This window comes from Anomaloglossus baeobatrachus, chromosome 5 (assembly GCF_048569485.1).
Source record: "Anomaloglossus baeobatrachus isolate aAnoBae1 chromosome 5, aAnoBae1.hap1, whole genome shotgun sequence".
NCBI lineage: Eukaryota > Metazoa > Chordata > Amphibia > Anura > Aromobatidae > Anomaloglossus > Anomaloglossus baeobatrachus.
Genome location: NC_134357.1, coordinates 468,184,777 through 468,251,215, shown reverse-complemented (window position 1 = coordinate 468,251,215; position 66,439 = coordinate 468,184,777). Strand labels below are relative to the sequence as shown.

The following is a 66,439-nucleotide window of genomic DNA, read 5'->3' as shown; positions in this document are numbered from 1 at the left end:
TGGGTTTTTTTTTGTACAGTTAAAGACTAAGTGCTGTGTCAGACATATTTTTCAGTCATATCCACCTGTTTGAGGTGAACTCCAAGGCATAACTCTAGGAACAATCTCGGAGAGACGTATACAACCAAAACTAATATCCGCCAGAGCACACAGTGAATCTGGCGCATCGTACTCCAGCGAGCCATTCATTAACACTGGCATATGCCCCTGTGCACCACTTTGATTAATATACACAAAGTCCATCAGAGAAACAATTTATCATTTGCCATTTTCAAGTCACTTTTTTGCTCCTGTGGTATACGTTGACGATTTTTTTCCACCAAATCCTTTTAAATGGCGCATGGGGTTCATGAACTCTGTACAAAATAAAAAATGCTCTTTCTTTTTGCCTTGAATCTTGTTATAGCTGAGTCGCACAGCCGGTTACATATATTGCACGCATCTGCTCCAAAAACTGTGCCGGAAAAAAACCCACTCTGGGTCTGACTGGGATACACCTGCGAAAAAAGGTTGCGAATTAAAAAAGTCACAAATAGTCAGCTGCAAACATCTAGATTACAAAAAGTATACCCACAATGGTGAACAAAAAAGAAAAAAAAAGATTAACAAATAGCACATAGAAAAGAAGGCACAAATTGAGAGAGCAATGTTGCATGTATCAAAATAAGACAAAAAAACCCCACAAATAATATTCTCTCTCTCTGGGAGTGCAGGAGACAGGAGAGTCAGGGAGTGCAGGAGACAGGAGAGTCAGGGAGTGCAGGAGACAGGAGGGTCAGGGAGTGCAGGAGACAGGAGGGTCAGGGAGTGCAGGAGACAGGAGGGTCAGGGAGTGCAGGAGACAGGAGAGTCAGGGAGTGCAGGAGACAGGAGAGTCAGGGAGTGCAGGAGACAGGAGAGTCAGGGAGTGCAGGAGACAGAAGGGTCAGGGAGTGCAGGAGACAGGAGAGTCAGGGAGTGCAGGAGACAGGAGAGTCAGGGAGTGCAGGAGACAGGAGGGTCAGGGAGTGCAGGAGACAGGAGGGTCAGGGAGTGCAGGAGACAGGAGGGTCAGGGAGTGCAGGAGACAGGAGGGTCAGGGAGTGCAGGAGACAGGAGGGTCAGGGAGTGCAGGAGACAGGAGAGTCAGGGAGTGCAGGAGACAGGAGGGTCAGGGAGTGCAGGAGACAGGAGGGTCAGGGAGTGCAGGAAACAGGAGGGTCAGGGAGTGCAGGAGACAGGAGGGTCAGGGAGTGCAGGAGACAGGAGGGTCAGGGAGTGCAGGAGACAGGAGAGTCAGGGAGTGCAGGAGACAGGAGAGTCAGGGAGTGCAGGAGACAGGAGAGTCAGGGAGTGCAGGAGACAGAAGGGTCAGGGAGTGCAGGAGACAGGAGAGTCAGGGAGTGCAGGAGACAGGAGAGTCAGGGAGTGCAGGAGACAGGAGGGTCAGGGAGTGCAGGAGACAGGAGGGTCAGGGAGTGCAGGAGACAGGAGGGTCAGGGAGTGCAGGAGACAGGAGGGTCAGGGAGTGCAGGAGACAGGAGGGTCAGGGAGTGCAGGAGACAGGAGGGTCAGGGAGTGCAGGAGACAGGAGAGTCAGGGAGTGCAGGAGACAGGAGGGTTAGGGAGTGCAGGAGACAGGAGGGTCAGGGAGTGCAGGAGACAGGAGGGTCAGGGAGTGCAGGAGACAGGAGGGTCAGGGAGTGCAGGAGACAGGAGGGTCAGGGAGTGCAGGAGACAGGAGGGTCAGGGAGTGCAGGAGACAGGAGGGTCAGGGAGTACAGGAGACAGGAGGGTCAGGGAGTGCAGGAGACAGGAGAGTCAGGGAGTGCAGGAGACAGGAGGATCAGGGAGTGCAGGAGACAGGAGGGTCAGGGAGTGCAGGAGACAGGAGGGTCAGGGAGTGCAGGAGACAGGAGGATCAGGGAGTGCAGGAGACAGGAGGATCAGGGAGTGCAGGAGACAGGAGGGTCAGGGAGTGCAGGAGACAGGAGAGTCAGGGAGTGCAGGAGACAGGAGGGTTAGGGAGTACAGGAGACAGGAGGGTCAGGGAGTGCAGGAGACAGGAGGGTCAGGGAGTGCAGGAGACAGGAGGGTCAGGGAGTGCAGGAGACAGGAGGGTCAGGGAGTGCAGGAGACAGGAGGGTCAGGGAGTGCAGGAGACAGGAGGGTCAGGGAGTGCAGGAGACAGGAGAGTCAGGGAGTGCAGGAGACAGGAGAGTCAGGGAGTGCAGGAGACAGAAGGGTCAGGGAGTGCAGGAGACAGGAGAGTCAGGGAGTGCAGGAGACAGGAGAGTCAGGGAGTGCAGGAGACAGGAGAGTCAGGGAGTGCAGGAGACAGGAGGGTCAGGGAGTGCAGGAGAGAGGAGGGTCAGGGAGTGCAGGAGACAGGAGGGTCAGGGAGTGCAGGAGACAGGAGGGTCAGGGAGTGCAGGAGACAGGAGGGTCAGGGAGTGCAGGAGACAGGAGGGTCAGGGAGTGCAGGAGACAGGAGAGTCAGGGAGTGCAGGAGACAGGAGGGTCAGGGAGTGCAGGAGACAGGAGGGTCAGGGAGTGCAGGAGACAGGAGGGTCAGGGAGTGCAGGAGACAGGAGGGTCAGGGAGTGCAGGAGACAGGAGGGTCAGGGAGTGCAGGAGACAGGAGAGTCAGGGAGTGCAGGAGACAGGAGAGTCAGGGAGTGCAGGAGACAGAAGGGTCAGGGAGTGCAGGAGACAGGAGAGTCAGGGAGTGCAGGAGACAGGAGAGTCAGGGAGTGCAGGAGACAGGAGGGTCAGGGAGTGCAGGAGACAGGAGGGTCAGGGAGTGCAGGAGACAGGAGGGTCAGGGAGTGCAGGAGACAGGAGGGTCAGGGAGTGCAGGAGACAGGAGGGTCAGGGAGTGCAGGAGACAGGAGGGTCAGGGAGTGCAGGAGACAGGAGGGTCAGGGAGTGCAGGAGACAGGAGGGTCAGGGAGTGCAGGAGACAGGAGGGTCAGGGAGTGCAGGAGACAGGAGGGTCAGGGAGTGCAGGAGACAGGAGGGTTAGGGAGTGCAGGAGACAGGAGGGTCAGGGAGTGCAGGAGACAGGAGGGTCAGGGAGTGCAGGAGACAGGAGGGTCAGGGAGTGCAGGAGACAGGAGGGTCAGGGAGTGCAGGAGACAGGAGGGTCAGGGAGTACAGGAGACAGGAGGGTCAGGGAGTGCAGGAGACAGGAGAGTCAGGGAGTGCAGGAGACAGGAGGATCAGGGAGTGCAGGAGGGTCAGGGAGTGCAGGAGACAGGAGGGTCAGGGAGTGCAGGAGACAGGAGGGTCAGGGAGTGCAGGAGACAGGAGGGTCAGGGAGTGCAGGAGACAGGAGGGTCAGGGAGTGCAGGAGACAGGAGGGTCAGGGAGTGCAGGAGACAGGAGGGTCAGGGAGTGCAGGAGACAGGAGAGTCAGGGAGTGCAGGAGACAGGAGGGTTAGGGAGTACAGGAGACAGGAGGGTCAGGGATTGCAGGAGACAGGAGGGTCAGGGAGTGCAGGAGACAGGAGGGTCAGGGATTGCAGGAGACAGGAGGGTAAGGGAGTGCAGGAGACAGGAGGGTCAGGGAGTGCAGGAGACAGGAGGGTCAGGGAGTGCAGGAGACAGGAGGGTCAGGGAGTGCAGGAGACAGGAGAGTCAGGGAGTGCAGGAGACAGGAGGGTCAGGGAGTGCAGGAGGCAGTGGGGTCAGAGAGTACAGGAGGGTCAGGGAGTGCAGGAGACAGGAGGGTCAGGGAGTACAGGAGACAGGAGGGTCAGGGAGTACAGGAGACAGGAGGGTCAGGGAGTACAGGAGACAGGAGGGTCAGGGAGTGCAGGAGACAGGAGAGTCAGGGAGTGCAGGAGACAGGAGGGTCAGGGAGTACAGGAGACAGGAGGGTCAGGGAGTACAGGAGACAGGAGGATCAGGGAGTACAGGAGACAGGAGGATCAGGGAGTGCAGGAGACAGTGGGGTCAGAGAGTACAGGAGGGTCAGGGAGTGCAGGAGGCAGTGGGGTCAGAGAGTACAGGAGGGTCAGGGAGTGCAGGAGACAGGAGGGTCAGGGAGTGCAGGAGACAGTGGGGTCAGAGAGTACAGGAGGGTCAGGGAGTGTAGGAGACAGGAGGGTCAGGGAGTGCAGGAGACAGGAGGGTCAGGGAGTGCAGGAGACAGGAGGGTCAGGGAGTGCAGGAGACAGGAGGGTCAGGGAGTGCAGGATGCAGTGGGGTCATTGAGTACAGGAGGGTCAGGGAGTGCAGGAGACAGGAGGGTCAGGGAGTACAGGAGACAGGAGGGTCAGGGAGTACAGGAGACAGGAGGGTCAGGGAGTACAGGAGACAGGAGGGTCAGGGAGTACAGGAGACAGGAGGGTCAGGGAGTGCAGGAGACAGGAGAGTCAGGGAGTGCAGGAGACAGGAGGGTCAGGGAGTACAGGAGACAGGAGGGTCAGGGAGTACAGGAGACAGGAGGATCAGGGAGTGCAGGAGACAGTGGGGTCAGAGAGTACAGGAGGGTCAGGGAGTGCAGGAGACAGGAGAGTCAGGGAGTGCAGGAGACAGGAGGGTCAGGGAGTACAGGAGACAGGAGGGTCAGGGAGTACAGGAGACAGGAGGGTCAGGGAGTACAGGAGACAGGAGGGTCAGGGAGTACAGGAGACAGGAGGGTCAGGGAGTGCAGGAGACAGGAGAGTCAGGGAGTGCAGGAGACAGGAGGGTCAGGGAGTTCAGGAGACAGGAGGGTCAGGGAGTACAGGAGACAGGAGGATCAGGGAGTGCAGGAGACAGTGGGGTCAGAGAGTACAGGAGGGTCAGGGAGTGCAGGAGACAGGAGAGTCAGGGAGTGCAGGAGACAGGAGGGTCAGGGAGTACAGGAGACAGGAGGATCAGGGAGTGCAGGAGACAGTGGCGTCAGAGATTACAGGAGGGTCAGGGAGTGCAGGAGACAGGAGGGTCAGGGAGTGCAGGAGACAGTGGGGTCAGAGAGTACAGGAGGGTCAGGGAGTGCAGGAGACAGGAGGGTCAGGGAGTGCAGGAGACAGGAGGGTCAGGGAGTGCAGGAGACAGGAGGGTCAGGGAGTGCAGGAGACAGGAGGGTCAGGGAGTGCAGGAGACAGTGGGGTCAGAGAGTACAGGAGGGTCAGGGAGTGCAGGAGACAGGAGGGTCAGGGAGTGCAGGAGACAGGAGGGTCAGGGAGTGCAGGAGACAGGAGGGTCAGGGAGTGCTGGAAACAGTGTGGTCAGGTAGTGCTGGAAACAGCGGGGTCAGGGAGTGCTGGAAACAGCGGGGTCAGGGAGTGCTGGAAACAGCGGGGTCAGGGAGTGCTGGAAACAGCGGGGTCAGGGAGTGCTGGAAACAGTGGGGTCAGGGAGTGCAGGAGACAGGAGGATCAGGGAGTGCAGGAGACAGGAGGATCAGGGAGTGCAGGAGACAGGAGGGTCAGGGAGTGCAGGAGACAGGAAGGCCAGGGAGTGCAGGGGGCAGCGGGGTCATGGAGTGCAGGAGTCAGCAGGGTCAAGGAGTGCAGAAGACAGCAGGGTCAGGGAGTGCAGAAGACAGCAGTGTCAGGGAGTGCAGGAGAAAGCGGGGTCAGGGAGTGCTGGAAACAGTGGGGTCAGGGAGTGCAGGAGACAGGAGGATCAGGGGTGCAGGAGACAGGAAGGCCAGGGAGTGCAGGGGGCAGCGGGGTCATGGAGTGCAGGAGTCAGCAGGGTCAAGGAGTGCAGAAGACAGCAGGGTCAGGGAGTGCAGAAGACAGCAGTGTCAGGGAGTGCAGGAGAAAGCGGGGTCAGGGAGTACAGGAGGCAACGGGGTCAGGGAGTGGAGAAAACAGCGATGTCAGAGAGGGCAGAAGGTAGTAGGTTCAAGGAGTGCAGAAGACAGCAGGGTCAGGGAGTGCAGGAGTTTAGAGCCAGTCCAACGGACACCTCTTTATCCATTCACTTCGCTGTGGCAAACCTGCATTCTAAGATACATTAAAGGGAATCTGTCACCAGGTTTTTGCTACCTCATCTGAGCGCAGCATAATGTAGACAGAGACCCTGATTCCAGTGATGTGTCACTTTCCGAGCTGTTTTCTGTCATTTTGATAAAATAAATGTTTTCTCTGCTGCAGATGTAGCAGTTATACAGAGCTTATGAATATGCTGGACTACCTGGCAGCAGGCCAAGTAGTCCTCTAATGATAATCTACTGCTGATTATACAGTGATTTTATCAATACTACACTAAGGGTCCAGTCACACTAAGCAACTTACCAGCGATCCCAACAACGATAGGGATCGCTGGTAAGTTGCTAGGAGGTTGCTGGTGAGCTGTCACACTGCGACGCTCCAGCGATCCCACCAGCAACCTGACCTAGCAGGGATCGCTGGAGCGTGGCTACACGAGTTGCTGGTGAGCTCACCAGCAACCAGTGACCAGCCCCCAGTCTCCTAGTTACAGCACACATCAGGTTAATTAACCCGATGTGTGCTGCAGCTAAATGTGCACAGAGCAGGGAGCAGCGCACAATGCTTAGCGCTGGCTCCTTGCTCTCCTAGTTACAGCACACATCGGGTTAATTACCTGATGTGTGCTGCAGCTACATGTGCAGAGAGCAGGAGCCGGCAGCACAGGCAGTGAGAGCGGCAGAGGCTGGTATCAAAGGTAAATATCGGGTAACCAAGGACAGGGCTTCTTGGTTACCCGATGTTTACATTAGTTACCAGCCTCCGCAGAAGCCGGCTCCCTGCTCACTGCACATTAGTTGTTGCTGTCTCGCTGTCACACACAGCGATCTGTGCTTCACAGCGGGACAGCAACAACTAAAAAATGGCCCAGGACATTCAGCAACAACCAACGACCTCACAGCAGGGGCCAGGTTGTTGCTGGATGTCACACACAGCAACATCGCTAGCAACGTCACAAAAGTTGTTCGTTACCAGCGATGTTGCTAGCGATGTTGCTTAGTGTGACGGGGCCTTTAGTAACCCACTAAATGACACATCGCTGGAATCAGGATCTCTGCCCCTACTTTATGCTGCTCTCAGATTAGGGGGCAAAAACCTGGTGACAGATTCCCTTTTAACACCTTCTCGATCTTGGACATTATATATATATATATATATATATATATATATATATATATATATATATATGTCCTAGGTCATGTCCCCCTGGTTACAATGGGCTCTGGCAGTGAGCCCGAGGTAATCCCCACACATGTCTGCTGATCCAATCAGCAGACATGTGCGGCTAACAGGAGCGGGTGGATCAGAGATCCACCTGCGCCTGCTTACCACTTAAATCAAACTGTCAAAATCTGATGCTGTTCCCAGCTGACATTGGCGGCCCAGTGATGCGATCATGGGGCGCCATGGTAGCTTGGGGTCAGCAGATGACTCCTGACGCTACCATGAACCATGACTCACTTCCTGTGAGAGCTGACAGAGCACCGGCACTCACTGTTATATGGCATTTCTGCTGATCAGAGTGATGCTGCAGCATCGCTCTGATCAGCACAAATGATTGGACTGTGGAGTCATAATGTCCCCTAAAGTAACTAGTAAAATCAGTAAAAAAAAAATTAAAAAATATGAAAAAATTAAAAAACTCTAAAAGTTAAAATCTCCCGCCTTTTGTCCCATTGAAAATAAAAGAATTCAATAAATTAAAATGATACACATATTTAGTATAACCACGTTCAGAAATTCCCTGATCGGTCCACTGCGTGGCGAGAAAAAATTCCAAACGCCAAAGTCAAGTTTTTTGGTTGTCGCAACTTTTCATTAAAATACAATAACAGGAATCAATACATCGCATCTACACAAAAATGTTCTAATTAAAAATGTCAGCTCAGGATGCAAAAAATAAGCCGTCTCTGAGCCCCAGATCCCGAAAAATGAGAACGTTACGGGGCCCGGAAAATGGCAACAAAAGCGCAATTCATTTTTTAGACAAACTTCTGAATTTTTTTAGCTTCTAAGGCCGGTTTCACACATCCGGCTTTTTGCCGTTTTGCCGGATGCGGCGCTCTCCCGTACAGTTAATACAGTACAGTGACAGCGCAACAAGCGCCGGTCACATGCTGTCATGTGACCGGCACATGTGACCCGGAAGTTACAGCGCTGTCACTGTACTGTATTAACTGTACGGGAGAGCGCCGCATCCGGCAAAACGGCAAAAAGCCGGATGTGTGAAACCGGCCTTAGATAAAAGTAAACCTATACATGTTTGGTATCTATGAACTTGTACCGCCCTGGAGAATCATACTATTAGGTCAGTTTTACCATATGGTGAATACTGTGAATAAAAGACCCCAAAAACAGTCATGTGTGCCGCCCCTGTGCCAGCAGCCGATGCTGCTCAGATCCAGACCTTCAAGGGTGGTGGCTCGAGGGGCTCCGACCCGGGGGTCTCGCGGACACGTCTAATAAATGGGGGACGTAGATGTACGGGCTAGGCCGTAGTAAGTTTGTGACGCCACCCACGGTGTGTGGTGAAGTGGGACACCACTGCTGCTGTTATGGGGCATCCGGGGGAGATGTTGTGCAGCAAGTTGTTAACCCCTCCGTGGGCAGGGATGGTGGCCCCGGGACCCGGTGGCTCTGGTGCAGGGAGATGACGACTGCAGGGGGTGCTGGTCTACTCACTGTTAGTAAAACACTCAAGTCTCTGGTAAACCAAGGTGATGGTGGCCGGTGCCGCGGCCGGTTGCGTTCAGGATCCACCGCCCGGCTGGTGGTCTCTCCTTTTCCTGCACTGCTTGTGTAAGGTGGACTTTCCCAGTATAAAACTCAGGAGTCCGCTCCCGGCTGGATGTGGCCTAAGGAGCCGTGCCCGCAGACGCTGGCCCGTGGGATCTATGGGCCCTGGCAGTGAGCTCTTATTTCTAATCGGTGGGCTGTTGTCTTCTATGAGAGACTTTTGGTGGGACGGGACCTCTAGTCCTGGCCTCATATGGTTAATTAACCAGTTCCACTTGTTTCTGGTTCCTGGCTTCAGGGTCCGAGTACCCCCCTTTGTGCTATGGTTTCCAGGTCGGTTCTCTGTGTCGGTACCGGCGGGCTACAACCCTGGCCCGGTCCACCTCGGTTCCACCGAGCCGTCTTCCCGTCTCCTGCTGACGGAGACCACCGTCTGCCTCCTAGCCAGTGGCACCAGGGCTCCTACCCTGGTACCGTTCAATTTGGACTTGACTGCTGGAGCTATCCCTAGCTCCAGCCCACACTCCTCCCCAAACTGAACTCTAAGCAGAACTGTCTGTTTTTCCCGCCCCGGCCTATCTGGACCCTTGGGTGGGCGTGTCCCAACCGCCTGGTCATGCCCACTGGTGTGTCTGTCTGTCTGTCGCTAAGGGGGGGGGGGGGTGACTAGGGTTTTCTGATTGGCTGTATGTTTCCTAGTGAGGGAACGGTGTTATGCAGGGGCCTAGCTGTGACTACTTGGTTTTGCCAGGGCGTCACACATGCAATTGCACTTTTTTTGCAACTTCACCGCACTTGGAATTTTTTTTCCCATTTTCCAGTACACTAGATGGTAAAACTAATGGTTTCATTCTAAAGTACAACTAGTCCTGCAAAAAAGAAGCCATCATATGTATCTGGGGCTTAAAATACTTTTATTTTTTGCAAAAGGGTTTCATTAATAATTTTAGCACCGTCTCACAATGCACATTCAGCTTTGGTTTGGTCTGTGGTCATAAATCAGCTTATGACAGTGGACTGAATGATTCTCAGTTGCCTCATTCTGCAGCCAGCAATAGGCTGTACAGCTCAGAGGCTGTAGAAGGCAAACAGTGGAACATTTTTAATGTAAACTGATTTCAACCCCAAATAATGTACATTTAAGTAAAAAAAAAAAGTGACCAGTCCAACGAGGTATAAGATTACACTATAATAGAGCGGGCGTCCATAGTATCCAATCAAGTTGCAGCTTCCATTTTCCAACTGGCTCGTAAAAAAATAAAACGTGGAATCTGATTGGTTAATAGAGTTGCCTTCTCCAATTAGTTGCATTATCGCCCCCGTAGAGCGCAATGGTTTGTTCCTGGGTGGAAAAACTTGAAATGAAGGCGGGACCAAGCAAGTGCCCAGATGTTACCGCCCTCTGCCTACTGTAGACCAATCACAACACAGGATACTGCACATGCGCTTTACAGTACAGAATCGCTGTATCACGTGATGCCGGTTTCCGGTGACGTCAGCGGTCCATTGACAGGAAGTACCAGCTTTTTCCGGTATGTGTGGAGCGCTGCTTCCCGCTGTGTACATGTGAGGCTACAGTGTCCCTCAGACTCGTCCTGAAGGAGTCGGTGTCTCGAGTGAGTGCAGGTGTGTACATAGCATGGGGTCTTGTGTGTGACCCTCGGAGGCCCCTGTACATGTGGGGCAGACTGCTGAGGGTGTGTTGTGTTGTTGCAGGGTGCTAAGAGCTGTGTTTTGTACTGACAGGATGGAGATTCACAGAGAAGAGATACCTGCCCCCCCGCAGGAGGATGTGGTTGTCATGGAGACCTCGGCCACTCATGATGAAGCAGATCTGGCTTTCAGGGTCTACAAGATGCTGGATGGGATCGAGGCTTTCAGTAACATGTCCGAATTCCACGTCATGCCCATGCAAGGAGAGGATGGCGCCATCATTGGAGTGCAGGTCACCGGCATTCAGCCAGGGGGCAACAGCGAGAATAGTTCTCTGTATACGCAGGTGTTTGATATACATGAATTGGAGGCCTCTCCGCACCTCCGGGGTGATCCCCAGCCCCAGGAGAGTGAGGTGCCCTGTACGGACGTTACTAACGAGCAGGCGGTGGCCCCCGAGCAAAGCCAGGTAGGCCAAGACCTATAGTAGATCAGGAACCTGCAGTACGACAGCTGCTGTAAAACTTAAACTCCCAGCATGCTCAACTGTGGCCGCCAGGGTTATTTGGGAGTTGTAATTTCAAAACAACCTTTAAAGGGGCTGTCCACTACTCTAACAATCTCTTCTCAATCACTATGTGTCTTCTCAGTAAATCCAAACACCTATACTCTGGCACCGTTCTAGTGGTGTCGGCACTAATTGTCCCAAGGCTTGCATGACATTGTCAGGCAATCCCTGCAGCAAATCAGCGGCTGCTTCGTTTTCCCCTTCATTGGACAAATCAGACATCCAGAGGGAGTGAGAGAGTAGCCACAGCTCTCACTTCTTCTGGATGTCAATTATGTCCAAAGGGAGGCATGGGTTAAGCAGTGAAGTGGCCGCTGATTTGATGCAGGGATCGTGTGACAAAATGTCATGCAATCCCTAGCAGAGCCAGTGCCGACACCATCTGAGGTGAGATTACTTGTTGTTATTTTACAACAGGGAAATGCTGATTGAGCAGGGGTCATCCGAGTAATGAACCCTTTTAAAGGAGCTGTCCAGTACATTGAAGAGTAACTAAAATTTCTTCCTAGTTTTTCAAATTTAGCAGGCACTTTAATTGCATGTACAGTTGAAATCAGAAGTTTACATACACTATCTATAAGACACATCTGCATGTTTTTCTTACTATCTGACTTGAAATCAGGATAAACCTTTCGCGTTTTAGAAAGCATAACTTCTGGACCCGGACCCTACTAATCTGCAGACAATTCAAGGGCATGCTGAAGATGAAAAATCAAGAAGAAAGTTTTGTTACACTGAAAGGATTATCCATGGTTGTGGTTCACATCTGCAGTCACTTTGTGACACTTTAATGCTGTCAGGGTTCGCAGTGCCAAGAGCAGGTGGACGTGTGACCGCGAGTATATGATTTGCATAAAGGCGGTCACTTGATGACTAGATGTGATCGGTCTCTCAGAATACATGTGAATTGGGCAGGATCGGACACGTGTAGCCGGCATGTGGTCAGAAGTATGCAAGTTATCTACTGATGGTTACATAACCGCCCGCCTTTGGTACTGGCGAATTCTTTTAGTGCGCACATTGGTAGTGTGGAAACACGGGGGTCAGTGGGTGCTCTCTGCCGGTGGCCCGGCCGCCTTTAGAAAGACCGCATGGACCAGGGCTCATCCCAACTGAACGCCTGAACTCCGTACCCGTGGGCAGAACAATATTCAGACAACACAAGGTGCGGGAACCACAATAATTAGACTTTATTGGATCCCCAACAGTCAAAGGCATATAAGACAAAACCATGCAAATCACATGATGTAACAGGCAACAGAGTCTCTCCTTTTTGCTGGCTCACCAGGGAGTAGACTATGCATGCCTTCAGAGCGTCCAGGGCCACATACCCCAAACCAACAGCACTCTGCTTTTGGCAGGCACCCACCGAGAATAGAAAAGTGACAAGCATAGGAAGCTTTCAAGAGCACAACAAAGTCCATAGCCAGGTAACGAAATTGTCCCTAACCTGGGTTTCTTTTAGCTGAATCCTAGGATCCTCGGCGGTGCTTCTGCACAATGTAATCCAGTTTCAAATTCCCTAGCCGGTGCCGAAGTGCCTATAAGCTGGGTAATGGACTTCCAACAGGCCCTGTTTTAGATCTCCCGGGCACTCATTCCAGAGAATGTGGTTTTACCGGATTAGTGGAATAAGGCTACTTTCACACATCAGTTTTCTGCATTCAGGCACAATCCTTTTTTTTTTCCTGATCCAAAGGATCCGGCAAAAAAAATGTAAAACCGGATCCGGTTTTTAACGGATCCGTTATGCCGGATGCGTACAAAACCGGATCCGGTGGATACGGTTTGCATCCGTTTTTGCATCCGGTTTGTCCTTTTTTTTTTTTTTTTTGAAGGATCAGCTTTTTTAATTAATTTGGTGCATGTGCAGTTTTCAAAAACGGATCCGGTAGCCGCATCCATTTTTTACCGCATTGCGCCGGCGTCCATAGGCTTTCATTGTAAAACACGCCGTATCGCGCCGGATCCGGTGCTATCCGGTTTTTTTTGCCGGACAAAAAAACGTTGCAAGACACGTTGCCTCCGGCCGCCGCTTTGACTAATTTTGCCGCATCCGGAAAAAAACGGATGCAACGCAAAGCCATCAGGTACAATCCGGTAACAATGCAAATCTATGGGGATAAAACGGATGCGGTACCGGATCCGTTTAACCCGTTTTTTTCCGGATGTACCTGATGGAAAAAAACTGATGTGTGAAAGTAGCCTAAGGCTGTGCTCTGATTGGGTAGCATTTCAATCCGCAAAGGTAATTCTCATCTGAGTTAGGTAGACAGAGAGGCTGGGAAAAGTTACAGTACTTTAGCAAGCAACATTCTCAGACAATGGAAGGCTCCCGATAGTCCTGGGGAAAACAAACACTAGTTAACACACACAAGACTCTTGTCTGGCTAATTAAGAACATTAACCCCTCACAGACATTTTACAGGGCTTCACAAGGAGGATTGACTAGAATGACTTGAACCTCAGGAATCTGGACAACTCCTTTTAACCATTGGTGACTTTAGGTGGTGTCACACACGGCGACAACGACGTCGCTGTTAAGTCACCATTTTCTGTGACGTAGCAGCGATGTCCCATCGCTGTGTGTGACATCCAGCAATGAGCTGGCCCCTGCTGTGAGGTCGCCGGTCGTTGCTGAATGTCCTGCTTCATTTTTTGGACGTTGCTCTCCCGCTGTGAAGCACACATCGCTGTGTGTGACAGCGAGAGAGCGACAAACTGAAGGGAGCAGGGAGCAGGAGCCGGCGTCTGGCAGCCTGCGGTAAGCTGTAACCAAGGTAAACATCGGGTAACCAAGCGAAGTGCTTCACTGGTTACCCGATATTTACCTTAGTTACTAGCGTCCGCCGCTCTCACGCTGTCAGTGCCGGCTCCCTGCACACATCGGGTAAATAAGCGAAGGTTTGCTTATTAACCCGATGTGTACTGTGGCTAGGAATGCAGGGAGCCAGCGCTAAGCGGTGTGCGCTGGTAACCAAGGTAAATATCGGGTAACCAGCGAAGGGCTTTGCTTGGTTACCCGACATTTACCTTAGTTACCAAGCGCAGCATCGCTTCCACGCGTTGCTGGGGGCTGGTCACTGGTCGCTGGTGAGATCTGACTGTTTGACAGCTCACCAGCGACCATGTAACGACGCAGCAGCGATCCTGAGAAGGTCAGGTCGTCGTCGTGATCGCTGCTGCGTCGCTACGTGTGACCCTAGCTTTATCTGTAAGCATGTGTCATTTATGAGATTGGTGTGAAATTGAAATAGAGGCCACTAAGAAATGTACGTGGCTGCTGTGCCCATCACTTATATCCAGACTCTGCTGCAGCAGTTGTCAGCTGCTGAATGAGAGTCTGGGTGTCAGGCTCCCACTGATCACTGAGGATAGGTCATTAGTTGTATAGTGGCGCTATGCACACGAGTAAAAATAAGTAGTCCTGGTAAACCCCTTTAATCCCAACTAACCCTCCATAATATTACTCTGAGCTTTTGCTCTTGCAGGATGTACCCCACGAGATCAACACCACCATGGAAGACACAAGTGCAGAACCTCAAGAAACTGCAGAACCTGTACAGTCAGCGGCAGAGACGCCTGTACCCACAGAGAGTACCGGTACAGGTAGGGAACCTTTTATCTGCTTCTCAATTTTAAGTTAAATATTTAAAGGGATTTCCAGAAATGATCCCTGTTTAATTTTGTAAGATTGTGATCACTGATCCCAAGAGCAGGCATTGCCACAATATACCACAGCCTGTCATAGGAAAATACCTTTGATCCCTAATTTTCCATTCCTCTTGTCTACCAGAAATGAAGACCACGTACAGCTGTGGCGTGTGTCAGTTCAGCTCCTGTAACCTGGGAGCCATGAGGCGCCACATGCGGAAACATTCAGACAAGCACAAATGCAAGTTTTGTGGGAAGACATTCGCCTCGGCTACAGAACTGCGGATTCACATCAATGTCCACACGGGTACGTAAATCAGCGACAAAATGCTTGTTTTTCTGTTTAGTGACTGGATTTTTATTCAAAGCATTAAAAAGAAATGATCTTATCAAGTGATGGCGTACTGCTGGGATGGGCTGTCTCTTCATGATTGGTGGCAGTCCGACCTCACCCATCGATTTGCTTCATGATTGGTGGCAGTCCGACCTCACACCCATCGATTTGCTTCATGATTGGTGGCAGTCCGACCTCACACCCATTGATTTGCTTCATGATTGGTGGCAGTCCGACCTCACACCCATCGATTTGCTATTTACCAACATCAAAGGGAACCTATCAGCAGATTGTTACATATAGAAGTCGTGGACGGCGGGGGCTTAATCATATTATTTTTTTATTTTTTTTTTTTTTTTTACCTTTTCAGTATGAGTTGTACTTTTGAATGACACCCCATCCATGTTATCATATGATGTACTGGAAAGCAGGAAAAAAATCCAAGTGCAGCAAAATAGCAAAAAAAAAAATGCAATTCTGGAATATTTTTTTTCTTTACCGCTTTCATTTTATGTTAAAAAATGACCTTGCAATATGATTCTTAAAATCGGCGCAATTATGGAGATGCCAAACATCCATAGTTTTTTTGTTTTATTGAAGCTGTTTTTCACAGGATTACTATGATTATAGACACGGGGGTTTTCAAGTGACCCTTGGCTGTTAGAGCAACCTAATGGTGTCCCGCAATCGCACTGTGGGAGCATGGGTGAGCGTTTAGAGCAGCACACCCCGCCAGCGCGCATGAAATGTTGCTGTTATAGATTGCCACTGGTGTTCTGTCCCCACTTAAAGGCGATGGAAGGTGCGTAGTTGTGAGAGTCTTACCTTCGTTTTTCCTATAGGTGGGGCAGACAGGACCAGAGCGCTCCAGAGTGAAACATGCACATGCTGAGATGAAACAATGGTGGTTTATTTTCTCCAAAGGTTAGGACATGCAGAGTGCAGTAATCCAAGTACTTGGCATTGTAATTCTCGAGTGATGCTTGCCTCTGTAGCTACTACGTGGTCAGAAGACTTTGCTCCTAGTAGCTCCAATCCAATATGGGATGTTGTTCTCACAAACTCTGCTTTGGAATGAACATCCCAGGATGTGATGCAAGAGGGTCATCAGACACTCCCATGGGCTGGACAAAAGAAACAGAGGAGCCGAAAGGTCTGACCAGTAGATGGCAGCAGAGACAAGCATGAAAAACATTAAATAACAGGTTTAACTAAGACAAATAGAAACCGCACAACCGGCATGTAACCGGGAAATGGCTGCAGATGGAGCGCCACTCCACCTGCATCTGTTAGAGGCAGATGATAGCTGAATATCACAGCCATCATCTGCCGGGAATGAAGAAGGCTTGCCTTGCGAACCCATATAAAAGGTTGGGAGGTGTTGTATAACGGATTATGAATCTGCTGACAGATTCCCTTTAAATGTGAAGGGGCCTTTGCCTTTTGATGCCCTATGCCAATCACACAAGACCATTGTGATAGGCGGTCATTAAAATCCAACCTTGTATTTCAGGAATCAAACCTCATAAGTGCAGTGAATGTGACATGGCATACAGGACGGCTGCAGATCTCCTGAGACACGCCAGGTCCACACACAAGCTCGAGAAACCTTTCCAGTGCTGCTACTGCGATTATTCAAGTGCTGAGGTATGTGTGCTACGTCTCTATGCATGGTAAAAACCAAAGAGAAAAATTGTATGAAAAATACCCTGAATATCAATAAATAAAATGCAAGTGCTTAATAACAGGGTACTTAGTGTACACATTTTTGCAAAAAGGTAAGAAGCTGTCCCACCTTGTCAAGGTGTACCCATCTGGGATGGTCCATAACCAACTAAAAGTATATAAAATGTTTCTAACGTTTAGTTGGTTAGGGACCGTCCCAGATGGGTACACCGTGACGAGGTGAGACAGCTTCTTACCTTTTTGCAAAAATGTATACACTAAGTACCCTGTTATTAAGCACTTGCATTTTATTGATATTCAGGGTATTTTTCATACAATTTTTTTTTTTTTTTTTTTTTTTTTTTCTTGTCTAGAGGCTGCCTTTTACATGCTTGTAATGTTGCATGTTTACTGATTTTTGGTTGCAGTTCAGTTTTTTGGCAGCTAGGACTGCTCCATCTCCCGTTTTTCTTTTCTAAAAAACAAAAAAACTTGTTGGGTTTTCTTTCTTAGTAAAAGAAATTAATTTGATGCCAATTTCTTTTTCAGGCAAATAGGATGAAAGTTCACATTCGCTCACATACCGGCGAACGTCCCTTCACCTGCACCCTGTGTTCTTTTGCCTCGACTGACGCCTTCAAACTGAAGAGACATATAAGGACGCACACAGGTCTGTGACATTGAGTATTATAAGAGCTTACTACTAAAGTTTGTTAAAACCCACGTGTATTAAGATCAGATCGTATGATGTTGCAGTGACTGTATCTAAACACAAGTAGACCTTTGAAAACTTCAAGTTGTTAATGGCGTGCGCTGAGAAAAATATGCACGGGTCTATCGCAAGCCTTGAAAACAGCGAGCCCCATAAACCTTTACTTATCCCTTCAGACCCAAAAACCATGGCAAAGTTGGCGATGGACTGCCTCCTCTTGCCAAAGCCTGTTTTGTTCATGACACCCTGTTGTCGTCCTAGATCCGTTCCTTCAAGGGGTTGCAGGGCAGCGAGAAATCTGATGGCTACACATCTCAGAAGGCACAACCTATAAGGGATGTATCTGATAAAGTTGTGATCCGCTGCCACATATATTTTCTGCTGGTCATAAGATCTATCCTGGAATAAATGCTGTGTGCTCTCATACTATCGTGTTTTACCAAAAATAAGGCCTAGTAGGAATTTTCGGGGTAAAGGATTAAATATGGGAGGACCTGCAGCGGATTGCACATCCACACACATCAGGTCAGTCCCACATCAGATCAGTCCCACTCCCCACATCTAGTGATAACGATTGCTTCCTGCCGGCAGAGAATCCTGGTATGAAGTGCAGTGGAACACATAAATGCATCCACTGCACTGCGTCCCATCTTTCTTCTGCTGGCCGTAAGCAATCGGTATCACCAGATGTGGTGAGTGATTGTGTGGTCGACCTGATCTGTGTATGTGTGTGTTTCAGCCAGCAGCAGGGGAGGCAGTGTGAAGCATACGTGCTGGGAGCGCCCACCAAAGATCGTAGGAGGACCAGGGAGCCACGGGGTCTCAAAAATAGGATGATTTTCCTGTGAAGGGGGTATACTTTTTTGGGCGGTAAACTTACCCCCAGCTGTGTTTTCCCCAAGAAAAAAACCTACATGAAAATAAGCCCTAGCGCTTTCTTCGGGGCAAAAAAATATAAGACCGTGTCTGCCTTTTTTTTTGGAAAAACTGTGTGTGTTTGTTTGATTCCAGCTTTGGACAGTTATGGAGAAACCCTTCTTTTAAGTTTCATAAAAATGGCGGGCAGAGCAAAGTTCAAACCAATCGCACACCATTTATTGTTCAGGTCCAGATTTGCTTTTCTTTGTCGCTCCATTGGGAGACCCAGACAATTGGGTGTATAGCTTCTGCCTCTGGAGGCCACACAAAGTATTACACTTTAAAAAGTGTAACCCCTCCCCTCTGCCTATACACCCTCCCGTGGAACACGGGCTCCTCAGTTTTATGCTTTGTGTGGAAGGAGGCACACATCCACTCATAGAAGAAAAAAAAAAAAATAAAGATTTCTTTGTCGCTCCATTGGGAGACCCAGACAATTGGGTGTATAGCTTCTGCCTCCGGAGGCCACACAAAGTATTACACTTTAAAAAGTGTAACCCCTCCCCTCTGCTATACACCCTCCCGTGCATCACGGGCTCCTCAGTTTTTATGCTTTGTGCGAAGGAGGCACACATGCACGCATAGCTCCACAATTTAGTCAGCAGCAGCTGCTGACTATATCGGATGGAAGAAAAGTGGGCCCATATAGGGCCCCCGGCATGCTCCCTTCTCACCCCACTCTGGTCGGCGGTGCTGTTAAGGTTGAGGTACCCATTGCGGGTACATAGGCAGGAGCCAACATGCTGTTTTCCTTCCCCATCCCTGCAGGGCTCTGGGTGAAGTGGGATCCATAATCGGTCTCCAGACACTGGGACCGTGCTCCCTCCGCAGCCCCTGGGGAATCTGCTGGACAGGAGCTGGGTATCGTCAGGGACATGGCCCTGCTACTGTGAGGTACTCTGTGTCCCCTTGGGGACGGCGCATGGAGCGCTTGTGTCATACACGCTGCAGCACTGCTGGGCGTGTTAGTGCGCCGGGACTACCGCGCTGACCGCTCTTGTTTGCCGGCCGCGCTTATAACTCTAGTCCCCGGCTTCTGTGGCCTAGTACCGCATATTCCCACCCCCGGGCCTGCCAGTCAGGGGAAGGGAGGGACGCTGCACTGGAAGATTCCCGCACTTTCTAGGGCAAGGTGCTCTGTGTCCCCGTTGGGACGGCGCATAAAGCACCTTGGGCCCAGACGCTGCAGCGACTACGGCGTGCGTATGGGTCCGGGACTACCGCGCCGACCGTGCACTGCCGGCCGGCCGCGATTTTAACTTTAGTCCCCGGCTTTTGCGGCCTAGTATGGGATTCTCCCGCCCCCAGGCCTGCCAGTCAGGGAAAAGGGCGGGACGGTCGGTATGACGCCGACAGTGAGGGCTGGAGTACACTGAGCTGTCCTCCGCCCCCCTCACTACCCACGCTGGGGCACCAGATTCCCGCACTTTTTGTGACTACGCCCACGCCTCCCTCCTCCTCAGAGAACGCCGTCAGCCATGTTTTCAGCAACTTCTGGCTGCAGCTGAGGGAGACCCGGGGCAGAGAATCTGGTGGCCACAAGCCACATCCGCAGCCCCTGGGGGAATCCGCCGGACAGGAGACGGAGTATCGTCAGGGACATGGCCCTGCATCTACAGGTACTCTGTGTCCCCCTTGGGACGGTGCATGAAGAACCTTGGCCTCAGACGCAGCTGCGACTGCGGTGTGGATTTCTTTATCGTTCCTTATGGGAGACCCAGACCATGGGTGTATAGCTACTGCCCCCGGAGGACACACAAAGTTACTACACTCAAAACGTGTAGCTCCTCCCTCCCAGTATATACACCCCCTGCTAGCCAGTCCTAGCCAGTTTCATGCTTCTTTATTATGATACCTCCTCCTCAGCAGCATGTCTCACTAGGAGCAAAGCTCCAAGGCTGTGCACTACATGTTCTGCATGTAGGCTCATATTGCCTGAACCGGCACAGACCCTTACTGTAATGGTTCTTAGGTGGTGGTGCCTCAGCCTGGAGTCTCCCCAGGCTGAACCCCTGTCTTGTGTTTTCTAGACGTTCTAGACAGAGCCCCCCACCTCTGCAGCATGTCTCACAGAGCGAGGCTGCAGGCTGTTTTTTATTATCCACTGCTGGTAGTCTCGTACGGCTGTACCGAGCTCATAACCGCTGTGGCCCCTCAGCTTGGAGGCTCATGCATGGTCCCTCCAGCTGCTCCGGCACCCCTGGGGGAATCTCTTTTTTCCAGGGGTCGGCTGTCCTGGCATCCGCTGAGCATGCAACCCCCTTCTCAGGGCGTTTTTTGCCTGCTCAGCAAAGCTCACAGACCCCGTCCTCCTGACAGGGAGACGCAGGGTCCTCTGTCCTCCCCGTCCCGCAGCTCCGATACGAGCTGACTCACTGGACGAGGAGGATGTCTCTATCAGGGGCTCGGACGCTGCTGTACGTACTTTGATCCGTCCGTAGATGACGGGGATGCGAATGATTAGATTGCGTCTATTATACTTGTATTGGACCTCCATCCGCCTGTATCAGGGGAGTATTCTCCGCTGGCAATAAGGCATCAGTATACCTTTAACAAGACCAGGAGTGTGTTTCTTAACCACTCCAGTTTTCAGCCCGCTGCGTCCAAGCCCGCAGCCTGTCCTGCAGATCCCACAGCGGGGTTCTGCTGCCTGTCTCCCCCTCCCATCAGAGGTGGTCAAGGAGTGTACTCATTCGCCTAGCGTGGCCACTCCGGTGTCCAGACTTTCAGCCCGGATAGTTGTATCAGTGGCTGACGGCACCTCTATAAGGATCCCACGGTACATTAATATTGTACTGGACCTCAATCCGCCGGAGTTATCTTATCTAGGTGAACACAATGTGTGTTCCTTAACCACTCCAGTTTTCAGGCCCCTGTGACCAGCCCAGGGGCCGCTCTGACAGTCGCTTCCCATGAAGCGTGATTCTGAGGACTGGGTTTCCCCCGTCCACCAATGGGGGTCAAGAGGTGGGCTCATTCACCTCAGGTGGCTCAGCCCGGACCGTTATGTCAGTGGCTGATGGCTCCTCAGAGGAGATGCATTCCCTCACAGGGACTCTATGCCCAAGACGGTTGCCTGACCTCCAGACTTCAGTCTTTCCATCCTCTGCCAAGTCTGCCATGCTGGACACCGCACAGCGGTGGTTTTGGCTACTTTCCTCGCTTCCGCAGGTGTGGCTTCGGCAATGGAAGGCAGATGCCTCTATAGCGGTTCCTTGCTGGGCTTCCCTTTGGTGGGACCAGTCTCTTCGGAACCAACTAGATGAAATTTAGGAAGCTCTCGGCGACGAGAGTTCTTCCTTGCCACAAACCTAAACCAGGGCGGGAATCAGTTGAGGTTTCGGTGGTTTCCGTTCCACCTTCTGATCGTCCTCTAGCTCGGCCTTAGTTCTTAGAACCAAATGGCTTGAAGCTGCGTCTTCAAAAGACCGCAGGAGATGCTACCACGGAGCAGCTTCCTCCGAGCTATCTGGCCACGCCAACCACCTCCTTGGTCGGTGGCAGGCTCTCTCCACTTGGCGACGTATGGTTCTACCACGTCTCCGTTCTGTGGGGGCGAGTTTATATCTCCCATGGCTACAGGATGGAATTCTGTCCACCCGCCAAACAGATTTTCTCTGTCAACTTCTCCCGGCTCCAAGGCCGCCGCCTTCTCACAGGCCGTGGCATTTCCTGCAGGCCAACGGAGTAATTGTTCCGGTTCCCGACTGGGAACGGTTCTGAGATTTTTGCTTCAATCTATTTCTAGTCCCCGAAGAGGGCGGTGCCTTCCGACCTGGATCTTTAGCTTTTCAAGCATGGTCAGGTGTGGCGTTTTCACATGGAGTCCCGGTCTTGTTCCGTGGGTTTTTCACCGGATCAGTCAAGAACCCAAGGAGATTCCCTAGTAGTCAGCGGCATCAGAGATGCTTTTCTACAGGGGTCAATCGCAGGTTCACACCAGCGTTGACTACGTTTTGCCATCAGAGTGGTCCAATTCGTGGCTCTTCCCTTGCGGTTAGCCACGGCCCTTCGAGTATTCTCATGGGGCTGCTGCGATAGGATCCTGCACCCCTAAGGATTGGCAGTGATCGTTTACCCGGGACGGCCTTCTTCTCAGGGTTTCATCCAGTGCAGAGTACTTCGCTTACTCTCACCACTCTAATCTATTTGGGTGGCTTGTCATTCTGTCCAGGCCCACTCTGTCTTCGCATCAGAGGTTTTCAGGGACGCAATTCCAGACTCTGTCGGCGCTTGTGAGGCTGCTCTTAGTCGTTCAGTAGTCCCTCCGCTGGCGGTCGACGACGTTCTATCAGACACCAAATAGGTGCTGGTCAGACGGTGGCGTCACTGGCAGCGATCCTTGCCCAGTTTCTCCTGCGTCCTCTGAGACTGGAGGGTTTCCGCTGTACACGCGACCTCCCTCCTTCTCGGAGTGGTGGCTTCGCCACTAACCAGGGGCTCGTTGCAGTGGTGGTATTGGCCACTCTGTCTCAGGAATGCTCCTTCCTGGCCCCGTCCCGGGTGATTCTCACCAGGGTGCTGGTCTTTCCGCCTTGGGAGCAGTATATCTCCACTGTGGAGCGCAGGGCGCTTGGACTTTGTCCGAATCAGCCCTCTGGTTCAATGTGCTGGAAATCAGAGCTGTATTTCTAGCTCTCTAAGCCTTCACCATCCGTTGGCGGCTAGGCACATTTGAGCCCAGTCGGACAACGTGACAGCGTTTTCCTACATCAACTTCCAGGGCGGGACACTCAGCCGCCTGGCAATCTTGGCGGCTTATCATTCTTCAGTGGACAAGGGACTCCTAGTCCACCATATCCGCAGCCCACATCCTAGATGTGAAAACTGCGAGGCAGACTTTTCAGCTGTCCAACCGTGGTCCACAATCCTCAGGTTTTGCGGTAGGCACACTGCTTCATGTCTGATCCCAGCTTCGTCTCTACCTCTTGCCCAGAGTCCTGCGCAAGATCAGTTAAGGGGGCCGTCGGGTCATTCTCATTCTCCAGTCTGACCCAGGCAGGCTTGGTACCCTGACCTGCTCCTTCTGTCCGTTGGGTTGCCATGGCATTTTCCGGACCGTTCAGACCTTTTCTCAAAAGGGTCCGTTTTTTCCGTCTGAATTCTGGATTCTCAGATTGACGGCGTAGCTCTTGAGTCCTGGATCTTGGCGACTTCTGGTATCCTTCCTGAAGTCATCTCCGCTATGACTCGAGCTTCAAAGTGTCCTTTGACCTTTTTAGCCTTGCCGACCCTCCTGTCTCTTTCACAGTCCGGTTTTCAGCTAGGACTTTCCCTCATTAAGGGACAGGTCTCGGCTCTGTCAGTGTTGTGCCAGCGGCGTATCGCCCGGCGGGCTCAGGTGCGTTCCTTCATACAGGGCGCATCTCACATCATTCCGCCTTACTGGCGGCCTTTGGAGCCCTGGGACCTTAATTCGGTCCTCACGGCTTCTGGAAACCCCCCTTTGAGTCTCTTAGGGAGGTTTCTTTGTTTAGTATTTCACAGAAAGTGGTCTTTCTAGTGGCCATAACTCTCCTCAAGAGAGTCTCTGTTTTGGCTGCACTCTCTTCGGAGTCCCCCCTTTTTTTGGTTTTTCATCAAGACAAGGTGGTTCTCCGTCCGACTCCGGACTTCTCCCTAAGGTGGTTGCTGCTTCCACCTTAACCGGGGCATTTTCCCTGCCTTCCTTTTGTCCGGCTCCTGTTCATCGCTTTGAACAGGCGTTGCATACTCTGGATCCGGTGCGGGCGCTCCGGATCTATGTGTCTCGCACCGCTGTTCTTAGGCGGTGCACCTCTCTTTTGTGCTGACCACTGGTCAGCGTAAGAGCCTCTCGGCATTTAAGCCGACCCTGGCTCGTTGGTTTAGGTCGGCCATTTCCGATACCTACCAGCGTACTCAAGTGCCTTTCCCGTCGGGGATCAAGGCACACTTGACCAGAGCTGTTGGTGCCTCTTAGGCTTTCAGGCCTAGGCTACGGCTCAGCAGGTCTGTCAGACTGCCACTTGGTTTAGTTTGCATACCTTTTCGTAGCACTACCAAGTGCATGCTCATGCTTCGGCATATGCGAGCTTGGGCAGACGCATCCTTCAGGCGGCTGTCGCCCATTTGTGAAGTTAGGTTCGCCTACTTCTCAGTGTTTCTGTTTCCCACCCATGGACTGCTTTGGAACGTCCCATGGTCTGGGTCTCCCATAAGGAACGATAAAGAAAAAGAGAATTTTGTTTACTTACCGTAAATTCTTTTTCTTATAGTTCCGACATGGGAGACCCAGCACCCTCCCTGTTGCCTGTTGGCAGGTTTCTTGTTCCGTGTGTTATCACCGGCTGTTGTTGTAGACAGAGGTTCCGGTTACTCCGGGTTTAACTCTATCTCTACTTGTGGGTGGATGTCCTCCTTCAGCTTTTGCACTAAACTGGCTAGGACTGGCTAGCAGGGGGTGTATATACTGGGAGGGAGGAGCTACACGTTTTGAGTGTAGTAACTTTGTGTGTCCTCCGGGGGCAGTAGCTATACACCCATGGTCTGGGTCTCCCATGTCGGAACTATAAGAAAAAGAATTTACGGTAAGTAAACAAAATTCTCTTTTTTTTGTCCGGGACTACCGCGCCGACCGTGCCTGTTTGCCGGCCGCGGTTTTTACTTTAGTTCCCGGCTTTTGCGGCCTAGTGTGTTAAACTCCCGCCCCTGAGCCTGCCAGTCAGGGAGAAGGGCGGGACGGTCGGTATGATGCCGACAGTGAGGGCTGGAGCACACCTCGCTGTCCTCCGCCCCCCCCTCACTGATCACTATAGGCCACCAGATTACCGCAGACAGAGCCCTGCATTATAACGTACTCTGTGTCCCCTGAGGGACAGTGCATGCAGCATCTGTGTTACAAACGCCGCAGCGGTTGCTGACTGGTTTGTGAGACTGGGACTACCGCGCCGACCGCGCCATGTCTGCCGGCCGCGTTTTTTTAAATTTAGTCCCTTGCTCTTACGGCCTAGTGCCATATACTCCCGTTCTCGGGCCTGCCAGTCAGGGGTAACGACGGGACGGCCGACTGGACGTCGGCAGGGAGGGCTGGAGCATACGTTGGTATCCTCCTTCCCCCTCACTGAGCACTGGGGGGCACCAGTTTTTTTCAGGTGCTGTCCCCCCCTTGGTGCCGCAGTGTATATATATATATATATATGTTTATTTATATGGCATATGATCTCACTGTTCGGCAGCATTATTTGTTTTTGGCTGTATACCCTCACTGATTACTCTGCGGACGACATGCTGTTGTCTGCTCTTAAAGAGTAAGGGTGCCAAGGCACTGGCTTATTTTACAAAAGGTACCTCTTGTGCGGCTATATTACGGGCACTGCACAGATGACAGCGACAGAGTTTGCATGATGAAATCAGCAACTCTCTGAATAGCTTTCACATCACAGGACTCTGTCTATGGACAGGGGGTCTGCTAAGATACTGGAAGCCTTGCAGTCCAGACCGATACCACAGGGCCAGGGAGCTGTGAGTTCATCGCTCCCGGGTCCCTCTGGGTCGGTACAACATCCTGGGGTAACGCCCAGTTCCCACGGTGAGAACTCCGTCACGGACCGCGGCCTATGATAGGCTAAGCGGGCCCGCTGGGAACCTTCTCCGACTACATCAGGAGTGCGTGTTTCGATCACTCTAACTCCAGAGGGGCCGTCCAGTAGCACAGAACTTGACGGACAAGCTCTTACTAAGCGTCTTATTGACACGCGTTACCCTTTTCCCCCCTGACGTGCTTAACGGTTGGGCTCAGTGTCACAGGGTGGATCCTCCAGTCTCTAGGCTGGCGGCTAGATCCGTAGTATTAGGGGCAGATGTCCATCTCTCACGAATGCCACTGACAGGCAAATAACGCTTATGATGAAATCCATCTATGAAGCCATAGTCGCATCTTTTGCTCCAGCCTTCGCAGCCGTGAGGGCACTCCAAGCTATCTCAGCTTCTCCGGCTGAGATTATTGCGGTTGCACATACCTCTGCCCCGCAGGTTGTGTCCTTCACTTCTCAGGCGTAGGTTTTTTCGTTCTTCGCCATGAACGCCGTTCCTGGACTCTGCGAGCCGTACAGCGGTAGCATCCACCAATTCAGTGGCAGTCTGCAGGGCCATGTGGCTACGTGAATGGAAGGCAGACTCTGCTTCCAAGAAGTTCTTAACCGGTTTGCCATTTTATGGCGACCGTTTGTTTGGCGAACAATTGGATGAAGTTACTAGACAGTCTCGTCCTTGCCACATGTCCAAGACCGATGGGTGAGAGACATTCTGTCTCACGGTTACAGGATACAGCTCTGCTCTCGCCCTCCGACTCGTTTCTTCAGAACATCTCCGCTCCCCGAGTGAGCCGAACACTCTGAAGCCTCGATGTCACAAGGAGACTTCCTACCATCAATTGACATCAAAGATGCTTATCTCCGTGTGCCGATCGCACCCTAGCTTCTGCGTTTCGCCATCAGGGACGAACACCTTCAGTTCGTGGCACTGCCATTCGGCCTGGCGACAGCCCCACGGGTCTTCACCAAGGTCATGGCAGCAGTGGTGGCGGTCCTACAGGGCCACTCGGTGATCACTTACCTACACGATCCTCTAGTCAAGACACCCTCCTGGGTGGCATGTCAACACAACCTGACAATTGCTCTGGAGACTCTCCAGGGGTTCGGGTAGATCATCAAAATTCCAGGGTCAAAGCTGACAACGACCCAATCACTGACTTATCTCGGGATGAAGTTTTATACTCTCTCAGCGATAGTGAAGCTTCCGCTGCATAGTCAGCGTTCACTACAGACAGGGGTGCAATCTCTCCTTCGGGCCCAGTCACCCCTTGAGGCGCCTCATGCACTGTCCCAGGAAGATGGTGACAGCAAGGGAGGCAGTTCCCTTGCGCAGTTTCGTCTGCGTCCGATTCTTTCGGACACCGCAAATGGGACAGGAGGTCGACGTCCCTAGACAAGAACGTCTCTCTTTCCCTTGCAGCAAAACCTCTCTTCAGTGGTGTCTTCTTTCCACTTCCTGGGCGGAGGAAAAATCCTTCCGGCCCACAGCCGGGGCTGGGGTCACGACGGACGCGAGTCTGTCAGGGTGGGGAGCGGTCTTCCTCCACCACTCGACTCAGGGAACCTGGACTCCGACAGAGTCCTCCCCTCGGTTAAATGTTCTGGAGATAAGGGCAGTGGATTTAGCCCTAAAGGTGTTCCAGCGGTGGCTGGAGGGCAGGCAGATCCGAATTCAGTCGGACAACGCCAAGGCGGTTGCGTACATCAACCACCAGGGCGGCACACGCAGTCGTCAAGCCTTCCGAGCAGTTCGGCAGATGCGGCTGTGGGCGGAAGCCACAGCCTCCAACTTCTCCGCAGTTCACATCCCGGGCGTAGAAAACTGGGAAGCAGATTTTTCTCAGTCGCCAGGACATGGACGCAGGGGAATGGTCTTCACCCGCACGTGCTTCTAGAGATCTGTTGCCGTTGGGGAACGCCGGACGTCGATCTAATGGCGTCTCAGCACTACAACAAAGTCCCGGCATTCATGGCTCGGTCCAAGGATCACAGAGCTCTGGCGGCAGACGCGCTAGTTCACGACTGGTCGCAGTTTCGACTGCCTTATGTATTTCCTCCTCTGGCACTACTGCCCAGAGGGTTACGCAAGATCAGGTCAGACTGTCGCTGCGCCATCCTCGTTGCTCCAGACTGGCCGAGGTGATCGTGGTACCCGGATCTGTGGCACCTCACGGTGGGTCAACCGTGGGCACTCCCTGACCGACCTGACTTGCTGCCTCAAGGGCCATATTTCCTTCGGAATTCTACGGCTCTAATCCTCACTGTGTGGTGGCTCCTAGCGTCATCTGGGATATCTCCAGATGTCATTGCCACCATGAGACAGGCCAGGAAACCAACGTCCGCCAAGATCTCTCACAGGACTTGGAGGAGCTTCTTATCCTGGCGCTCTGATCAGGGTTTTACTCCCTGGCCGTTTGCCTTGCCCACTTTCTTTTGCAAAGGGTGGCCTTCCTAGTGGCAGTCACATCACTCAGAAGAGTATCTCAGCTGGCAGAGCTGTCATGCAAAGCCACCTTCCTGGTGTTTCACCAGGGTAGGGTGGTTCTACGTCCGGTCCCGGCCTTTCTCCCTAAGGTATCCCCGTTTTCGTCTTACCCTCTTGGGTCCGCATCCAGTTCACCAATGTGAAAAGTATTTGCATTTATTAGATCTGGTGAGAGCACTCCGGCTCTACATTTCTCGCACGGCGCCCCTGCGCCGGTCTGATGCGCTCTTGTCCTTATCGCGGACCAGAGTAAGGGATTTCAGGTTTTCAAGTCAACCTTGGCTCGGTGAATCAAGGTACCGATTCTTGAAGCATACCGTTCTTTTGGGCTTCCGATTCCTGCAGGACTGAAGGCCCATTCTACCAGAGCCGTCGGTGTCCTGAGCATTGCGACACCAGACTACGGCTCGGCAGGTGTGTCAGGCGGCTACCTGGTCGAGTCTGCACACTTTCATGAAACACTATCAGGTGCAGGCCGATGATTCGGCAGATGCCAGCCTAGGTAGGCGAGTCCTTCAGGTGGCAGTTGCCCACCTGTAAGAGGGGGCCGTTTTTCGGCTCTTTTATCGAGGTATTCTTTTACCCACCAAGGGATTGCTTTTGGACATCCCAATTGTCTTGGTCTCCCAATGGAGCGACAAAGAAGGGAATTTTGTTTACTTACCGTAAATTCCTTTTCTTCTAGCTCCTATTGGGAGACCCAGCACCCGCCCCTATTCCCTTCGGGCTGTTGTTCTTTTGTGTACACATGTTGTTCATGTTGAATTGTTCTTTTGGTCCATGGTTTCAGTTCTCCGAACATCCTTCGGATTGAATTTACCTTAGGCCAATTTATAAGTTTCCTCCTTCCTGCTTTTGCACCAAAACTGAGGAGCCCGTGATGCACGGGAGGGTGTATAGCAGAGGGGAGGGGTTACACTTTTTAAAGTGTAATACTTTGTGTGGCCTCCGGAGGCAGAAGCTATACACCCAATTGTCTGGGTCTCCCAATAGGAGCTAGAAGAAAAGGAATTTACGGTAAGTAAACAAAATTCCCTTCTTCTCATACATAGTATGACGGATGGAAGAAAAGAGGTCCCCTATGGGGTCCCCGGCATGCTCCCTTCTCACCCCACTATGTCGGCGGTGTTGTTAAGGTTGAGGTACCCATGGCGGGTACAAAGGCTGGAGCCACATGCCGTCTCCTTCACCATCCCTTATGCGGCTCTGGGAGAAGTGGGAGCCTCACCGGTCATTCACCTGCTGAGACCGTGCTCCATCCGCAGCCCCTGGTGGAACCTGCCGGTCCGAGCGTTTTCATCCCCAGGGACCGGGCCCTGCAACCTTGAAGGTACTCTGTGTCCCCATGTGGGGACGGTACGGGGAGAGAGGTCGCCTTTCTCCCCAGTAGCGCCGTCCGTTGTTTTTTCATCGGAATTCCGCGCCGACCGTGCCTGCTTGTCGGGCACGGCCTTAAATTTAGTCCCCGGCTTCATCGCGGCCTAGTCGCGAAAAATCCCGCCCCCGGGCCTGCCTGTCAGGGGTAAGGGCGGGATTACCGACAGAGGGCTGGAGCATCTTTGCATGTCTCCCCTCCCCTCTCATGGACCACTATGGGGCCTCCAGATTCCCGCCTTTTACCGGCGCTGCCCATGGCTTCACTCCCCCCTTGAGAGCTCCGGCGGCCATGTTTGGCATTCTGCCGGTGTATGCTGCAGCTGCACAGCTCTACAGCTCCGGGGGACCCACGACAGGGAATCTGGAGGACACCAGCTGTTGGTAAGCCACACCGGTCACCCGGTGCTGGTTCCCCTAGGTTGCCGTTATATATATATATATATATATATATATATATATATATATATATATATATATATATATATATATATATATATATATATATATATATATATATATATATATATATATATATATATATATATATATATATATATATATATATAAATTGCCTCTGTCTGTCTGTCTGTCTGTCTGTCTGTCTGTCTGTCTGTCTGTCTGTCTGTCTGTCTGTCTGTCTGTCTGTCTGTCTGTCTGTCTGTCTGTCTGTCTGTCTGTCTGTCTGTCTGTCTGTCTGTCTGTCTTGCTTCAAAATTGTGTCCTTCCGGTGACATTGTGTCCTTACGGTGACACAAAGCTGATTGGCCGCTGGGCTCGCCATGGCCCCGCCCCCCCACACCGATTGGCCGCTCGCCCCGGCACCCTGCAGGCATTGGCAATTCGGCCACGCCCCGCCCCGCCCCCCTCACGCAACGCACGTTAGCTCTGGCCCCGCCCACCTCCCCCCGCGCATTCCCCGAACTGACAGGGCTGTCACGGAGGTGAGTACTGTACTCCCCCCCCCCCCCCATCCCCCCCCCCCCCCCCCCGCGCATTCCCCGAACTGACACGGCTGTTAAGGGGGTTGAGTACTGTACTCCCCCCCCCCCCCCCCCCCCGCCCCATCCCCCGCTCGCACGGGAGTGGTGTGGGCTCCCGTGCGAGCGGGGGACGGGATACGTTGGCATGGTTACAAGCGCATCGAGGTCCTGTAGCGGCGGAAGATCCACACGCGCACACACACACACACATCAGCTCACACACACCTCACACACACCTCACACACACATCACATCGCATCCACACACTCACAGCATCCGGCGATATCCCTTGCTTCTCGGCCTCGATACTGTGCTGTTGTGACCTTCCAGGACCTGACGGAGGATCACATGGCCAGAAGCATGTGGTATCTCCGGATGTTGTGACTGTGAGCGCGTATGTGCGATATCGTCAGTGTCTGTGTGTGTGTGTATGCGATCGGGTGTGTGTGTGTGTCGGGATCGGGTGTGTGTGAGTGGATGCGATCGTGTGTGTGAGTGGATGCGATCGTGTGTGTGAGTGTCGGGATCGGGTGTGTGTGAGTGTATGCGATCGTGTGTGTGAGTGGATGCGATCGTGTGTGTGAGTGTCGCCAGAGGAGCACGGCGTGCTGGAGGAGGCTGGGAGCAGAGAGGCTGATCTTGGGGAAGGCTGGACGGACGCTGGGAGGAGAGAGGCTGATCCTGGGGAAGGCTGGGAGAGGGAGGCTGATGCTGGAGGAGGCTGGGAGCAGAGAGGCTGATCTTGGGGAAGGCTGGACGGAGGCTGGGAGGAGAGAGGCTGATCCTGGGGAAGGCTGGGAGAGGGAGGCTGATGCTGGAGGAGGCTGGGAGCAGAGAGGCTGATCTTGGGGAAGGCTGGACGGAGGCTGGGAGGAGAGAGGCTGATCCTGGGGAAGGCTGGGAGAGGGAGGCTGATGCTGGAGGAGGCTGGGAGCAGAGAGGCTGATCTTGGGGAAGGCTGGGAGGGGGAGGCTGATGCTGGGGGAGACTGGGAGGGGAAGCCTGATGCTGAAGGAGGCTGGGAGGAGGAGGCTGGGAGGAAGGAGGCTGGGAGGAGAGAGGCTGATCCAGGGGAAGGCTGGGAAGGGGAGGCTGATGCTGAGGGAGGCTGGAAGGAGAGAGGCTGATGCTGGGGGAGGCTGGAAGGAGAGAGGCTGAGGCTGGGAGGAGAGAGGCTGATGCTGGGGAAGGCTGATGCTGAGGGAGGCTGGAAGGGGAAAGCTGATGCTGGGGAAGGCTGGGAGGACGGAGGCTGGGAGGAGAGAGGCTGATCCTGGGGAAGGCTGGGAGAGGGAGGCTGATGCTGGGGGAGGCTGGAAGGAGAGAGGCTGATGCTGGGGGAGGCTGGAAGAAGAGAGGCTGATGCTGGGGGAGGCTGGGAGGAGAGAGGCTGATGCTGGGGGAGGCTGGGAAGAGAGAGGCTGATGCTGGGGAAGGCTGGGAGGAGAGAGGCTGATGCTGGGGACAGAGAGGAGAGGCTGATGCTGGGGACAGAGAGGCTGATGCTGGGGACAGAGAGGCTGATGCTGGGATGAGAGAGGCTGATGCTGGGAGAAGAGAGGCTGATGCTGGGGACAGAGAGGCTGATGCTGGGGACAGAGAGGCTGATGCTGGGGACAGAGAGGCTGATGCTGGGGACAGAGAGGCTGATGCTGGGGACAGAGAGGCTGATGCTGGGGACAGAGAGGCTGATGCTGGGGACAGAGAGGCTGATGCTGGGGACAGAGAGGCTGATGCTGGGGACAGAGAGGCTGATGCTGGGGACAGAGAGGCTGATGCTGGGGACAGAGAGGCTGATGCTGGGGACAGAGAGGCTGATGCTGGGGACAGAGAGGCTGATGCTGGGGACAGAGAGGCTGATGCTGGGGACAGAGAGGCTGATGCTGGGGACAGAGAGGCTGATGCTGGGGACAGAGAGGCTGATGCTGGGGACAGAGAGGCTGATGCTGGGGACAGAGAGGCTGATGCTGGGGACAGAGAGGCTGATGCTGGGGACAGAGAGGCTGATGCTGGGGGACAGAGAGGCTGATGCTGGGGACAGAGAGGCTGATGCTGGGGACAGAGAGGCTGATGCTGGGGACAGAGAGGCTGATGCTGGGGACAGAGAGGCTGATGCTGGGGACAGAGAGGCTGATGCTGGGGACAGAGAGGCTGATGCTGGGGACAGAGAGGCTGATGCTGGGGGCAGAGAGGCTGATGCTGGGGGCAGAGAGGCTGATGCTGGGGGCAGAGAGGCTGATGCTGGGGGCAGAGAGGCTGATGCTGGGGGCAGAGAGGCTGATGCTGGGGGCAGAGAGGCTGATGCTGGGGGCAGAGAGGCTGATGCTGGGGGCAGAGAGGCTGATGCTGGGGGCAGAGAGGCTGATGCTGGGGGCAGAGAGGCTGATGCTGGGGCAGAGAGGCTGATGCTGGGGGCAGAGAGGCTGATGCTGGGGGCAGAGAGGCTGATGCTGGGGGCAGAGAGGCTGATGCTGGGGGCAGAGAGGCTGATGCTGGGGGCAGAGAGGCTGATGCTGGGGGCAGAGAGGCTGATGCTGGGGGCAGAGAGGCTGATGCTGGGGGCAGAGAGGCTGATGCTGGGGGCAGAGAGGCTGATGCTGGGGGCAGAGAGGCTGATGCTGGGGGCAGAGAGGCTGATGCTGGGGGCAGAGAGGCTGATGCTGGGGGCAGAGAGGCTGATGCTGGGGGCAGAGAGGCTGATGCTGGGGGCAGAGAGGCTGATGCTGGGGGGCAGAGAGGCTGATGCTGGGGGCAGAGAGGCTGATGCTGGGGGCAGAGAGGCTGATGCTGGGGGCAGAGAGGCTGATGCTGGGGGCAGAGAGGCTGATGCTGGGGGCAGAGAGGCTGATGCTGGGGGCAGAGAGGCTGATGCTGGGGGCAGAGAGGCTGATGCTGGGGGCAGAGAGGCTGATGCTGGGGGCAGAGAGGCTGATGCTGGGGGCAGAGAGGCTGATGCTGGGGGCAGAGAGGCTGATGCTGGGGGCAGAGAGGCTGATGCTGGGGGCAGAGAGGCTGATGCTGGGGGCAGAGAGGCTGATGCTGGGGGCAGAGAGGCTGATGCTGGGGGCAGAGAGGCTGATGCTGGGGGCAGAGAGGCTGATGCTGGGGGCAGAGAGGCTGATGCTGGGGGCAGAGAGGCTGATGCTGGGGGCAGAGAGGCTGATGCTGGGGGCAGAGAGGCTGATGCTGGGGGCAGAGAGGCTGATGCTGGGGGCAGAGAGGCTGATGCTGGGGGCAGAGAGGCTGATGCTGGGGGCAGAGAGGCTGATGCTGGGGGCAGAGAGGCTGATGCTGGGGGCAGAGAGGCTGATGCTGGCGCACGTTTGGGAGTGCGCAGCATGGCGGATGGAGCACGTTTGGGAGTGCGCAGCATGGCGGATGGAGCACGTTTGGGAGTGCGCAGCATGGCGGATGGAGCACGTTTGGGAGTGCGCAGCATGGCGGATGGAGCACGTTTGGGAGTGCGCAGCATGGCGGATGGAGCACGTTTGGGAGTGCGCAGCATGGCGGATGGAGCACGTTTGGGAGTGCGCAGCATGGCGGATGGAGCACGTTTGGGAGTGCGCAGCATGGCGGATGGAGCACGTTTGGGAGTGCGCAGCATGGCGGATGGAGCACGTTTGGGAGTGCGCAGCATGGCGGATGGAGCACGTTTGGGAGTGCGCAGCATGGCGGATGGAGCACGTTTGGGAGTGCGCAGCATGGCGGATGGAGCACGTTTGGGAGTGCGCAGCATGGCGGATGGAGCACGTTTCGGAGTGCGCAGCATGGCGGATGGAGCACGTTTCGGAGTGCGCAGCATGGCGGATGGAGCACGTTTCGGAGTGCGCAGCATGGCGGATGGAGCACGTTTGGGAGTGCGCAGGATGGGAGATGGAGCACGATGGGGAGTACGCTGCATGGGGGATGGAGCACGATGGGGAGTGCGCTGCATGGGGGATGGAGCACGATGGGAAGTGCACACCTCCCCCCAACACACACACGCGCGCGCACACTGCACAACACACCACACACACACACTGGGAACCACAAACAACTGCCCTACAGAGACACCCACACACAGACAACGCTGCACACACAAATATACGCACATACCGCACAACACACACATTGCACAAAACATACCTCCCCCCAAAACACACCACACACACACAAACCGCGCAACACACACACAACGCTACACACACAGCGCTCCACAAACAACGCAACACACAAACAACACTGCTCTCACCCCCCATCACACCCAGACAACACCCAGAACATGTATAGCCCCTACACAAACACTTGGTAACTACACACAACAACATCTACATTATATATATATATATATATATATATATATATATATATATATATATATATATATATATATATATATATATATATATATATATATATATATATATATATATATATATATATATAACAAAAATCATACATGAACTACACAATACGTAAATTCTAGAATACCCGATGCGTAGAATCGGGCCACCTTCTAGTATATATATATATATATATATATATATATATATATATATATATATATATATATATATATATATATATATATATATTATATATATATATATTTATTATATATATATATATATATATATATATATATATATATATATTTATTATATATATTATATATATATATATATTTATTATATATATATATATATATATATATATTTATTATATATATATATATATATATATATTATATATTTATTATATATATATATATATATATATATATATATATATATATATATATATATATATATATATATATATATATATATATATATATATATATATATATATAATAATATTATATTCTATTCGGAACGGCTGTAGAACCTTTTCCCATATACCCTCAGTGGTCGCTCTCCTAAGGGACACTTATTGCTTACAGCATGTCGTCCACAAGGAGCAAAGCCCCTAAGGCACAGGTTTTTTTCGCAGCCTGTACCTCTTGTGGGGCTATGTTGCCTGCGGGATCCACCTACCCTCACTGTGATCAATGCTCGACTTCTGCCACGCTTGCTCAGCCAGAGCCTAGGGCACTTGTGGGCCCCTCGGCTCATGTAGATCCCCCTGCTCCCCCTGAGCAGGCTGCAGGGACAGAGTCACCGTCATTGGCCTCTTTCGCTGAGAAACTCTGTCACTTTCTCAATCCATTGCACAGTCTATGGACAAATGGTCATCTAAGCTCCTTGAGGCATTGCAGTCCAGACCGGGCTCTTCACAGGCCCCGGCCCCTGTTAGTTTGTCTCCTCCAGGGCCTTCTCGGTCCGCGCCGCAGCGCGCTCCCAGGATAGCCCCTAGGTCCCAGGTGGAGGACTCCTGCCCGGATCGCAGTCCCAGACCGGCTAAGCGGCCTCGCTGGGACTCTTCCCCGGCCTCCTCATGCTGCTCTGGATCTCAGCTTGAGGACTCTCAGGATGACGAGGCGGACGTGGGAGCTCAGGGCTAAGACCCTGACTTTGCCCTCAACCTTGATACCCCTGAGGGGGACGCCTTAGTAAATGATCTTATCTCGTCCATCAACCAGGTGTTGGATCTCTCTCCCCCGCCTCCACCTGTAGAGGAGTCGGCTTCTCAGCAGGAGAAACACCAATTTCGATTCCCCAAACGTACGCGCAATACGTTTTTTGATCACTCTAACTTCAGGGACGCTGTCCAGAAGCCCAGAGCGGTCCCGGACAAGCGTTTTGATAAAAGGCACTCTGACACACGTTATCCCTTTCCACCTGAAGTCGTTAAGGGCTGGGCACAATCACCCAAGGTGGATCCGCCAGTCTCTAGATTGGCTGCTAGGTCCGTTGTGTCTGTTGCCGATGGCTCATCCCTGAAGGATGCCACTGACAGACAGAGCTCTTGGTGAAGTCTGTTTATGAGGCCACGGGCGCATCTTTCGCCCCGGCCTTTGCGGCCATGTGGGCTCTCCAAGCAATCTCGGCATGTCTGTCTGAGATTAATGCTGTCACGCGGAATTCTGCTCCGCATGTTTCTTCCTTGACCTCTCAGGCTTCAGCATTTTCGTCCTACGTCATGAACGCCATCCTGGACTCCGCTAGCCGTACGGCCGTGGCATCCGCTAACTCCATGGCTGTCCGCAGGGCCATGTGGCTGCGCGAATGGAAAGCAGACTCTGCTTCCAAAAGGTTCTTAACTGGTTTGCCTTTTTCTGGCGAACGTTTATTTGGCGAACGGCTGGATGAGATTATTAAGGAATCCTCGGGAAAGGACTCCTCCTTACCACAGTCCAAACCTAAGAGACCTCAGCAGAGAAAGATCCAATCGAGGTTTCGGTCCTTTCGTCCCTCCGCCAAGCCCCAAGCCTCTTCGTCCAACCGGCCGGAGAAAGGCCAGAGGAACTCCTATGCGTGGCGGTCCAAGTCACGCCCCCAAAAGGCCGCAGGAGGCACTGCCTCCAAGACGGCCTCCTCATGACTCTCGGCCTCACCTACCCACATCCTCGGTCAGTGGCAGGCTCTCCCGCTTTGGCGACGCCTGGTGGCCACACGTTCAAGACCGTTGGGTGAGAGACATTCTGTCTCATGGTTACAGGATAGCGTTCAGCTCTTGTCCTGCGGCTCGTTTCTTCAGAACCTCCCCACCCCCTGCACAGGCCGACGCATTTTTTTCAGGCAGTGGACGCTTTGAAGATGGAAGGAGTTGTGATTCCCGTTCCCTTTCAGGAACGTGGTCGCGGATTTTACTCCAACTTGTTCGTGGTGCCAAAAAAGGACGGGTCATTCCGTCCCGTTCTGGACCTCAAGCTGCTCAACAGACATGTGAGAACCAGACGGTTTCGGATGGAATCTCTCCGCTCAGTCATCGCTTCGATGTCACAAGGAGACTTCCTAGCATCGATCGACATCAAGGATGCTTATCTCCATGTGCCGATCGCACCCGAACATGAACGTTTCCTGCGGTTCGCCATCGGGGACGAACACCTCCAGTTCGTAGCATTGCCCTTCGGCCTGGCGACAGCCCCACGGGTTTTCACCAAAGTCATGGCATCCGTCGTGGCGGTCCTGCACTCTCAGGGCCACTCGGTGATCCCCTACTTGGACGATCTCCTAGTCAGGGCCCCTTCTCGGGTGGCGTGTCAATGAAGTCTTACCGTCATTCTGGCGACTCTCCAGCAGTTCGGGTGGATCGTCAATTTCCCGAAATCCAAGTTGACGCCGACCCAATCACTGACTTACCTCGGGATGGAGTTTCATACCCAGCAAGCGTTAGTCAAGCTACCGCGCGACAAACAGCTTTCTCTGCAGGCGGGGGTGCAATCACTTCTTTGGAGTCAGTCACACCCCTTACGGCGCCTCATGCACTTCCTGGGGAAGATGGTTGCAGCTATGGAGGCAGTGCCGTTCGCGCAATTCCATATACGGCCACTCCAATGGGACATTCTTCGCAAATGGGACAAGAGTGCGGCTTCCCTCGACAAGAACATCTCTCTTTCCCTTGCAACCAAAACATCACTTCAGTGGTGGCTGCTACCCACATCTCTGTCTCGGGGAAAATCCTTCCTACCTCCAACCTGGGCAGTGGTCACCACGGACGCGAGCCTGTCAGGTTGGGGAGCGGTTTTTCTCCAGCACAGGGCTCAAGGAACCTGGACTCCGATAGAATCGTCCCTTCAGATCAATATCCTGGAGATAAGGGCAGTATATCTAGCCCTATTGGCTTTCCATCGGTGGCTGGAGGGCAGGCAGATCCGAATCCAGTCGGACAACGCCACTGCCGTCGCCTACATCAACCACCAAGGCGGCACTCGCAGTCGTCAAGCCTTCCAGGAAGTCCGGCGGATTCTGCAGTGGGTGGAAGCCACCATCTCCGCAGTTCACATCCCGGGCGTAGAAAACTGGGAAGCAGATTTTCTCAGTCGTCAGGGCATGGACGCGGGGGAATGGTCTCTGCACCCAGACGTGTTTCGAGAGATCTGTCGCCGCTGGGGAACGCCGGACGTCGATCTCATGGCGTCACGACACAACAACAAGGTCCCGGCCTTCATGGCACGGTCTCAGGATCACAGAGCTCTGGCAGCGGACGCTTTAGTCCAGGATTGGTCGCAGTTTCGACTGCCTTATGTGTTTCCCCCTCTGGCGATGCTGCTCAGGGTACTACGCAAGATCAGGTCCGACTGCCGTCGCGCCATTCTCGTCGCTCCAGACTGTCCGAGGCGGTCGTGGTATCCGGATCTGTGGCATCTCACGGTGGGTCAACCGTGGGCACTTCCAGACCGCCCAGACTTGCTGTCACAAGGCCCGTTTTTCCATCTGAATTCTGTGGCCCTCAACCTGACTGTGTGGCCATTGAGTCCTGGCTCCTAGCGTCTTCAGGGTTATCTCAGGATGTCATTGCCACCATGAGACAAGCCAGGAAGCCAACGTCCGCCAAGATCTATTACAGGTCTTGGCAAGTCTTCCTATCCTGGTGCGCTGATAACTGTTTTCCTCCATGGCCGTTTGCCTTACCCACATTCCTTTCATTCCTACAATCTGGAATGGACAAGGGTTTGTCCCTCGGCTCTCTCAAGGGCCAAGTATCGGCGCTCTCCGTGTTTTTTCAAAAGCGTCTAGCCAGGCTTCCGCAGGTCCGCACGTTCCTGCAGGGGGTCTGTCACATGGTCCCACCTTACAAACGTCCGTTGGAACCTTGGGATCTTAACAGGGTCCTGACGGCTCTTCAAAAGCCGCCTTTTGAGCCGCTGCGGGATGTCTCTCTCTCCCGTCTTTCGCAGAAGGTGGCCTTCCTGGTGGCAGTCACATCACTTCGGAGAGTGTCAGAGCTTGCAGCGCTGTCATCCAAAGCCCCCTTCCTGGTTTTTCACCAGGATATGGTGGTTCTGCGTCCTGTCCCGGAATTTCTCCCTAAGGTGGTATCCCCTTTTCATCTAAATCAGGATATCTCCTTGCCTTCCTTTTGCCCTAATCCAATTCACCAGTGTGAAAAGGATTTGCACTCTTTGGATCTAGTGAGAGCACTCCGGTTCTACGTGTCTCGCACGGCGCCCCTGCGCCGTTCAGATGCGCTCTTTGTCCTTGTCGCTGGCCAGCGTAAGGGCTCTCAGGCCTCCAGGTCAACCTTGGCTCAGTGGATCAAGGAACCGATTCTCGAGGCCTACCGTTCTTCTGGGCTTCCGCTCCCTTCAGGGCTGAAAGCCCATTCTACCAGAGCCGTAGGTGCGTCCTGGGCGTTGCGGCACCGGGCGACGGCTCAGCAGGTGTGTCAGGCAGCTACGTGGTCTAGTCTGCACACTTTCACGAAACACTATCAAGTGCATACCTATGCTTCGGCAGACGCCAGTCTAGGTAGGCGAGTCCTTCAGGCGGCGGTTGCCCACCTGTAAGAGGGGGTCGTTTTTCGGCTCTTTTTATTGAGGTATTCTTTTACCCACCCAGGGACTGCTCTTGGACGTCCCAATTGTCTGGGTCTCCCAATGGAGCGACAAAGAAAAAGGGAATTTTGTTTACTTACCGTAAATTCCTTTTCTTCTAGCTCCTATTGGGAGGCCCAGCACCCACCCCTGTGCCCTTTGGGCTGGTTGTTCTTTTGTGTACACATGTTGTTCATGTTGAATGGTTCTTTTGGTTCATGGTCTTCAGTTCTCCGAACATCCTTCGGATTGAATTTACCCTAGACCAATTTATAAGTTTTTTCCTTCCTGCTTTTGCACCAAAACTGAGGAGCCCGTGGTCCACGGGAGGGTGTATAGGCAGAGGGGAGGGGTTACACTTTTTAAAGTGTAATACTTTGTGTGGCCTCCAGAGGCAGAAGCTATACACCCAATTGTCTGGGTCTCCCAATAGGAGCTAGAAGAAAAGGAATTTACGGTAAGTAAACAAAATTCTCTTTTTTAGTTGCAGGGTAGCAGGAGTTGGTGTAAAGATATTTCTTTCTTTATCGTTCCTTTGGGAGACCCAGACCATGGGTGTTTAGCTTCTGCCTCCGGAGGACACACAAAGTACTACACTTAAAAGTGTAGCTCCTTCCTCTGAGCTTATACACCCCCTGGTGAGCAGACCCAGCCAGTTTATCGCTTTGTGTTCAGGAGGCATACATCCACACATGCATTCTCCATATGATTTTTTCATTTTGGACTGAGATTGAAGAAGTGCGGGTCCACGTCTGGACCCCCGGCATGTCCCTTCTCACCCCACTGTGTCGGCGGTGTTGTAAGGTTGATTTCCAAGGTTGGAGCCTTACATGCCGTGCTCCTTCACCATCCCTCCTGGGCTCTGGCTTGAAGTGGGAGCCAGCACGGTTTCCCTGCCTGGCAGGAGATCGGTCTCCATCCGCAGCCCTTCAGGACCCTGCTGGACCGGAGCACTCATCCCCAGGGACCTGGCCCTGCGTCTCAGCAGCTAAGTACCTGAGACGTTTATATTTTGGGGGTCCCTGTGCTTTGTTTGGGGAGAGTGTGCTTACTGTATTTATTGGCATTTCCGGCGGGTTCTCTAGCTGTCGCCCGAGAACCGCGCCGATGGTGCCTGCGCGTCGGCCTCGCCGCTCAAATTTAGGCCCCGGCTTTGCCGGAGGCCTAGTTTCTGTTCTCTGCCCTTGCATGTCATTCATGCAGAGGGACAGGCTCGGCTCCTGCCGGCGGCCGTTCTGCACAGGGGAGGGACTCTCCCCACTGCTGTGCGTGTCTCCTCCCCTGTAGGTCTCTATGGCCCTCCAGATTCCGCTCTCACAGCCAAGTCCCGCCCCCTCTCTTCGCTCCGGCGGCCATTTTCTCAGACAGAGTTCACTCGGCGCTGGTCTGCACTCTGCATCCCTGCTGAAGTGCTGTGCTTGGGGGTCCGGGCTTCGGGATCTGGAGGGCACACAACACCGCTCCAGCGGTCTGGTAAGCCACAACCGGTCTCTGGTTGTGGACCTCTGTATATACTCTCTGGGGTTCATTCTCTTGCAGAGCCCCCACTCCAGCAGCATGTCTCACACGAGGAGCAAGGCTCCAAAGCTTTATTCTGTATGCGCTGCATGTAAGCTCCTGCTGCCTGAACCGAGCACCTATCCTCATTGTGATGTCTGCTCTAACTTGGTGGTGCCACAGCCTGGAGTCTCACCCCCAGTGGTCTCTCAGGCTGCTCCTGTGGCTGAACCCCCGGCTTGGGTAGAATCCTTTTCTAGGTCTATCTCCAGTCTTTTGCTGAGTCCATGGGACTTCTGTCCAGGACTTTGATGAATATGCATCAGCCCCCTTCACAGGGTGCCCCTACTGCTATGGGTCCCTTAGGTTCGGAGCTCACAGAGGATTCATCATCAGGGCCCAGACCCCGTCCTCCTAAGAAGAGACTCAGGGTTCCCTCTCCCTCCTCCTCCCGCGGCTCTGATTCAAGAGCTGACTCGCAGGATGAGGAGGATGCCTTTACAGGGGGCTTGGAAGCTAACTCCATGTACCCCATTGATCTGTCCGAGGGTGACTCAGATCTTAGTGACTTGATTGCTTCCATTAATTCTGTACTGGATCTCAATCCGCCAGTATCAGAGGAGCAACCCTCTCTGGCAGAAAAGCACCAGTTTACCTCGCCTAAGAGAGCAAAGAGTGTGTTCTTTAACCACTCCAGTTTTCAGGCCGCTGTGACAAAGCCCAGGGCCTGTCCTGACAAACGCTTCCCAAAGCGTGGTTCTGATGACCGTTTTCCCTTCCCACCTGAGGTGGTCAAGGAGTGGGCTCAGTCCCCAAAGGTAGACCCTCTGGTGTCTAGGCTCTCAGCCCGGACCGTTGTGTCGGTGGCTGATGGCACCTCCCTTAAGGATTCCACTGACCGCCAGATTGACCTTTTGGCCAAATCCGTGTATGAAGCGGCGGGGGCCGCGTTTTCCCCGACTTTTGCAGCAGTGTGGGCTCTCAAAGCCATCTCTGCTTCTCTAGAGGAGATGCATTCCCTCACCAGGGACTCTATGCCCGAAATGGTTGCCTTAACTTCCCAAGCTTCAGCTTTTTCATCTTATGCCATGTCTGCCATGCTGGAGGCTTCTCACCGCACTGCGGTGGCTTCGGCTAATTCCCTCGTTATCTGCAGGATCTTGTGGCTTCGAGAGTGGAAGGCAGATGCTTCTTCTAAGAAGTACCTTGCTGGGCTCCCTTTTGCTGGGTCCCGGCTGTTCGGAGAACAGCTGGATGAAATTATTAAGGAAGCTACTGGCGGGAAGAGTACTTCCATGCCACAAACCAAAACCAGGAAACCTGCCCAGGGTAGGGATCAGTCGAGGTTTCGCTCCTTTCGTTCCTCCAACTGGTCGTCCTCTAAGCCCTCGGCCTCGTCCGCTAACTCAGCCAAGGACCAGAAATCCAACTGGCGCCCAAAAGCGCGTCCACAGAAGACCGCAGGAGGTGCTGCCACTAAGGCAGCCTCCTCATGACTCTCTGCCCGCTCCGGCGACGTCCTTAGTCGGTGGCAGGCTCTCCCACTTTGGCGACGCTTGGTTTCAACACGTCTCCGATCAGTGGGTAAGAGATATCATCTCCCACGGCTACAGGATAGAATTCTCTTCCAGCCCGCCAAACAGATTTTTTTCTCTCAACTCCCCCTTGCTCCAAGGCCGCCGCCTTCTCACAGGCCGTGGCAGCCTTGCAGGCCAACGGAGTAATTGTACCGGTTCCCGCCCGGGAACGGTTCAGAGGTTTCTACTCAAATCTCTTCCTAGTTCCCAAAAAGGACGGTTCCTTCCGGCCCATCCTGGATCTCAAGCTTCTCAACAAGCATGTTCAGGTGCGGCACTTTCGCATGGAGTCTCTGCGATCAGTCATTGCCTCAATGACCCAAGGGGATTTCCTGGCATCCATCGACATCAGAGATGCCTATCTGCATGTGCCAATTGCAGTTTCACACCAGCGTTGGCTACGTTTTGCAATAGGAGAAGATCATTTCCAATTCGTGGCTCTCCCCTTCGGGTTAGCCACGGCCCCTCGGGTATTCACCAAGGTCATGGCAGCAGTGATTGCGGTTCTGCACCTCCAGGGGTTGGCAGTGATTCCTTACCTGGACGACCTTCTAGTCAAGGCTTCATCCAGCGCAGACTGTCAGCGGAGTGTCTCGCTCACTCTCGCCACTCTAGCCCAATTCGGGTGGCTGGTCAATCTGCCCAAATCCACTCTGACTCCGACCCAGAGTCTCACGTACCTAGGGATGCAGTTCGAGACTTTGCCGGCACTTGTGAAGTTGCCCTTAGTCAAACAGCAGTCCCTTCAGCTAGCGGTGCGCTCTCTGCTGAGGCCCCGCCGTTATACCCTCAGGCGTCTGATGCAGGTGCTGGGTCAAATGGTGGCGTCCATGGAGGCGGTTCCCTTTGCCCAGTTCCATCTGCGCCCCCTGCAGCTGGACATTCTCCGCTGTTGGGACAAGCGGCCTTCCTCCTTACACAGGTTAGTGGCTCTGTCGCCACTGACCCAGGAGCTCTCTTCAGTGGTGGCTTCGGCCCCTCTCCCTGTCCCAGGGGCGCTCCTTCCTGGCCCCGTCCTGGGTGATTCTCACCACGGATGCCAGTCTATCCGGCCGGGGAGCGGTACATCTCCACCACAGAGCACAGGGCACTTGGACTCCGTCCGAGTCGGCCCTTTCAATCAATGTGCTGGAAACCAGAGCTGTGCTTCTAGCTCTCCTAGCCTTTCACCACCTGTTGGCGGGCAGGAACATTCGAGTCCAGTCAGACAACGCGACAGCGGTTGCCTACATCAATCACCAAGGCGGGACACGCAGCCGCCTGGCAATGTTGGAGGTACAACGCATCCTTCAATGGGCGGAGGGCTCCAAGTCCACCATATCCGCAGTCCACATCCCAGGCGTGGAAAACTGGGAGGCAGATTATCTCAGCCGTCAAACCGTGGACGGTGGCGAGTGGTCCCTGCACCCGGCAGTGTTTCAGTCAATCTGCCGCAAATGGGGCACTCCGGACGTGGACCTAATGGCATCCCGTCACAACAACAAAGTTCCTGTTTACGTGGCTCGCTCCCACGATCCTCAGGCATTCGCCGCGGACGCTCTGGTTCAAGACTGGTCCCAGTTTCGTCTGTCCTACGTGTTTCCCCCTCTAGCTCTCTTGCCCAGAGTCCTGCGCAAGATCAGAATGGAGGGCCGTCGAGTCATCCTCATTGCACCGGACTGGCCCAGGCGAGCTTGGTATCCAGACCTGCTGCATCTGTCCGTAGAGATGCCGTGGCATCTCCCAGACCGTCCAGACCTACTCTCGCAAGGTCCGTTTTTCCGCCCGAATTCTGCGGCTCTCAAATTGACGGCGTGGCTCTTGAGTCCTGGATTTTGACGGCTTCTGGTATTCCTCCTGAAGTCATCTCCACTATGACTCGGGCCCGTAAGTCTTCCTCCGCTAAGATCTATCACAGGACTTGGAAAATTTTCCTGTCCTGGTGTCGCTCTACCGACCATCCTCCTTGGCCATTCTCCTTGCCGACCCTTCTGTCTTTTTTCTACAGTCCGGTCTGCAGCTAGGACTGTCCCTCAACTCTCTCAAGGGACAAGTCTCAGCTCTGTCAGTGCTGTTCCAGCGGCGTCTCGCTCGGCTGGCTCAGGTCTGCACCTTCATGCAAGGCGCATCTCACATCATTCCGCCTTACCGGCGGCCCTTGGATCCCTGGGACCTTAACTTGGTTCTCACGGTTTTGCAGAAACCCCCCTTTGAGCCTCTTAGGGAGGTTTCTTTGTATCGTCTTTCACAGAAAGTGGTCTTTCTAGTGGCCATAACTTCCCTCAGGAGAGTCTCTGATTTGGCTGCGCTCTCTTCGGAGTCACCTTTTTTAGTTTTCCATCAAGACAAGGTGGTTCTCCGTCCGACTCCGGACTTTCTTCCTAAGGTGGTCTCTCCTTTCCACTTTAACCAGGACATTACCCTACCTTCCTTTTGTCCGGCTCCTGTTCATCGCTTTGAAAAAGCGCTGCATACTCTGGATCTGGTGCGTGCTCTCCGGATCTATGTGTCTCGCACCGCTGCACTTAGGCGGTGCACTTCTCTTTTTGTGCTAACCACAGGTCGGCGCAAGGGCCTTTCTGCTTCTAAGCCGACCTTAGCCCGTTGGATTAGATCGACCATTTCGGACGCCTACCAGAGTACTCAGGTGCCTCCCCCGCTGGGGATCAAGGCACATTCGACCAGAGCTGTCGGTGCCTCTTGAGCTTTCAGGCACCAGGCTACGGCTCAACAAGTCTGTCAGGCTGCCACTTGGACTAGCCTGCACACCTTTTCGAAGCACTACAAAGTGCATGCTCATGCTTCGGCAGATGCGAGCTTGGGCAGACGCATCCTTCAGGCGGCTGTCGCCCATTTGTGAAGTTAGTTAGGTTCTGCCTACGTCTTACCTTTTTTTTCTGTTTATTTCCCACCCAGGGACTGCTTTGGAACGTCCCATGGTCTGGGTCTCCCAAAGGAACGATAAAGAAAAAGAGAATTTGGTTCCGTATTGGGAGACCCAGCACCCTCCCTGTTGCCTGTTGGCAATTTCTTGTTCCGCGTGTTATCACCGGCTGTTGTCGTGGACAGAGTCTCCGGTTGTTCCGGCTCTTGCTCTGTTCTACTTGTGGGTGGCTATTCTCCTTCAGCTTTTGCACTAAACTGGCTGGGTCTGCTCACCAGGGGGTGTATAAGCTCAGAGGGAGGAGCTACACTTTTAAGTGTAGTACTTTGTGTGTCCTCCGGGGGCAGAAGCTAAACACCCATGGTCTGGGTCTCCCAATACGGAACCATAAGAAAAAGAATTTACGGTAAGTAACAAAATTCTCTTTTTCTTGCAGGTGAGAAGCCATACTTGTGCAACCTCTGTCAGGCCACATTTACACAGAGAAACAGTTTGAAGATGCACATATTAAGGAAACATACAGAGAACGTACCCAAAGAACGCTGCCCCATCTGCAATGCTGCCCTGTTTGGGAAAAATGACGTACGTAAGTACTTTCACCAGCTGTCGGCGTATGTCTGCACTTGTTTCATCACTGATCTGACATTACAATGTACATCTTTATATAAGGGCGGCTCCATATTGATAACACAGAACAATAGCATAGGTTTCTCTATGTGCCAAAGGCCACATTTATTGTATTTGGACTCCTTGGTTTGGATTATATATCTGGTGTTTGAATATTTTATTTTCCATTATTAATTAGTAAGGGCCTGGTTTTTGTGATTTCTATTTTTTTTTTTTTTTTTTTTCTGCTCAGATTTGTCACAACCTACAGGATTTCCTAGTCCCTGCAATGTGAATGAGACTGCTCAAGTTTCGTACTTTTTTTTTTTTTTTTATTATTATTTATTGAAAATTTTTAAACGGTAAACAATAGGTTTAGCATTCCCATCAAAATATAATAATCTTTAATCCAGTAGATATACTGGGAAAACCTAGCTTCTAAATACAATAGATTTATGATAAGCTTTGTTGGAAACTCCTTTATCCGCAATTGGGAGAAACCGAAGATGGAAAGTGCAGTAAGATTAAGAACGTACAATAACAGGAAAAAGGTTATTTTACTGTTATTGTTTTTTTCTTAATCTTACTGCACTTTCCATCTTCGGTTTCTCCCAATATAACAGCCGTCTCTGTTAAAAGCTGAAGAATAGAGTGTGTGGATTTCTTTCATTTTGTTACTCATGTTCTTTCACAGTTGTGCTACCAATTCGGAGTTGACTTAGATTATTTGTTAGGTCTTCCATAATGTACAATGCATTCGCGGTAAAAGGTTGCACCATTTTCTTTTTTTTTTTTTTTTTTTTTTTTCCCTTAACGCAATATTTTACTACAAACGTTTTCCATTTTAATGGAAGTCTATCCGCCTGCGCTTCCTTATTTGTGAGCACGTCACCTGCTCAATCTCCATATAATGCTTAAGTTGAGTTATCGGTTCTGAGATACAGAGGGTGGAGGATGTTATCCAATATTTAAGGATCAACCTTTTTCGACTGTAATAAAAGTGTGCAAAAGTCTTGGACTACTTCTACTTATATTACTGTCTATATCAGAGAATTCCCAGTAATGCAGAAGTGCTGCCTAGAGGCGCTACGGGGCGCATAGAGCTCCAAAGTGTTTTTGCCAAATCCTAGGCTGACCACCAGAAAGAAGCAGTGTCGGGGTAAAGCCAAATACCACAATAAAGTTCCGAATTTTGCAATTGGCATTTGGGGCTTACGATTAACCTGTCCAAACTAGTATTCAGTTTAGGAATATTAAAAGCATTACCAGCCCCATGTATAATTGTAAACGGAGTCTCTCTACAGCACTCGATGATATTTTTCCGGAAAGTAGACCAACCCACTCCTATCTTAGAAGGGACATCGATATAGTTCATTGGTAATCTCCAGTTTTGGGATGTGCTCCCAATAAGCTAGGCTTCATCATTCGCTTAGAACACTGATATTAAAGGAGTTCCCATTGGATGGAGAAGAATAGTATCAAGTTCCTTCTGTTTAGATTCTGATGTAATGTCCCTTAAGTTGGTCATAATGGAGAGTTTAATTTGTTCATATTGGAAATAGGTGGAAGGGTGTAGATGGTATTTTTCAGCGCACTCGATTCTATTGAATGTATTAGGTGAGAAACCTTATATATATACCAGCTCCACGACACACAGAATAGAGTTTATTCTCCATACCCTGGGGAAACTCTGGATTATACCACAAAGGAAGATGCTTTCATATTCTAAAGGAAAGGCTATATTTTTTTTTTTTTCCGGACCGACTTCCAGGCTGATATTGTATCCCTGAAAACTACTGAGCACTTAATTGCAGGAGGTGGAGAGGTAAAACGAGAGTGTAAAAATTGCTCACAAATTAAGAGGGTGAGCATAGTCTGATTTGAGAGGAGAGTCACAGTATGTATGCCTATTGTGTATCCAATCTATGATATAGCGAGTGAGACATTCCAGATTATAATGTCTAACACTAGGAAGATTATCATTCTTCGAGACCGTGAGTTCAACCCCTTCACGACCAATCATGTTGTGTTGCGGTAATCACCGCCGGCTGCTGTGGTGAGCCGGCGGTGATCCCCGCACATGTCTGCTGATTTGAACAGCAGATATGTGGTGCTAATACGCGTGGGTGGATCCGCGATCCACCCACACCTGCTTGTCACTTAGATCACACTGTCAAAATGTGACAGCGCAATTTAAATGGCCGTCGTTCCCCCGCTGCCCGCCATCTGAGGCCCTGTAACGTGATCCCGTGGAGCCGATGATTGTCATGGTAGCACGAGGTCAGCTGATGACCCCTGACGTGACCGTGACTTACTTCCTGTAAGAACCGACTAAGCGGCAGTGCAGCTCTGATCAACAGAAATGCACAGGCAATCAGACAGGGGATCCATAAAGTCCCCTAGGGAGACTAGCAAAATAAATAAAAAAAATAATACATTTTAAAATATGGAAAAATAAAAAAAAAGTTCAAATCACCCCCCCATTTGTCCCATAGAAAATAAAACAGGTAATATAATTAAAAATCGCCGTTTTTGGTTTTTTTTTTCTTGTTTTTTTTTTCTATATCAAAATAGAAAATCAATTAAACTGATCAGTAAACGGTGTGGCGATTTAAAAAAAAAAAAAATCCCAAACGCCAACATTTTTTAAAATGCAATAACAGGCAATCAAAACGTAGCATCCACACAAAAAAGTATCATTAAAAACGTCAGCTTAAGATGCAAAAAATAAGCCATCACTGAGGCCCAGATTCCAAAAAATGAGAATGCTACGGGTCTCGGGAAATGATGTCAAAAGCGCAGGGTTTTTTTTTTTTTGTTTTTTTGGACAATTAAGAATTTTTCTTTTTTAACCCCTTAGATAAAAGTATTCATGTTTGGTGCCTACGAACTCATCTGGTCTGAGGCATCACACTGACTCATCACATTTACCATATGGTGAACACTATGAATAAAATATCCTCAAAACAATTGTGCGATTGCACTTATTTTGCAATTTCACCTTAAGAAGTAATAATTTTATTCAATAGAGGATAATTTAATATAGCGACGATGGTGTGTTACGAACAAGGATGCAACGGCTATACCTCCTAGAGGGCTATTTTGGAGGGTAGGCTTTCCTCTTTTTTCCTCTTTCAGTTAAGGGCAGTAGTTCACCCTTGTCAATATTGATTTTAACCCTGAAAAAGAGCCAAATACTTTTTAAGAAGGTTGATAATCCCCCGTAAATTTGTTATTGTTTGTATTGTTTTATTTATCTTGATACCTGCAATAGTGCTTGGGTTTGACAAGATATGTACCAGTGGTTCTATGGCTAGACTAAAAAGAAGGGGTGATAATGGATATTGGGCATCCCTGTCTTGTTCCCTTTTCTGATGGGACGGGTTTTGATAAGAATCCCGGGTATATACTCTGAGCTTTTGGAGAAGAGTATAAGTTATGTAAATTGTTAAAGAGCGCCTGATAAGTCTTGTGGTTATTTATTTTTTACTTGCAGAATTAAATCTGCAGCATGTCAATTCTTTCAGTGTTTTTGCTGCAGATTTTACTCTTGCTAATAATAAGTGGGGTGGAATTTGCACCCAAAAAATGCAGCAAAAACGCGCTTTTTTTTTTTTTTTTCCACCGGTTTTCCTGCCAAGAGATGGAGAAATGTCTCCTGCAAAAATGTAACGTGAGCACATTCCCTAAGTCAGTATTGTGAACACTTTCTGCAGAGATTCATATCCGCAAGCAACACTCTTACCTGGAGACTCCGATAAAGTGTCGCTTCTGCCCAGAGACTTTCCACGAGCGCTACATCCTCCGGCAGCATCAGCAGAGTCACAGGAATAACAAGCTGAAAAGCCAACTTGGAAAGGCCAGGGAACGGAAGGTGAGGCTGTAAACCGAGGATTTATTCCCATAGTCTATTGACGTGTGTGTGTGTGTGTGTGTGTGTGTGTGTGTGTGTGTGTGTGTGTGTGTGTGTGTGTGTGTGTGTGTGTGTGTGTGTGTGTGTGTGTGTGTGTGTTTTCTTTGTCGCTCCATTGGGAGACCCAGACAATTGGGTGTATAGCTTCTGCCTCCGGAGGCCACACAAAGTATTACACTTTAAAAAGTGTAACCCCTCCCCTCTGCTATACACCCTCCCGTGCATCACGGGCTCATCAGTTTTTATGCTTTGTGTTGAAGGAGGCACACATGCACACAATGCTCCACATTTTAGTCGTCAGCAGCTGCTGATTATATCGGATGGAAGAAAAGAGGGCCCCTAACAGGGCCCCCGGCATGCTCCCTTCTCACCCCACTCAGGTCGGCGGTGTTGTTAAGGTTGAGGTACCCATTGCGGGTACACAGGCAGGAGCCACATGTCGTTTTCCTTCCCCATCCCTTAGGGGCTCTGGGGAAGTGGGATCCTAACCGGTCATCCAGCCACTGGGATCGGGCTCCCTCCGCAGCCCCTGGGGGAATCTGCCGGACAGGAGACGGAGTATCGTCAGGGACATGGCCCTGCATCTACACGTACTCTGTGTCCCCGTTGGAACGGCGCATGAAGCACCTTGGCCTCAGACGCAGCTGCGACTGCGGTGTGGATTTTTTGTCTGGGACTACCGCGCCGACCGTGCCTGTTTGTCGGCCGCGGTTTATACTTTAGTCCCCGGCTTTTGCGGCCTAGTGTGTTAAACTCCCGCCCCTGAGCCTGCCAGTCAGGGAGAAAGGCGGGACGGTCGGTATGATGCCGACAGTGAGGGCTGGAGCACACTTCGCTGTCCTCCGCCCCCCTCACTGATCTCTATGGGCCACCAGGTTCCCGCACTTTTGCGGTTCCGCCCACGGCTCTCTCCTCCCCCCAGAACGCCGGCAGCCATTGTTATAATTCTGCCGATGGAGGATCTCAGAATCTGCTCCACTGCTCTGGGAGAGGGGGATCCTAACCGGTCGCCATGCACTGGGACCGGGCTCCATCCGCAGCCCCTGGGGGATTCTGACGGACAGAGACTGGACATCATCAGGGACAGAGCCCTGCATCATAAGGTACTCTGTGTCCCATGAGGGACGGTGCATGCAGCATCTGTGTTACAAATGCCGCAGCGGTTGCTGAGTGGTTTGTGAGACTGGGACTACTGCGCCGACCGCGCCATGTTTGCAGGCCGCGTTTTTAAATTTAGTCCCCGGCTCTTGCGGCCTAGTACCATATACTCCCGTTCTCAGGCCTGCCAGTCAGGGGTAACGACGGGACGGCCGACTGGACGTCGGCAGGGAGGGCTGGAGCATACGTTGGTATCCTCCTTCCCCCTCACTGAGCACTGTGGGGCACCAGTTTTCAGGTGCTGACCCCCCTTGGTGCCGCAGTGTATATATATATGTTTTATTTATATGGTATATGATCTCACTGTTCGGCAGCATTATTTGTTTTTGGCTGTATACCCTCACTGAATACTCTGCGGACGACATGCTGTTGTCTGCTCTTAAAGAGTAAGGGTGCCAAGGCACTGGCTTATTTTACAACCTGTACCTCTTGTGCGGCTATATTACAGGCAGGTTCCACATACCCTCATTGTGTACAATGCTTGGCCCCGAGAGCACTCACTCAGCCGGAGCCTCCGGCACTGGTGGGACCCTCGGCCAGGTGGTACCGCCGGTTTCCACTGCACAGATGACAGGGACAGAGTTTGCATGTTGGAATCAGCAAATCTCTGAGTAGCTTTCACATTCCAGGACTCAGTCTATGGACAGAGGGTCTGCTAAGATACTGGAAGCCTTGCAGTCCAGACCGATAACACAGGGCCAGGGAGCTGTGAGTTCATCGCTCCCGGGCCCCTCTGGGTCGGTACAACAAGGGGCTCCTGGGGTAACACCCAGATCCCACGGTGAGAACTCCGTCACGGACCGCGGCCTCTGATAGGCTAAGCGGGCCCGCTGGGAACCTTCCCCGACTTCATCAGGAGTGCGTGTTTCGATCACTCTAACTCCAGAGGGGCCGTCCAGAAGCACAGAACTTTACGGACAAGCGCTTACTAAGCGCCTTATTGACACGCGTTACCCTTTCCTCCCTGACGTTGTTAAGGGTTGGGCTCAGTGTCACAGGGTGGATTCTCCAGTCTCTAGGCTGGCGGCTAGATCCGTAGTATTAGTGGCAGATGCCATCTCTCACGAATGCCACTGACAGGCAAATAAAGCTTATGATGAAATCCATCTATGATGCCATAGTCGCATCTTTTGCTCCAGCCTTCGCAGCCGTGAGGGCACTCCAAGCTATCTCAACTTCTCTGGCTGAGATTATTGCGGTTGCACATACCTCTGCCCCGCAGGTTGTGTCCTTCACTTCTCAGGCGTAGGTTTTTTCGTTCTACGCCATGAACGCCGTTCCTGGACTCTGCGAGCCGTACAGCGGTAGCATCCACCAATTCGGTGGCAGTCTGCAGGGCCATGTGGCTACGTGAATGGAAGGCAGGCTCTGCTTCCAAGAAGTTCTTAACCGGTTTGCCATTTTCTGGCGACCGTTTGTTTGGCGAGCAATTGGATGAAGTTACTAGACAGTCCAAGGGAAAGGTATCGTCCTTGCCCCAGTCCAAGGGTTTCGGTCATTTCGGTCCTCAGCAAAGTTCCGTTCCTCCACGTCCAACAGGTCAGAGGAGGGCTAGAGGAACTCCTCTGCATGGCGGTCTAAGTCACAAGGCGGCTTCCTCATGTCTTCGGCCTCACCAAGACCGCGTCCTCGGTCGGTGGCAGGCTCTCCCGCTTTTGCGACGCCTGGTGGCCACATGTCCAAGACCGATGGGTGAGAGACATTCTGTCTCAAAGTTACAGGATAGAGCTCTGCTCTCGTCCTCCGACTATTTTCTTCAAAACATCTCCGCCCCCCGAGCGAGCCGATGCACTTTTTCAGGCGGTGAACACTCTGAAGCCTCGATGTCACAAGGAGACTTCCTAGCATCAATTGACATCAAGGATGCTTATCTCCATGTGCCGATCGCACCCGAGCTTCAACGCTTTCTGCGTTTCGCCATCAGGGACGAACACTTCAGTTCGTGGCTCTGCCATTCGGCCTGGCGACAGCCCCACGGATCTTCACCAAGGTCATGGCAGCAGTGGTGGCGGTCCTACAGGGCCACTCGGTGATCACTTACCTAGACGATCTTCTAGTCAAGACACCCTCCTGGGTGGCATGTCAACTCAACCTGACCATTGCTCTGGAGACCCTCCAGGGGTTCGGGTGGATCATCAAATTTCCAAGGTCAAAACTGACACCGACCCAATCACTGACTTGCCTTGGGATGGAGTTTCATACTCTCTCAGCGATAGTGAAGCTTCCGCTGCATAGTCAGCGTTCACTACAGACAGGGGTGCAATCTCTCCTTCGGGCCCAGTCACCCCTTGAGGCGCCTCATGCAATTTCTAAGGAAGATGGTGGCAGCAAGGGAGGCAGTTCCCTTGCGCAGTTTCGTCTGCGTCCGATTCTATCGGACACCGCAAATGGGACAGGAGGTCGACGTCCCTAGACAAGAACGTCTCTCTTCCCTTGCAGCAAAACCTCTCTTCAGTGGTGTCTTCTTTCCACTTCCTGGGCGGAGGGAAAATCCTTCCAGCCCCCAGCTGAGGCTGTGGTCACGACGGACGCGAGTCTGTCAGGGTGGGGAGCGGTCTTCCTCCACCACTCGACTCAGGGAACCTGGACTCCGACAGAGTCCTCCCTTCAGATCAATGTTCTGGAGATAAGGGCAGTGGATCTAGCCCTAAAGGTGTTCCAGCGGTGGCTGGAGGGCAGGCAGATCCGAATTCAGTCGGACAACGCCACGACGGTTGCGTACATCAACCACCAGGGCGGCACACGCGCAGTCGTCAAGCCTTCCGAGCAGTTCGGCGGATTCGGCTGTGGGCGGAAGCCACAGCCTCCACCATCTCCGCAGTTCACATCCCGGGCGTAGAAAACTGGGAAGCAGATTTTCTCAGTCGCCAGGGCATGGACGCAGGGGAATGGTCTCTTCACCCGGACGTGTTTCTAGAGATCTGTTGCCGCCGGGGAACGCCGGACGTCGATCTAATGGCGTCTCGGCAGAACAACAAAGTCCCGGCATTCATGGCTTGGTCCAAGGATCACAGAGCTCTGGCGGCAGACGCGCTAGTTCACGACTGGTCGCAGTTTCGACTGCCTTATGTTTTTCCTCCTCTGGCACTACTGCCCAGAGTGTTACGCAAGATCAGGTCAGACTGTCGCCGCGCCATCCTCGTCGCTCCAGACTGGCCGAGGTGATCGTGGTACCCGGATCTGTGGCACCTCACGGTGGGTCAACCGTGGTCACTCCCAGACCGACCAGACTTGCTGCCTCAAGGGCCATATTTCCTTCTGAATTCTGCGGCTCTAAACCTGACTGTGTGGCCATTGAGTCCTGGCTCCTAGCGTCATCAGGGATATCTCCAGATGTCATTGCCACCATGAGACAGGCCAGGAAACCAACGTCCGCCAAGATCTATCACAGGACTTGGAGGATCTTCTTATCCTGGTGCTCTAATCAGGGTTTTACTCCCTGGCCGTTTGCCTTGCCCACTTTTCTTTCTTTCCTTCAATCCGGAATGGACAAGGGCTTGTCTCTCGGCTCTCTCAAGGGACAAGTATCGGCGCTTTCCGGTCCCACCTCACAAGCGTCCGTTAACACCCTCGGATCTTAACAGGGTGCTGACGGCTCTTCAGAAGCCAGTTTTCGAGCCGATGCGGGATCTCTCTATCTCGCCTTTCGCAAAGGGTGGCCTTCCTAGTGGCAGTCACATCACTCAGAAGAGTGTCTCAGCTAGCAGCGCTGTCATGCAAAGCCCCCTTCCTGGTGTTTCACCAGGATAGGGTGGTTCTACGTCCGGTCCGGACTTTCTCCCTAAGGTATCCCCGTTTCATCTCAATCAGGATATCGTCTCCCCCTCTTTGGGTCCGCATCCAGTTCACCAATGTGAAAAGGATTTGCATTTATTAGATCTGGTGAGAGCACTCCGGCTCTACATTTCTCGCACGGCGCCCCTGCGCCGGTCTGATGCGCTCTTGTCCTTATCGCGGGCCAGAGTAAGGGATTTCAGGTTTTCAAGTCAACCTTGGCTCGGTGGATCAAGGAACCGATTCTTGAAGCCTACCGTTCTTTTAGGCTTCCGATTCCCGCAGGGCTGAAGGCCCATTCTACCAGAGCCGTCGGTGTCCTGGGCATTGCGACACCAGGCTACGGCTCGGCAGGTGTGTCAGGCGGCTACCTGGTCGAGTCTGCACACTTTCATGAAACACTATCAGGTGCAGGCCGATGATTCGGCAGACGCCAGCCTAGGTAGGCGACTCCTTCAGGCGGCAGTTGCCCACCTGTAAGAGGGGGCCGTTTTTCGGCTCTTTTTATCGAGGTATTCTTTTACCCACCCAGGGATTGCTTTTGGACATCCCAATTGTCTGGGTCTCCCAATGGAGCGACAAAGAAGGGAATTTTGTTTACTTACCGTAAATTCCTTTTCTTCTAGCTCCTATTGGGAGACCCAGCACCCGCCCCTATTCCCTTCGGGCTGTTGTTCTTTTGTGTACACATGTTGTTCATGTTGAATTGTTCTTTTGGTTCATGCTTTCAGTTCTCCGAACATCCTTCGGATTGAATTTACCTTAGACCAATTTATAAGTTTCCTCCTTCCTGCTTTGGCAACAAAACTGATGAGCCCGTGATGCACGGGAGGGTGTATAGCAGAGGGGAGAGGTTACACTTTTTAAAGTGTAATACTTTGTGTGGCCTCCGGAGGCAGAAGCTATACACCCAATTGTCTGGGTCTCCCAATAGGAGCTAGAAGAAAAGGAATTTACGGTAAGTAAACAAAATTCCCTTCTTTGTTGTGTTTTTTTCTTTTCTTGGTGCATTTCTAATTTTGTTTTTTCCACTAGGGTGGTACGGCCGGTATGGATGAGCAAGATGCAGAGATCGGAGCCAAAGAAAATTGCTTAACATGGAAAATTCTCCCCGGCAGCGAGGAGACGCAGATGTTTGTCAGTCTTGATGGGAACGAGCAGCCTCACACTGTGACGGAGCTGCACAGCATCCCCATGCAGGCGGAGGACGGAAGCATCGTGCAGGCATTGGTGGTGCAGAGCACTGAGCAGATGGACGCTGCAGAGCTTCATGCTCAGGTGTATGAACTGCAAGATCTGGAGGATGTTCTGCAGCCACTAATGGAGCAGCACTCCTCCTCTGGGTCTATAGTTTTTGCTGTGAACGGCACCCTGGATCAGTCAATACTGACCGAGCAGGTATGTTTATGAGCGCTGAACAGGCGTCACGAGATATGTCTTCAAACTTAATCGTCGTTTTTAATTTTTATTCCATAAATCCATACTACACATGAAAATAAGCAACTTTGTAATATGTCTCATAAAAGAAATCTGCTTCTTTCTCTGCCAGAATTGATCAGTCATTATCAAAATTCTCAATGCTAAGGTAAAATCTGTTGTATTCAGTGAAGACTTTCCCACTACAGAGATGGCCCCAAATACATGCATTTTAGTAAAGTCCCCAAAGGTGAACAACCCTTTTAGTGAAGTCTATTAGGGTTTTGGGAGGTGTTTATGGTGTAAACAAATGAGAAAAGACTGGACAATATGTGTGTGAACTAGGTGCTAGCTTAAAAAACACATAACTATAGTAAAGTGAAAAAGCTGCACACTAAACACTATATTATTAGGAAATATGGGTAAGGCATAACTGCTAAAGGAATATTAGAACAATGAAAAATACATTTGGCTAACTGGAAAACATGAAAAATGAAAATTGCATAATTGCTAAGGATATTTGAAATAGAAGAGATATTTAGCTAATGTATTGATCAATGATATTATGCCCGAATACCACGACAAAGTAGTTTCTGGGAACCTCACCTGTGTGCTATGCTCTGTTCACCACTCTATATAGCCAGGAGCCTATCTGCCCAGACCTGCAGATTTTTAGTCGCACATAGAGAGGTATTTATGGTTAGGTTCCCAAATAATAAGAGATTTACCTTGTCGTGGTATTCCGGCACAATTGCAATTATCTACTAGCATAAGAGAAGTGATCATGGAATACATTGCAGCTTTATTAATCTCTCTTTTGACTTTTATACAGCCTGAAAACCCCACCATTGCTTCTCCGGTAACAGCCGTTCTTCCCTCAGCGCAGACAAAGAGAAGGAGGCTTCAACTTATTAACCCTGAAGATCAGATCGGTAAGTCAGAGTCTTGGCAATTTATTGATCCAACACAAATTTCTGCTGATTTAAAATTCACTGACCCCAGATATTGTTGTAAGTTGAGATTAAGAATAAATTTTTAGTCCAGTAGATTTTGATATCAAATCTGAATTAAATTTCACGTAGCGCATCCATACACAATGGTGTTGCACAGTTTTCCTATAATTACTCCAATTTTTCAATGCTTTTGTTGGTCGCATCACAATAAAAGCCATGCCCTGTTCCTGTAGAAGACTCAGTAATTCTGCAGTGCGCTCTGTGTATGGGCAGCCATATTTAGAAGACATTGCTGTTATCAAAGTGATGATATCAAAGCTGTTCTCATTTTATTCCTGACAGAGGTGAAACTTCACCGATGTAAAGATTGCGACAAATCATACTCCACTGGTTTGGAGCTTGCAAAACATAAAAAGTCACATAAAACAGAAAACCTGTTCAAGTGCCCCTTCTGTGAACACGAGACCACGCAGGTGAGTAGTGGTTTTAGTTTTATTCACTTCTTGTGTATGTATGTACAGTGAAACCTCGGTTAACGAGTAACCCAGTTTGCGAGTATTTTTCTAGAAGAGCAAAGCTTTCTGCAAATTTGTAACTCCGCTTATGAGCAAGATTTGCTGTACGAGCAAATACTCACCGCACACACTTCCGGTTCCGTAATTCCACCGCGCTCTGACCCGCTCTTACAGTCCGCGCACACACACACACACACACACACACACACACACACACACACACTCACACTCTATGCTCGCCTTACCTTCCGTTCTATCGCCGGTTCTTGTAGTTCGCCGGTACAGGATGTGTATCAGGTAACCATTGCGACGATGAAGGAACTTCCGCTGTCAGACGCTTCTCAAAGGCAGCGCACTGACCAATCAGAGGCAAGCGGCTCCTGCCTTTGACGTCAGCGCTCTGGCAGCGGAAGTTCCAGCATTGGTCGCAATGGTTCCCCAATGCACATCCTGTACCGGCGAACCGCAAGAACCAGGAGGCTGGTGATGGAACAGAAGGTAAGGTGAGCATAATATGTGTGTGTTTGTGTGGAATAGCACAATAGAGGACCAGGATGGGACATTACAGAAGTTATGGAACGAGTTGTCTGAGCTTGCATTATTTCCTATGGGTAATTTTGCATTGCGAGTAACTTGGTTTACAAGCACACTCTCAGAATGGATTGTATAGAAAGGAGTGGTGGCTGGAATCTGTCTAGTTATGGCTTAGATCTTGATGTTTAGGATAGGACTTTGTCATTGAGTTAGATTCCCCAGATGTTTTTGTGCGATATATCACGAATTAGATATTGGAGATTTCTGATATTTTACCATTTTGCCCCTGCCGCCTCACGTTTACTAAAAATGGGAAAAGTGCTATGTATCCACTGGGTGTCTTAGAGTGGCTTCCCCGTTGTGCTTTCTGCTCTGAAGAATTGTCTTAGGACTCCTTTTGGAACCCAGAATAGCTATCATAATGCTTAAGGAAAAGATGACGTACCAGGGCATGCATATACATACAGTGCCCCAACATGATGCAATATAAGTGCATCACTCCATCGTAATTATTTTACTCTCCACATGGAGAAACATTACTTCTTAGACTCTAGTCAGAAGCTTCTCATCCAGCCAAATCGGATCTCATGCTTTGTACTGATGAGGGACAACACCCTGTAACACAGTGTCTGCAAATTGAGAATCTGGTTTGGATATGGAAAGGCTTATGAAAGGGTCGATATTGACTTTTTGGATTGCTACTTCCAAAAGGTAAGACTAGAGTTCGTCTTCTTTCTCTCTGAAGAGGTCATTTTGTATATTTAATTTCAAAGAGGAGCATTCCATGGCTAATAAGCCTCCTTACACTGGCAAGTCACTTTCCACAAGGAGAAATGATATCCCTTAGACCCCAGTCATAAACGTCTCATGCAGCCAAATCAGATCTCCTGCTTTGCACTAATGAGGGGCAATACCCTGAAATATGTGTCTGTATATAGAGATTCTGGTTTGACTTTGATCCCAAGGCTCATTAAAGGGTCGATATTGACTTCTAGGATTGCTACTTCCAATAGGTGGCACTAGAGTTCAAGTCCTCTTCCTCTCTGAAGAGTTAATTTGCATATCCATTGTAATTATGTAAATCCTCTCCTTTTGTAGGCTGATGATCTGATCACGCATATACAAATACACAATGATTACAGACCTTTTCATTGTGATCAGTGCAGCTATGCCACCACAGATGCCTTCAAGTTGACTAGACACAAGAGGACGCATACAGGTCAGTGACATAAGTGAGGTTAAAACGCCTCCAACAAGGTACAACCGTAGCAGTTTATCGGTGTTTTCTTCCAATCGTCCTTAATGCTTCATGCACTTTGATGATATTCCAACTTTTGTGATGTCAGGAGAGTGAGGGCTTCCCGGGACTTTCCTGTATTGTGCATTTTTCACAAGAGATGACTGTTTGTTCCCCTTAGGTGAACGTCCATTCTCGTGCTCTGTCTGTCAGATTACTTTCACCCAAAAGTCCACTATGGAAATGCACGTTCTGCGGAAACACACAAAAGACTTGCCCAAGCTTCACTGCCCCCTGTGTGACACCGTCCTGACCGGGAAGGTTGGCTTAAGTGAGTATCTTCATCATTTATCAGGAAATTTAGTAATTAAAGCAGAATATTGTATACAGCGAGAACACCGACATGATCCTGCATTTAGCAGAACGCATGGGTTCATCCAGTGCTCTGACCACTAGATTTGCATTGTGCGCTATCACCTTACCTTTTAACCTACTTTGCAGAAATTCACATTCGCAAGCAGCACTCTCAAATGGAGAATGCCTTGAAGTGTCGCTTCTGCCCCGCCACGTTTCATGAAAGATTTGTGCTGCGACAGCACTTAAAGGTCCATAAGAAAGAGAAGACTGCAAAGTCGAATGTGCCCAGAGTCAAGAGGAAAGTGGTGATGAGAAATGTGAGTATCAAGACTGATAGATTGCATGCGGCTATTTAAAAAAATTAAATACCGTATTTTTCGGATTATAAAATGCACTTTTTCTCCCAAAAATATGGGAGGAAAATGAGGGGTGCGTCTTATAATGCAAGTGTAGCTTACCAGGTGGAGAATGGGGGCTGTGAGAAGCAAGGCGATGCAGCATCTGAGATGCTCTGTCAGCGGTGCGGGCATCAAATAACGGCGCCCAGAATTGGCGCGTGCGCAGATGAAGCTCTCGGGTCAAGATCTCATCTGCGCTTGCGCCGCTTCCAGCCCATTGATCTCCCAACAGCGAACTTAAGGGAAGTGGTACGTGCGTAGATGAGATCTCTGCTTGTCAATGAGCTGAGAGCTCAGTCTGTGCACGCGCCGACTCCAGGCGCCATTTCTTTGAAGCCCACACCGTCGACAGAGCATCTGTGACACCTGCCACACAGCCCGCAGCCAGCACATACAGCCCGCAGCAGTGCCCTACTCCAGCACTGCCCTTATCCCCCCACTCCACTACTACTGATGCCCACCCCATCTTCATGGTAAGACACCACCAGAATATTAGACAGACACCCCCCCTCCTCCCACCCGTTATTTTTTAAATCTCTAAATTTGGGGTGCATCTTATAAAATGAAAAATACAGTGTATGTATATATGTATGAATGTGTATATAGTATATATATATATATATATATATATATATATATACATATATATATATATATATATATATAATATATTATACTGTATTTTTCATTTTATAAGATATATATAATAGAGAGAGATATATAGATAGATAGATAGATATATATATATATATATATATATATATATATATATATATATATATATATATATATATATATATTATATATCTCTCTCTATATATATATATATATATATATATATCTCTATTAGAGAGATCGATAGATAGATATATATATGAGATATATATGCAAAAAAAGTGTTCTCCAAATTCCAGTGACAATCCTATCTCGTACTTAAATACGTTAACTACAAGATGTACTTTGTTACACGAATGAGACGTCACAATTATACATATGGCATATTCAACACGTCTGGAGGAGAGTCCTCATCTGGAACTCTTGATGAATCGGGGCCTACGTGTCTGTTCCAAGAAGAATTTCCTAACACTCCCTTTTGATGTTTTTTTTTTTTCTGTTTAAGCATCATGCCCTGGATGATGATCATTGAGCCTCACTTTTAGAGTTCTCGCAGTCTCTTCAGTATACACCATGCACTAGGGGCATCTTAACCTGTATATTACATTTTGATATTTAATTACATAAGAGCAGTCCTAAATAAGTTTTTGGTGGACACATCTGCTAAGTTGCCACGGGAAATATTAATTAGGCATGATGATATTTTGATGCAGATGATATGCACCATCATTAAATCCAAATGGGTAATTAAAAGGAATTATCATATCCCCAAAGCTGAGTGTAAATGATAGATTTTCCGGAAGTAGCACGTGCCAACGGCTAAAAAAAAAAAGAGGAAGAAGTTGCCCATCTGATAATGATGACTATCAGAGGTGGCGTACACTGAGACCTTCTAGGCTCTGTATCATCATGGGTTATGAAAAGTTAGTCCTCATTCAGTACATGTGCCTAGGATTGTAAAGAACATTGTTAATCTTTCTAATTTCAGAACAATAAATCGAATCTGCTGGACAATGAGAGGAGCCCGGAGCCACAGAATGAGACGTTTTCCTGGCAGGTCGTCCCTGCAGAAGAGGACGCTGAAGTCCACTTCCTAATTAGTGGTTCAGAGGAGATTGATGCACTGTCTGAGTATCACGTCCTCCCGGTACAGACAGAGGACGGCAGTATCATTGGCATACAGGTGGCAGGGCTGCAGGAAATAGAGCAGGTAGATGCTTGTGGCATCCACACACAGGTGATTTTAGGAAAGGTCGTTTGAGGGAAAGAAAAATGTGAACATTACCAAAGTTTGGGGGCACCCTGTGCCCTGGCGATCAGGACTAGGCCGCAGTCCTGTCATTCATCCCACGAAGAGCTAATGAGTGCTGCTGTGATGGGACCTCAGATATGCACGGTCCCTCATTCTGCAGGCAGTGGGACGGCAGCTCCGGACATGAGAGTTGTTTTGTTCTTCAGTTTCTTTTTATTGAACATAAAAATTCATCTTAAGAAGTTACAAAGATCAGACAGGAATGAAGGATAAGCCTGGGGGAGATAGGTGACAGATTAGATCCAGACAGACTACAGTCAAGATTACTGACTTATGTGCTGCGCGCGCGCGCGCACACACACGCACGCACGTCATTACCGATGTGGACTATCATGAGCCCATACCTGTAGTGATGGTGCATCAAGCCCCACAATAATACTACAAAACTGCAGTTTCTGGCCACGTGGCTCACTGCCTCTGTTTATTGTTTGTCACCTGACTGCTCATGCAGACGTCTGGGAATCTGTCCTAACATGGACTGCAATGTCCGCGGGTTTCCCGACCCGAATTCGACAGCCTCATATATACCTATGATGCTTTTGAAGAAACTGGTGGAGAGTACTTGCACCGCGGGCTGTGCTCGCACAGAGTTTCATGGATGTTTGCATGAGCCCTAATAGTCATCATATCCTCACCTGTTTACATTGGCCTCCATCATTACGTTTCATATTATGAGAAATTCTATAACTTTAGGGATCCTTGTGCCTCAGCTCCTCACTGTTCTCAAGGTCTCCAATTGCTGTAGGATCGTTATGGTTTAGATCCAAAGGCTGAATAACTACTTGTTTTAGGCTGGAGCATTGCTCACAGCTGAGTGTTTGTTACAGTTGTATCCAATCTGGACAATCTTTTGTTCTGAAGGTCTTTGCTGATACATATATTAACATAGGTAAAGTGAGTTGTTCTGGAATCCAGTGATTTCCTATATTGATGCATTGTATCAGCTGGGAGAAGTGGTCAGGACGGGCTTTTCTGTTAAAAAATAGTCAATCACTGTTAGCAAGCAGAGATCTTGAAAAATGTGACGAATCGAGTGCAATAATCTATCAGACTGCTGCAGAAGATTTCATAGCCCAGTGATCTACAGAAGACTGGAAGGGTCCTGTTCACTGTGAGTCGGATATCGCACGTTGGGATCAATCTGGGAAACGCTCCAGTAGCAATAATAGTTATATTTGTTCAATAAGTTACATAATAGCAGATTTTGCAATATAGTGTGACTCTCCTAATGTACGTGGGTAGGGTTACCATCCGAGAGCTGTTGGCAAAACATCACCAGGTCTTATGAGCCGTTGCCCTGACATTTTTCCATTTCTAGAACTATTATGAATCTGATTTTTGCAGCAACAGCATATAAAGACCTTCAGATAGCTGTGTGTCAGGGCAGTTTACATGTGTGCCCAGTGGTCTTCTTAGGTCAGTGCCTTTTTTTCACAATTAATCTGTAACATCGTATAACGGTGGAGCAGCTCATACGATGACTAGCCGGATGTCCAGAGCCGAGCAGTACTCCACTTTTCGTCGCTTTGTTCAATATTTCTGTTTCCATGTTCAATAAAGAAATTTGGAAAAGTTGAGCCTTGTGTGAGTCTGAGTTACATATCTCATCTTCAGGTAACATACACCGTGTGCAGAATTATTAGGCAAGTTGTATTTTAGAGGATTTTTTTCATTATTGATCAACAACTATGTTCTCAATCAACCCAAAATACTCATAAATATCAAAGCTTAATATTTTTGGAAGTTGGAGTGGGTTTTTTTTTTTTTTTAGATTTGGCTATCTTAGGAGGATATCTGTTTGTGCAGGTAACTATTCCAGTGCAGACTTATTAGGCAACTTAATAAAAAACAAATATATTCCCATCTCACTTGTTTATTTTCACCAGGTAAACCAATATAACTGCACAAAATTTAGAAATAAACATTTCTGACATGCAAAAACAAAACCCCAAAAAATGAGTGACCAATATAACCACCTTTCTTTATGATGACACTCAACAGCCTACCATCCATAGATTTTGTCAGTTGCTTGATCTGTTTACGATCAACATTGTGTGCAGCAGCCACCACAGCCTCCCAGACACTGTTCCGAGAGGTGTACTGTTTTCCCTCCCTGTAGATCTTACATTTTATGAGGGACCACAGGTTCTCTATGGGGTTCAGATCAGGTGAACAAGGGGGTTATTTCATTATTTCTTTGGCGCTCCATTGGGAGACCCAGACAATTGGGTGTATAGGCTATGCCTCCGGAGGCCGCACAAAGTATTACACTAAAAGTGTAAAGCCCCTCCCCTTCTGCGTATACACCCCCCGTGCTCCCACGGGCTCCTCAGTTTTTTGCTTTGTGCGAAGGAGGCAGACATGCACGCATAGCTCCACAGCTTAGTCAGCAGCAGCTGCTGACTATGTCGGATGGAAGAAAAGAGGGCCCATAACAGGGCCCCCAGCATGCTCCCTTCTCACCCCACTCTTGTCGGCGGTGTTGTTAAGGTTGAGGTATCCATTGCGGGTACGGAGGCTGGAGCCCACATGCTGTTTTCCTTCCCCATCCCCCTTAGGGCTCTGGGTGAAGTGGGATCCTATCGGTCTCCAGGCACATGAGACCGTGCTCCATCCACAGCTCCTGAGGACTCTGCTGGATAGGAGCCGAGTATCGTTCAGGGACATGGCCCTGCTACTTTGAGGTACTCTGTGTCCCCGTGGGGACCGCGCACAGCAACACTCCAGCATTGCTGGGTGTGCTAGTGCACCGGGGACCGCGGCGCTGACTGCGTTTGTGCCATTACACACTGCAGCGTCGCTGAGTGTGTTAGTGTATGGGGACTGCCGCGCTGACCGCCGCTGCCATTATCACTGCGGCGCGGCTGGGACTGTTAGTGCGCTGGGGACTTCCACGCCGACCGCGCTTATACGGCGGCCGCGCTTATAACTCGAGTCCCCGGCTTTTGCGGCCTAGTCTCTTTTTCTTCCCGCCCCCAGCCCTGCCAGTCAGGTGAAGGGCGGGACGCTGTACAGGACGGCAGCACTGAGGGCTGGAGCATGCTTTGCATACTCCACCCCCCTCACTGTGCACAGGGGGGCACCAGTTCCCGCACTTTCTGGGTCACGCCCACGGCTCCCTCCTCTCCTCAGGACGCCGGCAGCCATTCCGGTCAGCTCCCCTGACGCTGCAGAGGGGAGACAAGCTCTGGGGGACCCAGGCAGGGATGCTGATGGCCACACAACCGCTTTAAGCGGGCGGTAATCAGCACCTGAGGTGCTGGCCCCACTTGTGCAGAAGTGTAATTATAGATTATATGTTTATAGGCTATACTTTACACTGTATGGTGCACGGTGGATTTCTGGCTATATTCCCTATTGTGTTACTCAGGGGAGACAACAGCATGGCACCCACAAGAGGCAGGGGTGCCAAAACACAGGCTTACTATGCTGCCTGCACCGCATGTACGACCTCGCTACCGGCAGGTTCCACTGACCCCCATTGTGTGCACTGCTCGGCCCCTGTGGCACTTGCTCAGCCAGAGCCTCTGCTAAGGGGGGCCCAGGGGGGAACCACCAACTAACACTGTCCAGGTGACAGGGACGGAGTTTGCAGTTTTTACTGACAGACTTTCTGAAACTATAGCTGAGATTCTAGAAGCTTTGCAGTCCAGACCGGTATCTCAGACCATGGGCACTGTGGAATCATTGCCCCCTGGTTCCCCTCAGCTGGAACAACAATGTTCCCCCGGGGTGTCTCATAGATCCCAGGGTGAGGTCTCTGACACGGACCG

The 66,439-nt window shown here is 51.2% G+C and overlaps 1 protein-coding gene across 2 annotated transcripts; it reads left to right on the top strand.

Moving 5' to 3' along the window:
* The first annotated feature begins 10,173 nt into the window (after positions 1-10,173).
* LOC142311842 (uncharacterized) lies at positions 10,174-64,243 on the top strand. Of its 2 annotated transcripts, none has more exons than XM_075350618.1 (15): positions 10,174-10,271; positions 10,392-10,767; positions 14,358-14,475; positions 14,663-14,827; positions 16,368-16,501; positions 17,069-17,189; positions 46,315-46,464; positions 50,201-50,358; positions 56,365-56,727; positions 57,578-57,677; positions 58,041-58,171; positions 59,846-59,966; positions 60,166-60,315; positions 60,486-60,658; positions 62,343-64,243. In XM_075350618.1, exons 2-15 carry the CDS (start codon positions 10,393-10,395, stop codon positions 62,613-62,615), a joined length of 2,532 nt encoding a protein of 843 aa, XP_075206733.1. In that variant the 5' UTR covers positions 10,174-10,271; position 10,392; the 3' UTR covers positions 62,616-64,243. The 2 variants fall into 2 exon arrangements, with proteins under 2 accessions (XP_075206733.1, XP_075206734.1); XM_075350619.1 differs by having other exon boundaries at positions 10,182-10,261.
* The last annotated feature ends 2,196 nt before the right edge of the window (positions 64,244-66,439 follow it).

Coding starts and splice junctions, on each gene's coding strand:
- LOC142311842 (XM_075350618.1), top strand. CDS start 10,393: ATGGAGATTCACAGAGAAGAGATACCTGCCCCCCCGCAGGAGGATGTG. Junction 14,476..14,662: donor CACAGAGAGTACCGGTACAG/GTAGGGAACCTT, acceptor CTTGTCTACCAG/AAATGAAGACCACGTACAGC. Junction 57,678..58,040: donor TAACCCTGAAGATCAGATCG/GTAAGTCAGAGT, acceptor TATTCCTGACAG/AGGTGAAACTTCACCGATGT.